This window comes from Bidens hawaiensis, unplaced genomic scaffold (assembly GCF_021521415.1).
Source record: "Bidens hawaiensis isolate Kalapana, Puna unplaced genomic scaffold, B.hawaiensis_p1.1 tig00008037_1, whole genome shotgun sequence".
In the NCBI taxonomy this organism is placed as follows: Eukaryota; Viridiplantae; Streptophyta; class Magnoliopsida; order Asterales; family Asteraceae; genus Bidens; species Bidens hawaiensis.
The window spans coordinates 476205-548293 of NW_027491564.1; the positions used below are offsets into that span (position 1 = coordinate 476205).

Genomic DNA, 72089 nt, shown 5'->3' on the forward strand with positions numbered 1-72089 from the left:
ATATTATTTAAATTCTCTTTTCTTATTTATATCCATATTCTCAAATTATAAATTTCTAAGTGCATTTAAATCCTTATCCTCAACTTTAAACTATAAATATTTTATTATCTCTTGTTTTTCCTCATGTTACTTTTCACAATTTACTTTCCATAAGTCTTTATTATTAAAATTCAAATATTGCAAATTTTATCGATATTAAACTAAATTTTTCATTATCCAAATTTAATTCTCATTATTAAATTAAATTTTCCATTAATTAAATTTTTACCATTAAAATTGACTTTTTGATAAATCTCCATTAAAAACTCATCACTCACTTTATTTATTGATTAAGTTCGTTATTTGAAACTAATCGTTGGTTCATAAATATTTCAACTCCCTACTTTGACTTTTGATACATTTTGAAAATTTTGAACGTTTGAAACGATAAATTCGTAGTTGTTAGAATAGTCATGGTGGTTCATGCATTTCTAGTCTCGCGTTTATCTTATATACTTCACATCTTATTTTTGGAATCACGATTAATTTAAAATTTGTTATTTACTTGAATTTCCATTATAAATCATCAATAACTCAATTTACTTATTTCTTACTATGTATAAAGTATTGGATGCTAAAGTATTAGAAAGCATTCGACAGCTACGGAAAAGGGGGAGTCTGTTAGTTCACAGATTTGGTGTCCGCAGTTGTTCGAATAGGATAGGGTAGTAACTTTAATATAAATGCTGGGGCGTGATCCGATGGCTCTGTCACACCTCGACCAATGAAGGCGGAAACGTCGAGGCGCGACATGATTGCTCATTGCACAACAACACTATAAAGTTACAATATTTAAACAACTCATTTAAATTCATATCATCATAAATAACACAACAATTGTTCATACAAAATGTCAAATAGATAGATAAACAAATACCTTGTTCTTTCATTTTCTAATATCCTAAATCCAAGATGATAAGTTTCTTCAAGTAATCCAATCAAGCTAACATTAAACCTGTAACATTGCATAAAATAGAGTTTGTCAACACAAAGGTTGGTGAGCAATTTTCATAGTTTTGGACAATAAGTATATAGTATGAAATCCACAACTAGTATATGAAAACAATAAATAATAGCAACAATTTAGATAATTAAATCATCAATAAGAATACATTGACGACAATAATGAAATCGTCAATAAGAATACATTGACGACACCTTTCTATATGGGGATACCATATATACTCGGAATTAACGTATGATCATACTTTGATGAGGCTACCCGCCTTAGCATTCAAGAGGCTACCCGCCTTAGCATTCAAGAATTTGCACATAATCATGTAAAGCATATAACACCAAATCGAGCATTTATTTAAGTAAACATATACAATAAGTGTTGTGGTTTAAGACTCGATTATAAATCATTTGAATTTGAATAAGTATGCAATGCCACCCCCAAAATGAAAGATAAAAAACAGGGGATGAAAAAGTACTCACATTAACAAGTAACTTGAAAGATAGTGTCGTGAATTATCGGAGAGATCGGTTTAACGAGCAAGACCTATGTTAAACGGGTCTTGTGTTAGTAGGTAGTCTTGGAAGGGTTTAAAATAAAATACATGACAAATAAAGTAAATAAATAAATTTTAGGATTTAAAATGTAAATATTTGAGAAATTAAATAAACGAGTTTTGTAAAATAAGTTTACTCGAAACCGGGTCTCGGTATTCTATTCGTTAGTTTTTTTTTCTTTTTTTTACTCAACCTATGTTAAGTAATAATGTGGGTTAAAATGCAATACTGCAAAACCATTGGTTATAAGAATACCAAAACGAGGTTTAAACGAGTGTTCGGGTTTGTCGGTTCGAGACTTGATAATTGACCAAGCTCAAAGTTAACTTCCCAAAATAATAAATGTTATGAGATAACTCAATAAAATCAAAATAGACTTAACCAAATATGTAGTTCTATTGTGAAGAACCTTAACGTTCATTAAGCGAGTATACGACTTTATCGATCCGAACTTGTTATAAGATCAAGTTGGTTACCGACATGCCAAGTATATTTAGAAATTAACTAAAATTGATTTAAAATATAATCTTGAAGAAAAATATGAGTTTTGGTGGCAAAAAGCACACTTGTGTGTCTTAAGCAAGTGAACACGGTTTAGTTTGGTTTTTGGTTCGGTCCTTGACTCGGAATAAGACCAAGCATGGTTACCACATACCCAATTACCATGGAACTTGTAAAATAACTTATAAATAATAATACTCAAGTTTTACATTCAAAAAATTAACAATAAAACTTTTAAACGAAAGTTTGGTTTTTGGTTCGATTCTCAACTCGGGATGAAACCGAGGCTAGTCACCACATACCCAATACCATGGAACTTGACAAATATGAATAATAAACTAAAATATGCAGAAGTTAAGCAAGCATAACAAGTTATATGGTTAGATTTGTTAAATATATAAACAAGGACTACAAAGTCCTCCATGTAACCTTGCCTTACTAGCCCGACATTTCAATCGGCCGAGGCCGGAAAAATGAAAGATCGAAGGTAAACAAGGAGTGTATATTATATATATGTTGTAACATCAAGCTTTAAGTATCGAGAAGTTAGTTAAAATGAAAGATTAGCTTAGTTTGACCTTGAGAGTCAAACTATGAAGAACAACCTTAGAATTCAAGAATTTGAGAGAGAAATGAGAAAATGAGTAAGCATAATGAAGAAAATGGGTGTGTATATATATGGTAAGTTGAATGGGTATTTCATAAAGGGTTTTTCATGAAAATAGGTTGGTTATAGACCCTAGAAAGCACAAACTATAAATGGGTCTTTCAAGTCTTCATTTTGGTAGTTTTAGTCCCTGGAGTTCGTTTTGAGCGTTTTCGGGGTATTTTAAGAACTGAAAAGGGTGTTTTTTTTAGATCCGACAACTATAAAACAAATATATAACATAAAATTCATCATTTTGATAATATCGAAAGGTTCGGGATACAAAACGGGTCGGGTTTACATTAAGAATACAAGTATAAAATAACCCGAAATTGACAAATGTCACATGCTCACAGCTCGAATATACTATCATAATATAAATGTGATAATATCTATTTAATTATTTTATTTCAAATGTACACACGATAATCAAATACAACAAAACAATTCAAATAAATAAATTTAACAAGTTTAAATCCATGTTTGACTTCATTATAACCCTAAGGTCTTTCTAAGTGTCCATCCTTCAACTCAATTAACCTGCATATGCGTAGAAAATTGAGTTTTGTTAACAAACATGTTGAGTAAGTTTATCACCAATTTTTTACACCAAAAATAATGTTAATATGATAAATAAGCAAAACGTAATAAATGCGGTAATGAAATCAAATCATGAGCAATTAAGTTGTTGATAAACCATTGCCAAGCGAATCGGGCGTTGATATTCAAACATGAGCAAGTAATAATAATCAGACCGTTGTCAAGTGAATCGGGCGGTGGTTGATAATGAGAACCCTCTCCAAGGGGATATGTAACGATTGCATACAAAGACAAATAAGAACATAACAAGTAGATTTGATTAATCACGCACAATTACACGTTTGCTATTTTTGATATATATGTATATATATATAGTATGATATACGCATATGTCCCCAAAAAGTTTTAGAAAACTGATTAAAATAGGGGAATGATAAAACTCACATTAGTTTAAAGGCAAGTGAATATAATTAAGATAACCGAGTCAACGGATAAGCGAGTCGTCCAATACGCGTCAAACGAGATAATTGATCAGAACCTGAAACTTTGTGATATGAAACTATAAATAAAAACAAACTTAATGCCGCTGGAATCAATCCAAACGGATGAGTAGAACTCTAATTATGTTGAATTAAACGTTTAAGCGAGCTGGTATTGACCAGAATCCAAACAGCGATTTGGAAGTCGGGTTTTGGTCAGTAGACTTCAAATTTTGTTACGAGAATAAAAGTCTTCTGGACCGAACGTTGAATCCGACCAGAAGTGTGAGAAAATGATAAGTCAAAGTTGTTGACTACTTTACCCTTTATCGGGTTTTAAAGCAATTGACTAGTCAATACCCTTCAATCTCAGAAATTGATTGAAGATTATTGACTATGGAATATGTATGAACGATTTTACAGTTTACAACTTACCCGGAAAGTGAAAGGATTGATGAGAAACGGAAGTCAAAGGTCCTAAAGCAAGCAAAGTCAACGAACAAGTCTTGTATCTTCAACGAATACGCCAAAATCGAAGGGTTTGGGGATAACCAGAGGTAGGTGATGGCTGGAGGAGGTGTATTAGGGTTAGATTAAAGTTTACAGCAGGGAATTAAGATGTGTTTATATAGGAATAGGAAGAATGAACCAATTATGGACATATCACTCGTTTAAGCAAGTAAATATGATTTAAAGGAAAGAATCATCGAAATATTCATCTGATCTTGAGCAAAGGAAAACGAATTAAGAGTTGTATTTTAGTTATATTATGATTACTTGGACCTTAATTCACTCAAACATGCTTAAAGTACATAATTTTTATACCAAAAACGAACTAGGAAGGGATAATACTTAAACGATCTGATATGATAATCCATGGCGCCGTGCGGCCAACCCTTGGTTGTGCCATCGCGCAGCGCCCCGGCTTCAAGGGCTTGGAGTTTGGTTTTTAACAGTTTAGTTCCTAAAGTTTAGTATTTGGTTATTTGTTGAACTTTTATGCAATAATTAAGGAATAAACATTGTATAAAATATGAAGGGCCTATAGTGAACATTAGGAACTTAAAAATTTATAATTGTTTGATTTTTTATTAATTATAAAGATATAAAATATTCCCGAATCAAATTATGAGTAAACGAATACGGTTCGAAAAATCCAAAATGTTACAAGAGTTGGGCCTTGTTCTAATGTAAGCTACTGTTCTAACTTTTTATTGGGTCACACTTTATATCATTACAACAAAATGGAAGTTTACATGCATTCACTTTATAGAATTGTAGTTTACTGACTTAAACATGAATTAATGTTGAATACTTTAAAATTATCTCTACTATATATAAAGTATGAGTTAGAGACCTCATAAATTTTTAAAGGTACCAAACTTCTTGCTCTATGTACAAGTCTTAGTTGCATGTCCTTAAGAAATTAGAGGGTAGATATGTCTTTTACACAAATACACTCACGAAACAGAAAAACTAAAGTTACAGTTCTACTCCCTAAACTTTACTCAAACTTTGAAATTTTAAGAAAAGTAACAACTTTACCCCTTAATCTCTTTACCACTTTCGCAACATTTTATTTGTTAATTTTTTCTTTTTATATCTTTTAAAATATTTATTTTCAACAAGTTCCAAACATACCTTTGCAATGTGCTTATTTTTGTCAACGCGTTGATGTAAAGTTTATTGAATATTGATGATCGGTTTACAATGTACAAGTCATATTTGCATTAATGTACAAGTTATTTAAGAGTTCAAGTTACAACTTTTATAGCTTGTGATACCACCAAAAAAAAAGATAGAAGTAGCATTTGCCGGATGATAGAGGTTACACACTTTCTCCCTCGTACCCTCCTTTTCATTTCACAGGTTGCGGTTCTCAAATTGATGCTTCATTTTATTTTGTCTGATTATTTGCATTATAACTCAAGAACCTGTGTGAATGCAAACCAAAACATGTTGCTAATTTTGTTATTCTTATTTTTAGGTGGTGCACATGAATATGGTCATTAAGGAAAGTAGGAAACCCGGGTGTGGCTGTAGGCATATAGAAATAATAATAGAAATTATGTTATAGTTTGAAAGAACAATTTTGGCTGCAAATGGAAAATTAACTGCTAAAAGGAGGATCTTGCCAATCGGCACGAATCACTTTGGTGCCGGTTCAGCTACAGAAAACTTCAACTTCTGCCAATTTTAATTAATTTTAAATACATGTTTGACCATCATGTAGGCAATTGGTGCTAGACCATATTCATGTAAAGTGGCCTCAGATTATGGGGTTGGAAATGACATGGTGTAACAAGTAGTTGCTGGCAATATTAGAACTCTTTCGGTTGCTATTTCAGACGGTTCTCATCCAGGTTGACACAAAGACATCTTATTTTCTGTTTTTTAATTTATAATTTCAAAAACCAATTTTTAATTTTAATCAGTATAATTTCTAATATTCTTTTTTTGTCTTGATGGAATTAAATTGGTAAAAGTTGTGGTGGATATAATCGGCCATGTTTTTCCAGAGTTAAACAAGAGACGAACATTAGAAAGATTATAGCTGATGAGGAAACAAGTTTTGCAAGAACTTTACTTAGTTTAAGATTTTTTAATTATATATATATATCTGTGTGTGTGTGTGTAAACAAATCTCATGTGTGCAGGACGCATTTGTTTTGTGGGATTTTTTTTATGGATTCCATTGGATCTAACTGAAGTGTGTTAGAGCGTTCTTTTTTATTTATCTGTTTTTTATGCAAATTCTACTGTATTAATTTTTCTTAACTCATAGTGTTCTTATTTCAGTTGATGACAGAAGAAAAAGGGTTGCTATGAATGAAGCTCGAGAACAATCAAGAAATGTCCAAAGCAAGGTTTTTATAAATTACATAAAAACAACACTTTTGGGAATCTTGTTTAGGTTGACTATGAAAGGTGCAAAGGCATTGCTCCAAATCAATTGTTCGTCCATAAAAACTAAGGTAAAGGTTTGACTTCTCACACATGAAGCCTGCTAAGCTCGATGACCTTCATAGAATTGAATCAATTGTGAATGAACAATTTAAAGCTAAGCTGAAGGGTTCTGCAAAGGAGGCAAGCCTTGCTGATGCAAAACGAGTCAATGGTTTGTGTGCTATTTTTGAGGAAATAAGCGGTTTGAAATAAATTCTAATTTTTATATGTGGGTACATAGTTAACCATTTTCTCTTTTTCTTTTCTTTAATAGTTTCTAAAGATATAAGCTGATGATAATTGAAAATTTAAGTGACCACTAACTGACAATGGCAAAAGTTATGGAGGAGTTCTTTTTATATGGCTAATGGTAGTTGCGCATCATGCTTAAGAGGTAATTGTTTGATACCATTTTTAAATGGGTCAAAAGACCTGTTAGCATTCTATAATTATATAGCTTTAAAAGTGATTTTGAAATTTTCTTATGGTTAAAGTTGTAAACAAGATGAAATATGTGACAGGAAAAATGAAGGAAACATGATGAAACATATATGGTGAAAAAGTTAAAATACAAGAAGGTAACTCCTCGCTTTTCAATCTTTGTGTGTGAAGGATGTATATGTGCTAAATAAAGAAGATCAAGATACACTATGAGAATAATTTGAAGTTTCATGCCATCAAGGGTATTTTGGTCATTATTGAAAGGTTTCAAAATAAAGCAGGTTTGGTTATTTGTAACTTTCTGTTCAAATTTGACTTTTTGTGGGCCAAAACAGATTTTTTTTGAAAGTTGAATTTTCTGGTAAAATGGTAAAAGTTGACCAAAAAGTACCTGGTTGATCGATTATGCAATTGATATGGATTTAGTTAAACAAACCAACTTGAACACGACCTGTGCAATTAAACAGGTCAATCTAAAGTCTAAACAAGACCCATTCAATTTAACAAGTCAATATGAACATGACCCGGGCATATGAATTGTAAAAAGTGTATTAAAATGTTAAATCGGCCTGTGGGTTCACCTGTTTAACTTAACAGCTTAAGCATGCCTACGTGAGCATAACCTGTTTAATTTAATAGGTCTACCTGAGCACAATCCGTTTAATTAAACAGGTCCTTAACACAACTTGGGTTGATGGGTTGTAAAAAATGGGTTAATAGCCTAACGGTGGTTGCTATTGATTTCAAATCTTTAATGTAATATGTTATCGAATTTGCTTGGTGACTTATAATATATGTGTAACTAAGATAGTGGCCCGTGTTACACACGAGTGAAAAATATTTTAAACGCCATATATATAATTATATATATATATATAGATATCACAAGAATTCTTTGCCTTGTTCTATGCAAAACCAAAAGATGTAGGCAAAATTATGTATAAATGGTGTCAATAAGAAACTATATAAATATACAAATCATTGAATTGCTAAAGTAATAGTCATACTAAAAAAGGGAGTACAAAATCAGTTATAAACAATTAATTGTATATAATTATATATATATATATCACAAGAATTCTTTGCCTTGTTCTATGCAAAACCAAAAGATGTAGGTAAAATTATGTATAAATTGTGTCAATAAGAAACTGTATAAATATACAAATCATTGAATTGCTAAAGTAATAGTCATACTAAAAAAAGGAGCACACAATCAGTTATAAACAATTAATTGTAGTCAAAATCGGTTTTTAAATCATTTGAAGGGAAGTAGTTGGTTATGATTCTATAAAATATTAATTAGTGAGGTTATGATTCTAGAAAACATTAATTAGTGAATTATGTGGCAATTCTATATATGGAAACCGAATGACTTGGAAGCCTATGTGGACATGCTAGTTAAATGCCATGTGGATATCTTGTTTTGCTTTAATAGTATACTAAGAAGTAAGATATGCTATTTCGCTATATGTATTATGCTTATTCGATTTGTTACTTTGTTGTCTATCTGTGTAGCATAGAGATTTGATAGAATGCCATTTTTTTTGGCCAAAATATGGCAAAGCTCTTTTTTTTTTCCCGTGACATGGCTTTTATCAAATATAGAATTTTTTACCTGTACAATTACATGTTGATCTAGAAATTTAGTGGATAAAAATATGTGGGATAAACTAGTTTTATACTGAAAGTGAACAGAAAATATTAACGATCACGAATTACATGTTCTAACTTCACATACAACATATACATGTAAAATATATATATATTTTTTTGCCAAAATTATTTGCTTCCTGACACATTCAATTTTCCATCTTCACGATTTGTTTGTATTCTTACTTTCTTCTTTACTAAATGCAAGTGACATTGAAACACAAGCTGGATAGGAACAATGTGTGTACGTAGATTATGCGTTTATTTTTGGACAGGCTACTTGACTTTTTTTTTTAATGTAGATTATGTTTTTATTTTGGAACAATGTATTTGGCTTTTGTCGAACATTGTTGTAAACTTGTAAACTTGCATTACGTTGACTTTTCGTTTGGACATTTTTTTGTTTGTTAAGAACCTAAACATCCGATCCTAATTTTTAAATATTTGAAAATATTTAGATTGTCAATCCACTTATCTGAAAATCTGAACACCACTAACTAAAACGAGTACCGGGTTATAAATTGTAGCCACCGCCGCATCGTGCGGGTTTTTTAGTAGTGATTTTTTCAAATAACTATTTTAAGTCCTATTGTCTTAACCATTCATTCATCTGTTTATTAATTATTTAAAACTTAATATATGTCGAGAAGTTTACGATTTGTTTTTATTTTTAATTTATTTGTTTGCCGAAAGTTTTATTATTTATTAGTTTTTATAGGCCTAATAACATTTTCTATTGCATAGGTATACCCACTTGCTTAGGAATGTCAAATTAGATGGTGTTATGATTAAATTTTAAAAAATGAAAATCTATAAGAAACAACTTTAGATGTATTGTATTTTAGTTACATTTTTAATGATGTTTCAAGCACATTTTTCGGTTATATGATTTTGTTTGATTATTTTTTTTTCTTTTTTTTATATGACACGACCCAATTTAACCTGACCGGAACGGCTAAACCAAGCTGAAAAAAACCTATATACCGATTTGATCCGAACCAGATTAAAATTTTTCTTTATATCGATAGATAGTCTACTGACCCAAGAAATTTCCGACCCATGTGATGATTTTTTCTGGATCCGCCACTGTCTGGCTCATAGTCTGGTTTGTCCAACATACTCAAACAATCCGTCCACCTTAATTAGATGTTTATTCTAGAATTTATATCAAAATTGATCAAACCAAATTACACTAGACACCTTGATATCTTTTGTCGTCATTTTGTTAGTTTTATCGTTAATTTCGTACAATAATTTATTTTCTAAATATTTAAAATTTTGAAGTGAATGTTTTAAATGCCGAGGATATAAAATAATATTGTTAAGCGTTTATCTTAAAATCCACATTTTTGGGGTTATCGCACAAGTAACTGTATTTTATAGACTAGTATTAACACACCCTCACATACGTCGCGGCGGAGGTGTAAAACCGTGTATTTATTTATCCACTCTACTTGAAAGCATGAAGTTAGCACCACTGTCTTCGTTCGTCATCCCATCTCCCGTAGTTAGTAACTAACATCAACCATTAAGAAAACTGAACAAAAAGTAGACGTAAAAACGTTGAACCATACACGCTCGTTGCATCGTGCTAACATAAAGAAATTAGACGGAAACATAAAATATAGAAAAAAAATAACTAAGTCAACTTAACATCTATACGTTGCGATGGGGCCGTTAAAAGGGGAAAATAGACAAAAACGTTCAACTACACACATGCGTTGCAACATGTTAACTCGTTAAATTCAGACGTAAATATTAAACAATATGTACAACCCCTAAAGCATGAGGTACAACTTTAGAAGCCTTAGAACTCCCAAAATTATAATATATATAATATGTACAACCCCTAAAGCATGAGGTACAACTATAGAAACTTAAGAACTCTCAAAATTGTAATATATATAATTAGAATTTATATATATAAGTAATATTATTATTTTTCTTCTTATATACCCTAGTAAGTTACCCTCATTTTAATCTCCTTCATTAAGCAACATCTTCTCAACATTCTTGATTTCTTTCCCATTAACAAAACTTCTTCTTCTTCTTATTCTTCGATCATCCCTCTTTTTTGGTTTCAATGGAAATCAATCGATACCCACTTCAAACAAGAGTGCATAATAAGTTTGCATTAACCAAGAAACAGATTTCAAGGAACTTAACGCTGGCAAATTACATCGGAACCAAAGACGAAGATGAAACATGTAGCGTATGTCAAGTTGAGTTTGTACTCATGGACAAGCTAGGTGTTCTTGGATGCAAACATCGATACCACCCGGAATGCATCAAGGAGTGGTTGATCAGGCAGAATATATGCCCCCTGTGTAAAGCCCAAGGCGTAAGGATACCTTTGAAGAAGATAAGACACAACGCATGGTTTTCAAAAAACTTGCTGAATTTGTTTTTTCCATGATATATTAACTTGAATCAATTGTATGATTTTGATTTGTTTTAATTGGTGTATGCTTTGGATAAATTTGTAAAGAATGTGAGCTTCAATCTGTTTGTGTTTGAATTATTCTTTGATCGGTTGAGGTTTGATTTGTATGCAAACAATAAGGTCTGCTTAACATACAAAGTGAAAAACCATATGAAAAGAAGAAGCGGTGCGGTGTACCTATCAACTAGCGTAACATTATTACTATGCTAATTATATATTATGTGTTGTAGCGTAATTGCGTATGCGTGTAATTGCCAAACTACCACTGCGCATTGCTCTTTGTTTCACATGCTACGTAGTTTAAAATTACTTCAATATCAGCAATCGAGTCACAGGCATCTAGCATATTCATCTCCATAAACAATATACCATATGCTTACGACTTGTGGCTAACCTGTCAACCCTTTCGACACATTTAGATAAATAACTTAAGCGAGTCATGCATGCGTGTTTAGGTCACACGATTATAACTGCATTCGGGTTACAATTGATGTCTTGACATGAATACAAATATGAGTTGTGTTTGAATCGAAGAAATTCAAGCCAACTTGAAACCCGTCTGCCTATTAACTCTATGCGATTATGAACTTGTAACCGGTTTGGGGTTATCTTCTGGGCCAAATAATCGTATATTCATATTTGAAATAGTTAATTTATTTTGATGATTAATTGAGTTTTATAAACTTTCTAAACTTTTAGGAGCATGTAAAAAATTTTATAATCAAAGATTGACGACATATGCATAAAAATATATTGCAACCATCTGCGTTATTCAACATATAAAGAACAAGCACGACATGTTTAACGTCATAATTAGAAATCTTACAAATTGGTTGAGAACTTGAGAAGTTGAGATACACGATGCTAGCTAGGCTCACTAACTTTGTTTTTCATGGGTTTCAAAAATTTTGGATGTTCGATTGTCTATTACTAGATTTTTGATTTTTCGACGGTGTTCAGGCCGGTCAGATCTTATAAAAAAAAGTTAAAACCAAACCAAATTTCAACATATAATAAAATTGCACTAAGTCGTTATTAGAAATGTATTATAAGATATAGATACCCCTAAAGTTGCCATCTTTGTGTTTTTGTTTTTCTAAGAAGGCCATTATGTTATCTACAGAGACATTTTTAAGCAACTATATTTCAAGATAACATATACAACTATAACTCGAATTCTTATCATCGATCTAATTACGCAAATCAAACCAATGTACTTCAATATTGTAAAAAAAAGCACCTCTCAACACTTGATGTTGTGACCAATAAATTGGGGCTCACTTCAATAAATGGTTGCGGCCTAAGGCAGTCGGCCCTGGGGCAATTCACAGTCCGCACTAATAGTTTAACTAGGCAACAAATTGTATTTTGGATGCCCTAATCCTTAGCCTTCATATAAATATGTTGTAATTGTATTCTTCAGCACCTCATAATAATATTGACTCCCTAGTCACAATCATGAGCGTTTGTCAAATCATACTGAACCACGTAAATTGTTTGTTCATGTTATTTATGATTATTAGATATTTGTGAGTTTTACTATGTGTGTTTGTTGTGTTTTGTGTCTATCATCTTAATTGAGCCTCTGAAGAAACACTAAGTTACCCCGGCAGATTACGGATAATCTTAGGGTTAAGTAGATGTTTCCCACGAGGGTTAGGTCCGGCAAAGATGGTTATTCTTCTGATGACCTGCAAAACAGACACCGTGAGCTCGTCACTGAGAAGGGGGGGGGGGGGGTACCTCCTTGTGACCACCATCCGGCTTGAGAATCAGACTAGATTGCTCTGAATATAAATGTATATTAAGAGAAATAGCTAGAGCATATAAGATATGTGATGGTATAAGATAGTATATCAGATGATATGTGATAAGATGTGATATCCACACCGTTCCAAGGTGTTGGAGTATTTATAGCCGAAGGTAGGTTTCCAAGCAGGTACAGCCAGCTGTATAATATTCCTTTTCTACCAACTGTGGGCTACGCACGTGCCATGCTGGTGGTTGGTGGGTAGGCAGCGGCTGATAGTGACATGGCCGGCTGTGTACTATTCCTTTTCCACCAACTGCAGGCTATGTACGTGCCACGATGAGGGTTGGTGAGTAGGCAGCGGCTGATAGTGACATTAAGTACTAGAGCGTGTTGCTCGTCGTACTGTTGTCAGTGAGCTGTCACCCTGTGATTGGTTCATGGGCTGCTTTGGTCAGATCTTGTCTATTTTGTCCATACCTTGGTAGGTATAGTACAAAAGATCCTCCAGAAGCGTACGGACTGGCTCATTTGGGCGGGAGTATTCCCGCCTTGCTCATTCCTTCTTCAGGTGACATTACTGAATTATTGAGAGTTAGTGCCTTGTGCGTGTAGCCTTGCTATTAGTGCGGGTAGCCTTCCCTGATGGCCTGTATCCGCAGCTGCGGGAACAGGCGGGGTACTTCACCATTGGGAGGCTTTTCCTGCGGGAACAGCTTGCGTACTGCGCGTAAGGTCTTCATCTCTCTGAGCATGGTGGGTCCTGCGGAACCAGTTGGTCTTTGCGCAGACGTCCCTCTTCAAGGTGAGTCTTGCGGGTCCAACTGGGCCCTGCTGGGACCTACCTCTTCAAGTCCCCACAGTCCAGTGTTCTTCTCATGAATTGTTAATAAGTGAGGTGAACTTTTGGACTTAAGCAAGGGGTTTTGAAAAGGGTTTTTAGTTTTAAGGTTTTCCGTGGGGATTCTTCCCGCGGTTTCCCTAATGTCACGTGCAGAAATTCCCGACTTTTCTGCTTGATCTTTGGGTATGATGCGGGTAGGTGTGTAACTTCCTCGCAAGTCAGGAGCGTTGAGTTTCACTTGTGTAGATTCTCCACGAGGTTTTGGTAGTTTTAGACATAGTGATCAATTATGTTAAACAACCAATTCCATCTTGGAGCTTCAAACAATCTAGTTCTCAACGTTCCCGCTATGCGGGGATGTTATTTCCCTTTCCACAAGCATGGCCCAGAAGATCCTTCTTGGTTTTAATTCCCTGCAAGTGCTAAGTATGTGAAAGGTTTCGCCTTGACACTGTTCCCGCACTCGTCTTATAGTTACTTGACTTCCAAGGTATTCTTGGCTTCAATTCCCTACAGGTGCTAAGTATGTGAAGGGTTTCGCCTTGACACTGTACCCGCACTTGTCTTACGGTTTCTTGGTTACCAAGGTATTCTTGGCTTCAATTCCCTGCAGATGCTAAGTATGTGAAAGGTTTCGCCTTGACACTGTACCCGCACTTGTCTTTCGGTTTCTTGGTTACCAAGGTAAGGGGGTATATTCCCTCTTATTTTTGAATCTTTGAATCTTTTTGAATCTTTTTGACTTGCTTTATAAACGTTATATGACTTGCTCATGCATATTATAGTTTAATTTGGCACTTGTTTTGCCTCATAAAAAATATATGATTCGCTCGTGCATACTTTAGTTTAACTTAGCAATTTTCCATGTGTTTTGGATAAGTTAACCTTTCGACGCGTGGTTGTCAATAGGTTAGTGTTCAGTTTCCTCTATCATGATTGTGCGGGTAGGACCGTCACTTTCATTTAGTGGGATGACCAATCTTCACCTATAACTGACCTGCGTGAAGGTTTTCCTCATCTTTTCCTTAGAAATTTTTGCCGTTTTGTGTTTATGCGGGTTTTGCCGCCTTCCACACGCAACGACTTACTTCCCCACTTATTTATGCGGTGAATACCGGCATATCAGTGTTTTGAATAAGTTAACCTTTCGACGCGAGGTTGTCAATAGGTTAATGTTCAGTTTCCTCTATCATGGTTGTGCTGGTAGGACCGTCACTTTCATTTAGTGTGATGACCAAACTTCACCTATAACTGACCTGCGTGAAGGTTTTCCTCATCTTTTCCTTAGAATTTTTTGCCGTTTTTGGTGTTTATGCTGGTTTTGCCGCCTTCCACACGCAACGACTTCCCCACTTATTTATGCAGTGAATACCGGCATATCAGTGTGGTCAGATCATAAGTATAAATGTAAGACCATCAGCGTCAATGTGATAAGGAGAATCATTTCCATTAGAAGTGGCTCTAGGCCTTTTCTTTACAAGTTTGGAATTGATCTACATGCAGCCTGTGTAATTGAGCTCCCTTCCATGTTCTTGGGATGGGGGTGTCATCGAGCCTTTCGAGCGGATATGCACCTGGTTCGGAATCTCGTTGTTTACGCAGTATGTAGTCTCCAACATTGAAGCTGCAGTTTCATCCGTGTTTTCCCCAACTGGGGTTCTACACGCATTAGCCTGCTTAGCGTCCATTACGCCACGAGGTGAGTGAGTTTCCCATTTCTGACGAATGCTTCGACGACGTCCTTCAAGGATACGCATTTCTCCGTGGTATGACCTTTTGTCCTGTGGAAGTCACAGGATTTGCTTTGATCAGCGTTGTGACGCTGTCGGATTATTGGTGCCTCTGGCCATGGGAGTCTCTCGGTGGCAAATATTTCGGTGACGCTTTTGGTGAGTGGCGTCCATCTGGAGTTCCGGTTCGACGACTGCATGTTATCCCTTCCGCCTAACCGAGGGTGCGAGCCGGATGAGGTGTCAAAGTTTACCCTTGACTGCCAAATACCAAGCTTCCTCTTTTTGTTTTGTCGGGCGGTAAGGACGTTATTTTCTCTTGTTTTTTGAGTGTAGAGGTTTGTGCTCTGGGGAAGATCTCTACCCAGTTGCTTTTCCGTTTCCGCGAAGCGTTTAGCTGCTGTCATGATGGCATCCCACGTGGATGGCATGCCATCTTTACCCGTTAAGGTGCGGATGAGCTCTGGGTCTTCCGCGCCCTGGATGAAAGCAGCGCGGACAAGATCTTCGCTAATAGTGCCCAGACTTAGCTTCTTTGAATTGAAGCACGTGATGAAGTCTAGTAAAGACTCATCTTCATCTCGGATGCAGTTGAGGATCGTCCATTGCTCTTCGGTATACTTTCTTTGTTGACTGAAGTGTTGGCTGAACTTTTGCTGGAAGTCTGCCCAATCGTAGATGTGGTGGACCGGTAGACGGTCGAACCACGCTCTGGCTGCCCCAACAAGCGTCATTTGGAACATGTAACACCACGTGGGTTCCGTCCAATTGCTGACGGTTGCCCCCGCTATGAATCTGTTCAAATGATTGTCTGGGTCAGATATACCATCATATGTGCCTATGTTGGACATTTGTTTGGCACTTTTCGGGGCAATTGCTTCCGCAACGTCCCTTGCAAATTTGGACGTTCCCGCATTTGCAACAGTTGGTCTGAAGGTTTTAGAGAAGTCACGTGGGTTTCCACCCGCTTTTTTTGGTTTAAAGGTTTCTCCAAAATTTCTTCTGTAGAAATCTGCTTGTTTACGCTTCCCTTTCGCCCTATGGCGCGGGTTTGCGTCACTGTCAGATTCTTCCCAATCTTTATCATACTCGCACTTATTACTCATGTTGAGCTGTTGTCGAGTGCTTCTGAATTCGTCAGCCTGTTGGAGTGAACGTAAGCGTTCATCCAACTCAGCTTGGAATTCCTTCCGACGTGCTTCCGCCCACGCTTTAACTTGATCAAGTGTTTGGCGGGGGAGCCTCGTCTGTTGTCTCTCCAACTGGGTATCGGTGAATCCCATGGGAGGATTATTTACTGCACTTGCCCCGGCTTGGGTAACCGGGGTAGTGTTCGTAAAAATTGTGTACTCGCCGGTGTTCCCCCCAGTAGCTGGGGTTGTGGTTACCGGAGTTTCTTGGTCACTCGTTGGCCTTGGCATCGGAGTAACCTTAACCATCTTTCCAGAGGTTTTGAAAAAACTGAAAAAATTAGTTCTAGCTTTTATGCACGGATGGCGCAAATGAAGAAACACTAAGTTACCCCGGCAGATTACGGATAATCTTAGGGTTAAGTAGATGTTTCCCACGAGGGTTAGGTCCGGCAAAGATGGTTATTCTTCTGATGACCTGCAAAACAGACACCGTGAGCTCGTCACTGAGAAGGGGGGGGGGTACCTTCAAGACGGGAAATTGCAGATCATCTAACCAGTTTCATCAGTGTTTATCGATTAGAATAGTTGCAGGTTTTGCAAGTTGGCAGTGATTCGCTAGGTCAGGACCAACAAGGTTGCTATGTGGCAAACAAGGTTTGGTCGATAGCTAATCCTACAAACCAATAACAAGCTGTGAATTTGGTAGTAACTATAAAGAGAGTCAACAAGTGAGGAATAACGATAGAAACTAGAAACTCAGTAGTAGCATGAGTATCTTGATACTATTGTGGAAATCAATACATACCCAAAAGGTGGCATCAAAAACATGACTCATATAATTGGTTACCATAGTAGAAAAAGTAAAGTTTAAGACTAACAAGTTTGATTGCTAGGATTTTGTTTTCGAAAGGCATTGATAGAAAATGGAGTGTGCAAATAGTAATAGAAAAAGTAATCGGGTGCACAAGCTAGTTATAAAGTCAAAATACTTAAAATACTGAACTACACACGTAACAACAAAATGTACCTATATCATGACATAGTATAACGAATGGAAGATATTGGATATCACTCTGTGGATCAACACGATAGCTCTTGATACTAAGTTATTTACCAATATATGTAATCTTTGAATAGAATGATTTAAACTAAAAACAAATAAACACAAGCAGAACACAAAAGTATAAATGATTTAGGAAAAGAGGTAACAACTCATAGTTGAATCATCAAAGACGGAATTACAAATAAGATTGCCCATACCTGAACTTCCTTAAACTTAATTAAATGCGTGTGAAGTGCTAAGATGGATTAATACTGATTAAGGTTAATCCCCACCAAAGTAGAAACGGAAGCTACAAACACAGCTCAAAACCTAATTCAACTAAGCAAGTTATATTATGACTTTAAACCTACCCATAACAAAACGTCTGCTTTCTAAACTGGGGATCTGATACTAAAAGCTAACCAACCACAGTCAGTAAAAGTATGTTCTGGTTAGAAAATTTTTTATAACCTTAAATTAGAGGTGGGCCCCACCCCTCGGTTCCAGACTCGACTCGGTCGTACTCTACCTGCGGGTACGGACCTTGTTTTGGTTCCTTAGAAAAGTCGTACACGGACCCGCCGGAACCGGTTCCACCTCTACTCGGTCAAAACCCGGTCCGGCCAAAACCCGATCATACCCGAAACCAATTCCTACCCGACCTGGTTCTTGACTTTTGTTGACCACACCTGAAACCGGTTTCTGAAAATACCTTATTTGTGCACCTTTTGGACTTTATCAATGAAGGTACTACTTTTGGATATTTAAATTATGTATTGGGCCATTTTTTTATTGGGTTTTACGGTAGGCCGTTCAGCAAGGTGTAACTTAGGTGTGGTTTTCCTAAGTAATGTCTTTTTATTTATTGTAATTCTTATTTTCTCAAATAAAGAATCTCATCTACAAAATCATCAATTAACCGTACGTGGTTTTTCAACAACTATTTTTTTTTAAATGTGCGTAGTCCTTGGCACGTTCAATATATTCGATATATATACATACAAAATCATTAATAACGTCCGTTTAGTAGAGATTTGTGTTTTTTGTTGTAAAATGTGATTTTAAAGTCAGTGTACTACGAAGAAAAGAATCAGGTGAAAAATTCATATTCATGTCAACACATGAATTCGTGAGTTGCGTTGTTCGTTTCCTTAGCATGATTTTCGATTTCTTATGGTGGTTGGTTTCGGCTAGCAAATTACAAACACGACCCCCCTATAGACCAGACCAAGTATAAAATAAAATCCACAACAAAAACTAAATCACACCAAACCAAATTTTCCCGCTTAAGTTCCAATTGGTTTTACTTGATGGCAATGCCATAGAAGCAAGCAACTATTTTTTTATAACGTCAAATCTAACTCTACTTCTAAATTATTGCACATTTTCTTTTTAATAATGACGGGATAAAAATGCCAAACTATAGAAGTAAGCAATTATCTCAATCAAAATACATGCCGAAAATGATGTTTTGATTTTAAAACTCTAGTTTATGTGGGTTTGGGAAAAAAACATGGAGATGTCGGCAAGCTATCATGTGATAACGTGTGAGCCATAAACAAAAAATTTTACAATTTTACTTTGAACGTAATTATACGAATGATCATCTAAACTCCTTAGTCTGTTCGTTTAAGAAAAACTAGATGTCATTAATAATATATATACTCACTCGTGATTTACCCTTTGCTTATGACCTTAAATTACTTACCCCTAACCAAACGTCTGCTTTCTAAAATAAGGATCTGATATTAAAAGATAACCTAGCTACTAAAGTCGCTAAAAGTATGTTGTGGTCAGAAAATATGTATAACCTTAAATAGTGTAAGGTCTTGATCAAAATGGGTAAATTTTGGATCAGAACTTTCATCAACTCAAGTAACCCATTACTCTTCTCTTACACATACCCTCCAAATCTAGGACCCCCTACCCAGCTTCTAGACCAAAACATTAAATGAAGACCAAAAATATAAAAATTTATTTTTCTAAGTCTTATACAAATTAAGGCATCACGGGAGGTACCTCTCACCTAGAGAACAATTGTAGATACAGAAATGTGTACGTATATGTGATGGGATATTATGAATACATAAATGAAACATATATTATGCACGCGTATTAACTTATTAGCTTACAACTCATTAAATGCATTTAGTGGGCTACAATAGGTAGCATTTACACAACCATAACCTTGGGACTCAACTTTCACTTATGCATTGTCCTTTTCATACCAAAAATTATTATCAAATTATAATCAACTTTAGATAAAATTTGATTATTGGTATGCATGAAGACAGACAACTAATAATCAAAAATTACCATACGGGTGACCTCAGGCCGAGATAGAGATGATCAACAAAACCGGTTCCTGGAACCGAACCGGTGGACCCGAACCGGACCCGAACCGGACCCGAACCGTTTTTTGTAGGAACCGGACCCTATCTGATTCAACCCGATGATCCGTGACCGGTTCTTGCATTTCTGAGTGGGGGCGGGTAGGAACCGGAACCGAACCGGAACCGGTTCCTAACCGTTTTTTTGGCCGTTTTTTTGACCGTTGGGGTCAAAAATAGCCGTTTTTTGACCGGTTACGGTACAGGAACCGGTAAGAACCGGTTAGATAGGTTAGGGGTCCGAGGGTGGGAGAACCGGTTCGGTTCCCTAACCGGTTCGAGCCTGGAACCGGTTTAAAAGGTGGTTTTGAATATAGCCTAACCGGTTCCGGTTCCTAGTCCCAAACCGTTTTGAACATCTCTAGGCCGAGAGGCGGCAAGGGCACCTCCATGTTCTTTTCATACCTAAAATTATTATCAAGTTATAACTAAGTTTAAGAAGAATTTGATAATTTGTACGAATGAAGCCAATGGTCATGTTTATAGTCGATGGAAAATAAGCACAAGACCATCTCGGTAAGGGCAGCTCCATGGTGTCTTTGTGACTGGCCTGTCTTTCTCCTCTTTACCTAGGGCACTTCCTTTTCTAACCTATATTTATTATCAAACTATAATCGAACTTGAGATAAAATTATATTATTTTTTGCATTAGGGATGAGATCGGCACCGTATCAGTACTTGTACTCATATCTGCATCCAAAAGTACCCGTACCAAAAATCAATAAATTTGGGTACCCATTCTCGTACATGAATATTATGGTACGAGTACTTTAGGTATGGTACCGTTTTGGTACCACTTTTTTCGTTTTTAAAAAAAAATCCCCACTAAATCTGGTATCGATACTAGTACGGTACCGACAATCAATTATCTATAAAACCAAAACCAAAACATAATACCAAAATTAAAATGAAACAAATCATAATATAAATATAAAATCCATTCATGGCGGTTCTTACTAGTTATTGACTGGAAGAAGACGAAGAGAAGAGAATTAGGGTTTGATTAGAACTGTTAGTGCTTAATATTTTGATTATCAATGGTTTTGATAAACCCGCTTGAAACCTTAAGGATATCCCAATAAAACACGGTTAGAGTTATGAGTTTTAGAAATCCCAATAATAAAACCCCTACATATTTCAAACGGGTCTCACCTCCTATCCCTATGAGTTATGTCCAAGGCTTGATGCAAAACTACTATCGAGCCGGGGGTCTCACCGGAAGCAGCCTCTCTATCCCTATGGGATAGAGGTAAGGCTGTCTACATCTTACCCTCCTCAGACCCTACCATAGCATTGCTATTGGTGGGATATACTGAGTACGATGATGATGATGATGATGATGATATTTCAAACGGGTACCGAGTACCCATAATACTCGTACCTATATCCAAAAGTACCCGTATCTAAAATCTGTAAATCAGGGTATCCGTGTATCTATACTCGTACATGTACAAGTATCGATACGGGTACGAGTATTTAGGAAAAAAAAATCTCATCCCAAGCTTACATCAAGTCAACTTATGCGTATAATTAATCGAAGTTAGCCATAAGACGATCTTTGGTCGGAAGTGGGAAGAGCGCCTCCACGTGTGGTTATCTATGTGACTCTTAATTGGTAGCACTCCATCTCAATCTCTCCTCTGACCTCTCACATCCTTCTCATAGCACGGGTGCACCCTTGTAGACGAATTCCTGGGTGTGTCCGTCTTTCTATCCCACATCCTCCTTGTATGTTTCTCTTTCTTCAACATTAGACCACGGGCTTCTGCAATAGAGGTAGTCTAACGTAGCTAATGTAACAAGGTTTGGGTTCATGCTAATACGTGTACGTAGCCCCTATAATCATTACCGATCATTTAAACGACATATAACTATATCTAAATACACAATTGCACACATGCATAACATGTCTAGAGTAGACACAAATATAATCGGAAAACAATATGTTAAATAATGAATTATGAACTTCTTTAGAACTTTGAAAATAAAAGGCATTATAACCCGGCATGTAAACGGGTAAACGGCAAAAAGCTACCTCGAGTTCAAAACCCAAGCAGAAAGTAATTACAGTTTATAAAATAGTAAACAAATGTAATTAATAAAATTATTATTCAAGCAAAATACCATTCTCCAAGAATTTTATGCCTTAATGACTTCTAATTTTCTGAGCACAAATCCAAATGCAGAACAGTACTACATATGGAAACTGGAAGAACAAATTCATCTGCCACCCAAACTGCCATTTTGAATTCTTTTAAAACAATATTTTATGCATTTAAATGTTTTGTTAACTTCATCTAACTTGATAAAATAACAAAACCTTGAATCAATAAACATTGTTTCACTGATCATAGCATAATAGTTCATCACAAATCTGTCACATTTTTCTTACATAAGAATTTTTTAATACTAACATTAAAATCAACGCATGCAAATGATCTATCAAATCTTGCTTGCATATTTCAAGATCTTGGAGGCGGGAAGAATTGTGTACCGGCCATGAACGCATTGAGTGGAGTTGGGTATATGGTAGGATCAATGGAGGCAACATCTGGATTCGCAGTGGTGGCGGCAGCTCCCATTGTGCCGGAAGTGATGAGGTTAAGTTGTTGGGTAGCACCACCATCCCCTGCGGCCGAGGAGCTGTCTCCACCACCAGGGTGGTTGTACCGGCCCTCGACACCGTGGTCATAGAGAATTCCCTTGAAAACATGCCCGCCTATGTTAACCGCGGTCTGATAAGCCAGCTGCTCCTCCCCCTCATCCATTGCACTCACTCTAACACACCGAAACACAGCCGGAGAATTCACTTCGGCCGGAAAATGTCCCATTTCCAACCCTATAATATATTTAATATAAACAACATTATGTTCATATAATTTTAAATATTTTAGAACTAGCTAGGTTATGTTCTTTTTAGCATGGTGGTAATATATTAAAATCTAGCAACATGCTAGAAGGTAACATGTTACATAAAATAAAAGTAAGAGAGTAACACCTATTCAACAAGTTACATCACTTATATGTATATATGTTTAATTTTATAATATATGTTGAAAAAAACAGTAGATATTTTTCTGAGAAAGTTTAACCACAATAGTAGAAAAGATCAAATCACTTGAATGTTGGTATAATTGAGTACTCTATCTTTAACCAACAACACGCAAATGCGATGCGATGTTTCAAGGCACACACAGTTGCATACAGTAACACACTACATGTATCCATACCCCATAGATTTTATCTAGATATAGGGTTATGTGTGTGTGTGTGTATAATACACTCTCACCTACACACAGTAGCCCTCATTTCAAAGCCTATAAGTCTTGAAATATGAAGCTAATCTAAAGATGTATCAGTATAAGTATATGCATATGTGTGTGTGAATATATATATATATATATGTGTATGTTATGTTACATACATATGATGAATGAATGTTGGTAAAGAAAAAAACCAAGTGCTTTTTCCTCCAAAAAACAATAATTGAAAGCAAGATAGAATAATTTGAGGGTTTTTGTTTGTTTCTTGAAAATGTATAAACCAAAGTTTCAAAATCTTTACCTGAAGAAGTGTTGTGATGTGCCGGCAAATTCACCACACCACCACCGGTGACAAGCTGATGATCTTCCCGGAGTCTTTTCGGATTCTGATCTCCACCGCCTCTCATCATCAAGCTCAGCTGCTGATTACCCAAATGATCATGTTGCTGCTGATGGGTTAATAATCCAAGCTGTTGCTGCCGTTCCCGCCGTTTAGCTGCCGGAACCCACGTGCTTTTCACGTGAGTTTGACACTGAAACCCTCGGCTTTTACAGCAAGTTCTACACCGTGTGTATTGACAGTCTTTCTTAGCCTGGTTTCCACAGTCTTGACAGTTAACCCCACCGCTGCTGCCGCTTCCGCCGCCGTGATCTCCGCCGGAGATCCCATACCCAGCTTGCCTCATGGCTTTCCAAGGAGATGAGTATAAATTGTTGGTACTAATACTATTGTTATTATTGTTGTTGCTACTGCTGTTGAGACAGAGATCGTCAACACCACCAGACCCACTTCTGTAATGCGACGGTGGTTGGTGGCGGTGCTGGTGAAGGTGGTAATATTGCTGCCATAGCTCAAACCCTTTGGTGTAGATCTCTTCGTTTTTGAACAAATATAAACTATTTGGTGTGATTATACTGTCTTGTTCTTGTGGCTCTTGATCACCTTGTTTTGTAATCCCAAAAGAACCACCTACTGAAAAAAAACTAGACATTTTTCCAACTTAAAATTCTCAAAATCCATATCAAGAAATGCAGGAATTGAAAGATCTAGGGTTTATAAAAAAAAGGTGTGGTGTGTGTGTGAGGGAGTGAGGGAGAGAGAGTGAGAGAAACATTACATAATAATAATAATATTATAAAAGGTTAATGATAATATTATTATTTTGTTATTAATAATTAATAATAATAATAATAAGTGGGTTGGAAGAAAATGAAAAAGGGTATTGGATCATTCATTTGAATCATCGGGTGTCTTTTTGTTATTTGGATGCATTAAAATCAAGGCCCTGCAACGCCGCCATAGCCACTGCAAACCTTACTATTCCTGCTACCTAAATTTAATACAACATCTCTCTCTCTCTCTCTCTCTCTCTATAATCTATATGAATATGATCTCCCAATATTTCGTCTACAGTTGTCTGGCAGTTGCAAATAGAAGAGTGGTTTAATCTCGTCCGTCACATTCCAATCACACGTTCATTATGTTATCCACTTGGCATCTCTTCAGCTTTTTCTTATTCGTCCTTATACCGGAAAACACGCTTTGCTTTTCTCCTTTCCTTTCATTTCATCCCCTTTTCTTTTTTGTAAATATTACTTATCTTTAGTTTTATTTCTAAGCTTCATGTTATGTTATTTTCTAAGGTTCATATTAGAGAGTGCAATAGATGTCTATTTGTTTTTAATGATTTTGATCTTGGGTTGTTTTCATTGTTTCAAGTATTTTCTATTTATTTTTATTTATTTGTCCATCGGTTTGATTAGCTACATTTTAACGTTGAATCACGATCTTTATATGTTAGATATTTATGTTGTTCCTCCGCAATTGTTTTTCACACTCTCAATAACAAAATCATATAGCACCATCAGAAAACCCATATGATAAACAACAATGATGATAGCTCAAAACCGGTTCGCATGCCGTTACCGTGCAAGAAAGTCAAGTTCGATCCAAGGGCATTGTACCAATAGTTTGTAATTTGTGTTTCTAATCGATTATCTTTAATCTATACACAATGAAACTTTTCTTTTAAAACCTAACTCTTTTTATTTTAATAAGATTATTCAAAGTTTTTCGTTGAGGATAATTCATATTGGGGTTTTCAAAACTGATTCCTCAAAATCGTCAAATCGATTTAATGTCTTTATAATCTATCTATACTATTAAAGCAATAGGTTTTTTGAACAAATGACATCTACCTATTGGTTTATTACTATAGTTTCCATGCATACCTGAGCTTCTCAAATTTTCTTGATAATTAAATAATTCAAAAATAAATAATAATATTATTCAAAAGTACTAATTCAATTCATATATTACTACCAACTAGGATAGTGGCCCGTGTAATACACGAGCGAAAAATAATAAATTTGTTAGATAAATTTTGCATTTAAACTTATTTATTTGTAACATTGGAATTAATAATTTTTAAACTTATAATCATAAGGTTAACCTTGAAAAAAGATAATAGAAGTTAAAAACCTAACACTTTGTAAGTAATGAATTTTTTAAATTAATAAGTATTACACAATAAATATTCATGAAACATTTATTTTATTATTTGTCATTAACATTAAAAATCTACTGTTGATAACTTTAAACCATAAAATAATATTGAAAATACCATTTAGATGTGCATGTTTATTAAAAACCATCCAAGTTAACAACTTTATTTTGTAATAAAATTACATCTCCAAATATCTATATTACTTAAAACATCATACAACGTTTGCAAAACTTAAAAACTAAAGGAACCTTTCAGAAAATCACTGCTTAAAAATGTTAGCTTGAATTCGTTTCCCCTGTATTTAACAAAACTTAAAAATTAACTGGTGACAAACTTTATTTGAAATACAAAAAAACTCAATAGTTGATTTAAAAAACAAGTTAGCAGATCATGAATAATATATACAAAAAATAAAATAAGGAATAATCTAAAACCGTGGAGTATTATATCGTTGTTTTAAGAATTACAATACATTATCGAAAATCTTGTTATACTGTAAAAAACTGACTTTGGAAATTTTTACAATAATTTTAATGTTATATATTTGAAATATATTTTTTAATTGTTTTTCTAAAATAAAACGTTAGTTAATTATCATAATTAAGAATGCTAGTTACATATTTTAACTTTGAATTCTAGTAACAAAAGAGTTTAAAATTGTAAAAAGAAATAATATTTAGGAAATTGAATAATTAATAAAAGTTAATTAAGTGATTATTGAATTTAATTAATAAAGAAATTAGGTGGAAATATTATAAATAGTAATAGATTGTGTGGCATCATATGTGGATAAGCTAATGTGGTGCTATGTGGACAGTATGTTTTGCTTTAATAGTATAGTTAGAGTAGATTAGATTAGATTAGATTAGATTAGATGATTATGATTTTAAATAAAATAGTAACTCCTAATTTACTCATGTAAAGTTGACGAGAATTTTCTTGAAGATTTACGAAGAATTGTTCAAAACCTTGCCTAATTTATCAAGAAAAGGGGGAGATAAAACTTTCAAAGAGCTTATTGGATCGTTATATTTCTATCTTCGCAAGTGTTTCTTAAAAAATTACTGCAATTCGGGTGGTAATTAGTGATTGCAAAACTATGTTTGACCGGGTTCGAAACTACAATTGTTCTTCGATCGTGGATTGATTTGTTCAAGATTGAAACCTGATTATGTGGGATACGAGTGTCTTTCCAATTACTTCTTTCTGAGGGACTTTGATCCTGACTATGTTGGCTACGAGTATTCGGCGGATTGCTACTGTTGAAGGGGACAATTCTTGAATGGGTTGATCGTGTTGAAGAATATACGTGTCTTGTCATCAGATTGATGAATTTGATCGTTCAAGATTGATTAACAAAGGTTGGAACTCTGAATCATATGCCTAAAGCATTGGCTAAGCGTCCTAACGAATGGGATGTCGAGGGGCTTCAAAGAGTTATATTTTGGGATAGACGTTATCAAGAGAGTGAAGATCGATGTGAAAGATGAGGAATGATTGGGTTGTTTATGAAGATGTGTGACGAGGTTAAACGTAAAGACATTTTTACGTTACCAATGTGGCAGATAGCCGAGGATTTGTTGCTGATTGACTCGTTTGATCGAACCATATCAAATGTCAGTTGGATGATCGGAATGATCACCTGGAGATGCTAATTTGAGGGGGAGATCTGATACAAGTAGCTAAAAGTTGTTGGTTTGCTTAAAAAGAGTTATATTTTGTCTGTTCGCACAAGCCCGAGAATCATCAGTCAAGGGGGAGGTTGGATGTACGGCTAATGATATGCAGTTAAAGTATTAGCGGTTAAAGTATTCGACTTTAACGTATTCTTCGTTAACGTATTCTATGTTAACGTATTCGTCGCTAAAGTATTCGACGCTAAAGTATTGTAGACTAAAGTATTGGATGCTAAAGTATTGGAAAACATTCGACAGCTACGGACAAGGGGGAATCTGTAAGTGCACGGATTTGGTGTCCGCAGCTGTTCGAATAGGATAGGGGTTGTTTAGTTTTTATATTAATGTATAAAGGCACATTCGCTAAGGATGTTTAGCGAATGGGCCTTATTCGTTAAAGACTAGACATATTCGTTAAAGTAATGCCCATTCGCTAAGGATGTTTAGCGAATGGGAGGTCATTCGCTATGGGAAGCCTCATTCGTTAGTGATGTTAACGAATGAGGAGGACTGCCTATAAATAGGCCTTCCCTAGTGAATGTGCATAGAGATCTGTGCCATATTTATCCCCTGTAACGTTATGCTGCCAGATTCTCTCCAGGCTTAATGTATTGATCTCCATTAACGTATTGATTGAACACGACTTAACATATCGATTTGCGACTAATTCCTGGCTCGTAAACATTCGTATAACGTATTCTCAGTTTTGATCAGTTTCGGTTCGGGTTTTGACCGGTTTTTGGCCGGTTTCGGTTCGGTTAACCGGTTTGGAACCGGTTTTAGTGGAGAAAATTACAAACCGGTTCCAAACCTACGATTTCAATCGATTCTAAACTGGTTTCTAAATAATCGGTTTCGGTTTAGTTTTCGGGTCGGTTTGGTTAACCGGTTTATTTGCCCACCTCTAGAAAAAAGATACAATTGTGACTAAACTGAATCCTCTATGTTGTCCCGTTTTTAATATTCAACGTGTCAAATAAAAGTATTCACTTTTAAGCATGTGTCCAATAAAAGGATTAATTCAAACGGTTAGTCATTTTAATATTCTTTATTTACCCTTCAAATGTTATATAATAATGCTTTTTTAATAAAAGTGTAGTGTCAAGGCCAAGAGAACCACTGAGTAGCATTTCGAACGGTAACAATTTATTTATAACGCTTTAACACAGTAACATATATTTAAATTTATTTTGTTATGTTATTAACTTCAAGTTAAAGCTTACATCAAAGGATACAATATAATATAAACATGAATAAGTATTTCTGTCACACCCCAACCTAAGGCGGAAAAGCCGGGGCGTGATCCTATTGCTCACAGATCGAAGATACTATCATAAATATAAATGACAATATCTAATTAATTATTTTGTTCAAATAATACACACAATAATCGAATAAGACAAAACAATTCAAATAAATAATTACAATCATTTAAATTCAAGTTTATCTTCAATATAACCCTAAGGTCTTTCTAAGTGTCCATCCTTCAACTCAGGCAACCTGCATATGCGTAGAAAATGGAGTTTTGTCAACAAATATGTTGAGTGAGTTTACCACAAATTTTGTAATAAAATAAGGATAATATAATAAATATGATATAGTATGATAAATAAGCAAAACGTAATAATGCGGTAATTAAATCAAGCCATGAGCAAATAAGTTGTCGATTAAACCATTGCCAAGCGAATCGGGCGCCGGTAAATCAACCATGAGCAAATAATGAGAATAAGACCGTTGCCAAGCGAATCGTGCGGTGGTCAATAGTATGAGAACCCTCTCCAAGGGGATATGTCAAGCGATTGCATACAAAGACAAGTAAACACATAGCATGTATATTTGATTAATCACCCACAATTATACGTTTGCTATTTTTAATATATATATATATATATATAGGATGGTATACGCATATGTCCCCAAAACGTTTTAGAAAACTGTTTAAAAAATAGGGGAATGATAAAACTCACATGATCGATTAAGCCAAACAGGAATGAATATGTCAAGAAAACGATAATCACACTACTCGAAATGCCGACAAGAATCCTAATTGAATAATATTATAAGTGAATTATAAATGATATAATACGTATAATGGATTTGGGATTTCGATGTGGATTGAGTTACAATTATGATCGGTATGTTATGGATTTAACGATTACTCTCTAAGTATTATTATTATTATTATTATTATTATTATTATTATTCAATTATAGCAATCATTGTTTGTCATAAAATCGGTTTACGAATAATTAGTTTAAATAAATATGAATTGAGATCTTATTATAATAATAAACGGTTAATTATATAATTATCACAAAATTTATATTTTGGAAATTTAAACGAAATTCGATGGTAAAAGTATATTTAATACTTTTAATACGTTAAATACATTTATTATAGTTTTTGTTTTTTTTAAAAAACAATATATATATATATATATATATATATATATATATATATAAGTAAAATAAATATAAGTAAAATTTCATAAAGATATTTTAACAACGAGAAGCCTTAATATTAGTGTCGGATTTTAATAAAATAAGGATGGTTTATTATTAACAAACTACATATACATATACATATACACACGAAACTTGTAACAAGACTTGATAGATACGAAACTTTTAGCTTTATGATGTCGGTTTAAAGAAAATATTGTTTAATTACTATTTTAATATTAATTATAATATATTATATATCATTAAAACAATTTAAAACAACTAAAAAAAATAACAACACCCAAAAACGTGCTGCTGGGACTCGAACCCGCGTGTCTAGCCGGCTTGAAACTTGAACACACACACAACCTAGCCAACTGAGCTATGGTTTCAGTTGGTTAGGACTTGTAAGCGAACATATATATACAGTAATTACTTAAGCCCAAACTTGATTATGAACCCTAATTCTGCAATCGATCAATTCGTTCAATATTCGTTTAATTAATGTTAGGGTTAATGTTAAAAGCATCAAAACGAACTTACACATATAAAGTATTACCTGAATCGTTGAGTAATCACGGGTTAATTGCGAATTAACAGGGCCGGCCAAAGGATGATGACGAACAGGGTATAACGAGACCTTGATAATCAAATTAAATATGGGGCTTCAGTTGGCGCTTATATTAGGGACGTGCAGACACGAGGAATGGTGTTATGGTTAAGCCTAAGTTATATACTCAAATCCTAAGTTAGGACGTTTAACAAACGAATCAATACGTATTAATTTGGATCTTGTTTCTTAATTATAGGATTGGTTTAGGCCGATAATGATACGGAAGATCACAAACGCAATCCAATTCTTAATTTAGAACGATAATTGTGGCTTAAGTAATTTAACCGGGTCGCGGATTGGGTATACGGGTCATGGGTGACGGGTTTGGGTAAATGGGTCATAAAGAGAATGTTAAAAATTGCATTTTAGTCCCTATTGATTGAAGGTGGAAACATTAGAGGGTTAAAGTTTAGTTTCTGGTTAAAAACTTACATTGTTTGAAAGTTAAATATATTTTAAATAAATATAATAAATAAATATAATTTGTATAGAAATTCCTCGATAAACGTGATACCTTTTTAGTGTAAAAATTCCCCGATCATAAAACGGTTCGAGTAACGGGTATGAATTAGTACGTGGGAAACCGAGTTGTTACAGTCTCCCCTACTTTAGGGAATTTCGGGAAATTCCCTAAATTAAGGAAAACCACAACATCATCGTTTTGAAAACAATTATACTTTTAACGAAAATATCATAACATAGAACTTATAATAACCGAAGCAACGCTTCAAATGACAATCCGATAAGGGCACTTATATATAGGATGTACCAGCGGCGTATCCACCATGTCCTTATCATCTCATCATTAGTACCGTTACCCTAGCTACCTTTGATTCTAAATCATGACACACAATATACGTATTATGATTTCCATGCGAGGACTTGAATAATTATGTTCCGGACCATAATTACTCTTATCGTCGGATGGTCCGCATAACTCGTTTCATCATGTGAGTTATAAAAATTTAAAATCCTCATTTTGAAAGAAACAAACATTTTTGATAAATTTAAAATTCAAAAGGTGATAAAGGTTCGAGTTTGATTAATAAAACCATGTAATTCTTGTTATATCTTTTGATTATTAAGAGTAAGATTTGGAAATCGAAAGAAAATGGGTTTCTTGAAACAAACGCTCTAATGAATTGTGATGGATATGAATAAGATGATAAGGTAAAATTACAAAAGCTTAACGAATTATAAAAAGACACGTCATTCATAAGATGAAACGTGCAACATAGTTCAACTAGAAAATCACCAAACGTCACAAATAACCAAAAAATCAATACGATGCATAAACGGAAAGATAAGATAGTCTTAAAATAGAAATAAAGAAAGCAATAAAATCTTCAAAGATCTTTAGTTACGATTGACTTGATTCCCTTGACTTAGAGCACTTGAGGTACTTGGATCCATGATGACCTGAGCAGCAGCAGTAGATGAATTTGGGATAGCTTGGATAGGTTGGACTTGAACAACTTGCATAAGTGGGGTTGGGTTGAAGTGAGTTGGGTAAACTTGAGCTTGCGGGTATAGAGTGGGATAAGGGTGAGTCATATTGGTGATAGGAGCTTACAGTGGATATGGTTGATGGGTCGGGACTTGAAAAGCAGTAGGGATGTAGCAGGAGGCAGGCATAGCTTGGGCTTGATGTGCATGGATAAGTCGAGGGCATGCATTGCGAAGATGACTAGGATCTCCGCAATTATAGCAAGCATGGGTTTTAGGAACACTGGGTTGAGCAGGTGTGGTAGTTTGAGTATCGGAGAGTGCACGATAAACGTTAGCAAGGTGACCATAACGGTTGCAAGTAGTGCACAAGCGACATGGAGATTGAGGCGGGTGATGGTAGTTGCAAACGGAGCATAACGGAAAAGTTCCAGTATAGTTCTTCTTGTTAGGAGCATCTTGGTTGGAAGGTTGTGGGTTGGTTTTGTTAACAGCATACTTGCGGAGGTTGGCTTTACGTTTGTGGTGAGAAGGATGACTAGTGGATTTGGGTTCGGCCTTAGCATCGGTGGAGGAATCAGTTTTAGAGTTGTCAAGGGTAGGTTTAGCACCTTACTAGGCAAAGTTCCATCTCTAACATGGTCATCAGACAGTGAAGCAGCAAGAGTAATAGCTTCCTCGATGGAGAGAGGGTCTTGTAACACCCCGTAACCGCAGCGGAAACGTAAACGGGATGCAACAGACACCTCTGATATCAACCACATTGTTTATAAAGAAAACTGAATGCATTAATATACTTCAAATTACATTATCTTGTATTCCATTACCGTCTAGGTGATACACACATCATACAATACGATACATAATTCTATTTATTATAATGTATCCTAACATTCCGCACGCAAATCTTACACACATCAAGCACTTAGCACGTAAGCAATCACTTCATCTTAGTTGTACCTGAAAAGCATGTGAGAAAACGGGTCAACTACGAATAGTTGGTGAGTTTCACAATTTGAGTAAACCATGATAAATCCATATCAAAATATAATATTATCTGGGGACACTGTTAACCCAGTACTGTACTCATTCCGGGGGCAATGTTAACCCAGAAACACGATGTAATTATGCTGAGCCCACAAGCGAAACCTCTGTCTGGGGACACTGTTAACCCAGTACAGTACTCATTCCGGGGACAATGTTAACCCAGAAACACTTCTAAGGACATCTGGGGACACTGTTAACCCAGTACTGTACCCATTCCATACGATTCCCGTACAATAAAACATTTATAATTACACGCAAATCCATGCGTTCAGTATGTACTTAAACATTTCAATAGTAACATGCTTCCGCCCCGGGAAAATATTTAAAAACAGTTCAGAAAAAGGGGCTCGTGAAACTCACCTTAGCACATGCAAGCAGGTAACAACAATCATTATCAGTTAACACGTCCAATCTGTAATATGATCCCTACGATCGTTACTATACACTCATTATTAATATAACTTAAACCAAGTTAACCGGTACATCTGGGGACACTGTTAACCCAGCACTGTACCCGTTCTGGGGGCAAGGTTAACCCAGAAACACTTCTCCGGACTCAGATTGTGATGTCGTTTAGAGTTCCAGGGTCACAATTACTATTAGTCGTTTTTCTCGTTTTGCGTGCCTAGCACGGTTATCCGTTTTTACGTTTCAAAAATGAGTTCGGTCACACACGACCCGAAAGTGGTGGTTGACTGATAATTTAATTAAAGTTGTGAAATTAAAGCTCGGTTTAGACGCCCCGATTGGCCGCGGGACCCGTTTCCGTCTTTAGCGTACCGGAAACTGTTAAATCGGACAAAAATTACTCAAATCATCCGAATTATTTTCGGATGATTTATTTTTACTTGTTTAACTCAATTATATGAAAAATAGTTCATTTTTAGGGTTTTTATACAACAGTCAGCTCGCTTAGGCGAACTTACTGGTTTACGCGTTTTAAGCTTTAAAAGTTTGTTTTTATTTCCTTTTTAGCACAAATAATTATCCATTTACTCTCGGATCTTGAAATTTAGCACAAATCACTTTTTGACAGTGGGGAATTTTATAAAAATATTTCCAGAATTAATTTCTATATTTAAAATTTGTTTATCTATTTTTAAACACCATTTAAACACTAAATATGTCGTAAATACCAAACGATCTTAGAAAAATCCCAAATTTTTCCTGGATGTCCCCTGCCATCCACATAGTCCCCTGTAATTTTTCCAGAACCAAAATCTTCCATTACATGCCATTTTCACTTAGACTTTTCCAACGGACCTCAAATTTTGTAGAGTTAGAACTCGTTTAACCGAAAAGTTAGAACTCGTTTAACCGTTTAACCGAAAAGTCTACTTAGACTTTTCCAACGGACCTCAAATTTTGTGTGTGACTTATACATGATATAAAAAGCTTATCTGAAATTTTCCAGAATTTTTCATGATATTTAACTATTTTTCACCATTCCATTAAATTCACCAAATATTCATCCTTTATCCAAAAATTACCAAAAATTCACAGAACTCTTATTTTCATGTGTAGAACATCCCTGTAAAATTTCATGACCTAACTCTAAACCATCAACAATCTGTCCCAAAACACATACACCGAACATAAACCGAATATACCTTTCGTTTTCCGCCACTACAAGCTACAAACTCGTCTTTCCGCCTTATCTACCACTAAACACAGAGCCTACAAACAACATACCACAATACCAAGCAAGTTACACTCACGATCAAGCCATTTCTTTCATGGTTTCGGTTATGATTCCAAAAACAAAGATTTAACCGTAAAAATTCGTTTTTGATTCGTTTAACTCCTTTCTTGGACCAAGATCCCTTGTATAACCCGTATACATCACTTGATCATGCAAGAATCGGTTTTCATCTTTGAAACCTCATTTTCTTGCAAACAAACTCAAGAAACGAAGATGAACACGTGAATAACTCGATCATTACCTTGTTTTTCTTGATAGAACTCTCGGTTTTTGGATGAAATTATTGAGAGAATGAATGGATTGTTGAAATGTTTTGATGAAAAAAGAAAATGAAGGGCCAAGGGCACACCCTTGGTCCGATCGGGATTTTGAGATGGTGGGGTGGGACCCACCTTTTCATTCTAGGCCACATGTTTGGATTCTCGTAATCCGGATAATGTTTTGGATAATCTGGTTCAGTTCGTTTTTCGGTTAAATGTCTAATTCGGCTTAAAACGAGGCTAAAACGGTCGTTTTTCGGCTAAAAATGAAATTTATATAAAACCACTTTAAAAAACTTAAACCATGACTTCCATTAACTTAAAATACCATGTTATTAATAATTGTGCATCTTTTTCGGCTTGATCGGTCGTCTCTTGCTCGGTTTGGTATTAAAGGTTTCGTTTAACGTACCGTCGTACCATTAAATCGAAATTCTTTTTCTGTGCCGAACTTTACTTATCCCGAAGCATTAATACTTCGTATAATCACTAAATATTATAGATATCGTCTATAATTGAACCCTCGATTCGTTCGGGTTTCAATAACTATCGATCGAATAATCGCATATTCAATACGATGAATTATATATTCACGTACAATCAATACAGTGAACCATGTATTCTCGTATAATTACTATGGTAATTCATGTACCCGACATTAAATATGTCGTAACTATTGTCTACCGGTTAGGGTATACTTGGTTTCGTCGGAATCGTTACAGGTCTCGACTAACCACAACATCACGGAAGATCGTCGGCAATCCACGAATGTATTTGCGAATACCACGAGCCAAAGGGGTTACAAGGTGAGGTACTAGCAGGCTAAGTTCCTTAAAACGGTTCGAGTAGGTTGAGTTGTCACCACCAATTTGTTTAAGCTCCCAAAACTCAGTCTCGAGCTTTTGTAGTTCATGCTCGGGACAAAACTCTCTCTTCATTGCATCTTTGAGTTCCTCCCAAGTCATAGCCAAAACTTCTTCAACACTGTGGAGGTCCTTATAAGAGTTCCACCATGTGAGAGCTCGTTCTTCAAAGACACTCGATGCAAACCTAGTACGCTTATCTTCTGGACATTCGTAGTGGATAAACTTGTTCTCCATTTGTTCAAACCAACGAAGGAGCTTAGTAGCATTCTCCTCGCCAAGATAAGAAGGGGGTTTAGCACTTGTGAAGTTTTTGTAGTGATAGTTTTTTAGTGTAGCCGAAGTAGCGGATCCACTTGAGTTGATATTTTGCAGTTGAGCCACGATCTTGGGTAGGGCAGTAGTGAACTCCTTAGTGATTCTAGCAGCCAGACGACGATCATGAGGGGTCGACGAACAACGGTGGTTATGACGATGAGCGCAAGAAGACATTCTACGAGGATCAACAATGAAAATGTGTAAGATGACAGGTGAGTTGTAGGAATGAGTTAATATGAAATAACAGGGATGCGTATGTATATGTGTATGTATGTATATGAATTAGTGCTTGTGAAGACTCGAGGACGAGTTGGGATTGAAAATAATATGTATGTGTTGGAAGCATGTAAGTAATTGAACAATATTTATAAAATTTTCCAAGAATAAGATAACCAAACACATTAAATGAGTTGACCTCCCATGAGCTTTCCATGGCAATTTGAATGGTCCAACTTAATAAAGCAACATAAAGTTTGTGAAATGACCTCCCATGGCAATTTGTTAGCCTAATTCAAATATCGAGTAATAAACAATTGAGATGTCCAGCCCATGAGCGTGTACATGGCATTTAATTGGCCCAACTAATTAACAAATTATCGAATCAATGGAGTTGTTCGGACCATGAGCGTTACATGGCATTTAACCAACTCAACTAAATATCGAATCAATGAATTAAATAAACTTGAATAACTAAAAACACAATTTTAGAAGTATAACTGTTTAGCCGGTTATGCTTACCACGCAACCGTTTAGCCGATTACGGGTACCACTTGAAGTTATGGTTGCACGAAATTTGTCATGCCCCCACGATTCAAGGTGAAGGAATAAAACAAAACACGGGAATTCTTAAGGAATTTCCCACAATAAAAGACAATCTACTAAAATAGAAGATTTCGAAAAATATTTTGAATGTGAGGCATAGCCTCGGAGTTTGTGTGTGTGTGTGTGTGCATTTAAACAAATAAGATAAATACGATTAAATAATTAATTTAAGCAGGCTGCAAACAATTTAAATAGCACATAAGGCAGTTCAGATAAGCACGTATAGGGTTCCTAATCATGTGTCTAGGACCATTTCTAACGACCTATCTTATAACCTTCGGCTCTGATACCAATCTGTCACACCCCAACCTAAGGCAGAAATGCCGGGGCGGGATCCAATTGCTCACAGCTCGAAGATACTATCATAAATATAAATGACAATATCTAATTAATTATTTTGTTCAAATAATACACACGATAATCGAATACAACAAAACAATTCAAATAAATAATTACAATCATTTAAATTCAAGTTTATCTTCAATATAACCCTAAGGTCTTTCTAAGTGTCCATCCTTCAACTTAGGCAACCTGCATATGCGTAGGAAATAGAGTATTGTCAACAAACATGTTGAGTGAGTTTACCACCAATTTTGAAATAAAATAAGGATAATATAATAAATATGATATATTATGATAAATAAGCAAAACATAATAATGCGGTAATTAAATCAAGCCATGAGCAAATAAGTTGTCGATTAAACCATTGCCAAGCGAATCGGGCGCCGGTAAATCAACTATGAGCAAATAATGAGAATAACACCATTGCCAAGCGAATCGGGTGGTGGTCAATAGTATGAGAACCCTATCCAAGGAGATATGTCAAGCGATTGCATACAAAGACAAGTAAACACATAGGATGTATATTTGATTAATCACACACAATTATACGTTTGCTATTTTTGATATATATATATATATAGTATGGTATACGCATATGTCCCCAAAACGTTTTAGAAAACTGTTTAAAAATAGGGGAATAATAAAACTCACCTGATCGATTAAGCCAAACGGGAATGAATATGTCAAGAAAACGATAATCATACTCCTCGAGAAATACCGACAAGAATCCTAATTGAATAATATTATAAGTGAATTATAAATGATATAATACGTATAATGGACTTGGGATTTCGATGTGGATTGACTTACAATTATGATTGGTATGTTATGGATTGAACGATTGCTCTCTAATGATTTTTATTATTATTCAATTATAAGAATCATTGTTTGTCATAAAATCGGTTTACGAATAATTAGTTTAAATAAATATGAATTGAGATCTTTTTATAATAATAAACGCTTAATTATATAATTATCACAAAATTTATATTTTGGAATTTTAACGAAATTCGATGGTAAAAGTATATTTAACACTTTTAATGCGTTAAATACATTTATTATAGTTTTTGTTTTTTTTAAACAATATTATATATATATATATATGTCTAATAAATATAAGTAAATTTCATAAAGATATTTTAACAACGAGAAGCCTTAATATTAGTGTCGGGTTTTAATAAAATAAGGATGGTTTATTATTAACAAACTACATATACATATATATATATATATACACACGAAACTTGTAACAAGACTTGATTGACACGAAACTTTTAGCTTTATGATGTTGGTTTAAAGAAAATATTGTTTAATTAAATTTTAATATTAATTATAATATATTATATATCATTAAAACAATTTAAAACAACTAAAAAAAATAACAACACCCAAAAATGTGCTGCTGGGACTCGAACCCGCGTGTCTAGCCGGCTTGAAACTTGAACACACACACACCCTAGCCAACTGAGATAGGGTTTAAGTTGGTTAGGACTTGTAAACGAACATATATATATAGTAATTACTTAAGCCCAAACTTGATTTTGAACCCTAATTCTGCAATCGATCAATTCGTTCAATATTCGTTTAATTAATGTTAGGGTTAATGTTAAAAGCATCAAAACGAACTTACACATATAAAGTATTACCTGAATCGTTGAGTAATCACGGGTTAATTGCGAATTAACAGGGCCGACCAAAGGATGATGACGAACAGGGTATAACGAGACCTCGATAATCAAATTAAATATGGGGCTTCAGTTGGCGCTTATATTAGGGACGTGCAGACACGAGGAATGGTGTTATGGTTAAGCCTAAGTTATATACTCAAATCCTAAGTTAGGACGTTTAACAAACGAATCAATACGTATTAATTTGGATCTTGTTTCTTAATTATAGGATTGGTTTAGGCCGATAATGATACGGAATATCACAAACGCAATCCAATTCTTAATTTAGAACGATAATTGTGGCTTAAGTAATTTAAACGGGTCGCGGATTGGGTATACGGGTCATGGGTGACGGGTTTGGGTAAATGGGTCATAAAGAGAATGTTAAAAATTGCATTTTAGTCCCTATTGATTGAAGGTGGAAACATTAGAGGGTTAAAGTTTAGTTTCTGGTTAAAAACTTGCATTGTTTGAAAGTTAAATATATTTTAAATAAATATAATAAATAAATATAATTTGTATAGAAATTCCTCGATAAACGTGATACCTTTTTAGTGTAAAAATTCCACGATCATAAAACGGGTCGAGTAACGGGTATGAATTAGTACATGGGAAACCGAGTTGTTATAGTTTCTGCCCCGCGCGTTGCGATGGAGCGGGTTTAATGCATTACATGTTCGAAGGCTATCACGCTTTGCGACGGGCACGTGACGAGAAGTCAGTTGATATTGGTTTGATTGTCATGGTAAAAGTTTTGTGGCAAAAGTTTCAACTTAGGGTAAAAAAATGTAAGTGTAAACACATTTATGCTAAAAGTTTAATAAACAAAAGTTTGTAATAAAAGTTGAGAGGCTAAAAAGGTACTTATTTAAACTATTGTGATAAAATTATAAGAAAAAAAACTTTAGTGTTTACCTTTTAAATGCATATATAATACTTGTGCAATAGTTAGTTCACATTATGTAGGAAGATTTGAAAATTGATAAATAGTAAACGTGCGAGTGTAGAAAATAATAGTTTTTAATATATATGTGGGTTAAAATAAAAAGAGATAGTTTTCTAGGAAGAGTAAGAATAGATCTAGACCTTTGGATCTAGGATCTAGTGGTTGAGATTGGTAGTTTTCAAAATAATAAATAGTTTTCTAGGATCTAGGATTTAGTCTACATAGTGTCCTAGATAGGCTCAAATAGTTTCTTAACTTCAAATTTTATGCTCTTCTTACCATTCCTAGAAAATTATTTATTTTTATTTGAACCATCCCCTATATATATATATATATAGTCAAATAACAATTGATTTTTTATGTACTATCAATTATACAAAATGTAACATACATAATTTGTCAAAAATAAGTAAACTAACATAATGAGATATGTTGTAACCATGACAATATATATTAAATGCATTTTAACACTTAATGCTGAAATTCAACTTTGGTTGTTTTTGTTAGCTTGTAATAAATAATATCTCATACAATGGTAACCAAGTTTCAAAAGTGTTCCAATTAGATCACTCATCTAATTTCTCCTCAAATTGGGTCACTAAATCTTCAAATCGAGTCTTACCGATTTTTTTGTGCGTCAAGAAACAAATGGAGGATAAGATGTGGGAGTCGAAATTTGCAATATATGTATTTAAATTTAAAAAATTAACAAAAAAGTTAATTATATAAAAATTTAAAAATAAAATCCACGTCACCACTCTACGTTAAAATCAAAGAAAATATAAAAAGGTTTTCTGTGTGAAACAACAAAGAAAATGGCTAAAAAACATGTTAAAACATTTAATTTAATAAAAATATGAAAATTGAGTGACTTAATTGAAACACTTTATAAAATTGAGTGACCTAATTGGAGTATTTTTGAAACTTGGTTATAATTCTATGAAATTGCCCCCCCCCCCCCCCCCCCCAAATAAATAACAGTGTAGCATCCCCAACCTAAATCCAATTAAATTATTATGTTTATTGTAAGTGAATGTGATGAATACTAACTATTAAAATTTTAAAGTATATTGTTTAGATAGTCCTACTGAAGTTATGAATTTTTTAAAATATATTAATTTCTACAGATACTAACACCGCATTAGTTTCCTTTCCTCAGTATAATTGACAACATTTTTTTGGTTCATTATAAATACTTAGCCAATTCGCCTAAATCCAATTACATTGTAATTTTTATATAAGGGATTTTTACATATTTCCCCTTCCTAAACTTTGAAATTACATATTTCCTCAAAATACAAGTTTTTAATGCAAAATGTACAATGCTCTTTAAGCATTGTTTGGGGAAATATATTTCAAAGTTTAGGAAGGGGAAATATGTAAATGCCCTATAATGTGTACGTATTCTTCGGCATGATGCTTCGTAAAGACGACCAATGTGATAAGTTTCAGTTATATTTTTAACAATATAATTTCTTATATTAAGTCCTTAAGTTCTATATTATCTGTTTGTAGAATTTATTACAACATTTATTTGTGAAATATATATGTTTTTAAAGGGTTTTTTTTCATGTTTATATGATTTTACGTTACATTTATTTATATATTTAAGTTACGTACGTGATAAATATCATGTTGTCATCCCAAAAAATATATACTACAAATTATTTTGTCATTTAAAATTATATGTGTTTGTTAAACGATTTCTATATTTCCAGCCGTGTCACACACGGGTCAATAACCTAGTACCTAGTATACCTGGATACAGGATGTGCTCAATTAGGGGGGGGGGTGACGTTGCCCCTACACAATGTCACATCACTGCCACGTAGGAAACGAAGCTTCGAGGTCTCTCTCCATAGCGTACCACTGTGCTTTGTAGCCTTATTATTTTAAATATATATAAATGAAACCTTTAAAGCTCTTTGGTTGTTCCCTAAATTCTCTCAAACCACTAAATTGCTTTATTTGTAAATATGAAGGTTTCTCATGTATTTGGCCCGAATTTATAGGTATGGGTCTCATCAAACCCAGATAACCTTTAAACGGGTTATAGCATATCATTAAATTAAAAATTAATCTCACCGAATATTTGATATGAAAATCTTATAAAATAGGGACATACTAATACTAATATATGATTTTTTTAAATATCTTTAAAAAAATAAATCATATATTAGTTTGATTTATAAGTAAAAAAAATAATAAGCGAGTCATGGGTCTTATCAAACTTAGATAACTTTTAAACTGAGTTATAAAATCTCATATATTTGTGAAACTCATTCATCATCAAATGTTAAGTATATTATTAATTTCCTAACAATAAATAAAATTAAAATTCAAAAAAATTTGTAAATATTATAAACAAATAATGTAAAACAACCCCATAATACGAGGCATAAAAGCTAATGTGTGTGTGTATATATATGTGTGTGTGTGTGTGTGTTGTGTGTGTGCGTGAGAGAGAGAGAGAGAGAGAGAGAGAGAGAGAGAGATCAGGATCATGTAAGAACTATTTAAAAAGTTGAGAATCATGATAACCATTTTGGACCACAAAATACCAAAAAATAAAAAAAAATCATAAAAAAAACACAAATTCTTATTTATCATTCTAGTTTCTTAAAAAAGTAAAAAAAATCTCGGTCTAGCTAAATTATACATATATGTATAATATGTACATATATGTACATACGTGTTTTTTTATACACATATGTATATAATTTAAGGTAAATGATCATGTACATATGTGCACATTACGTAACTTGATATTAAATGAAACTATGCACATGTGTATAGGTGTAACACGTATTTATTTATTTATTTATGAAACCGGAATGAAACATAAGAATTTTGGTTTATTTACTTTTTTAAAATTTTTGTTTTTTTTGGTTTTATAATTTTTTAAATATTTTTAGAGGTTTTTTTTAATGGTCCAAAATGTACTCAAATTCATGGGTTTGGCCGTTTGGGTCTCACCAAACACAGATAACCCTTAAACGGGTTATAGCATCTTATATATTAAAAATTAAGTTCATCAAATATTTGATATAAAAATCCTATAAAATAGAGATATAGTAAAAATTAATATTCAACTTAAAAAAATGATATTATTTATATTAAGAAACAATTTTATAGGGAAAAAAAATAAGCGGGTCATGGGTCTTACCAAACCTAGATATATTTTAAATGGGTTATAACATCTTATTTATTTATAAAACATTTTCATCATCAAACCCTAATATTATTAACTTCCTTACAATAAATAAAATTAAAATTCAAAAAATATATAAACATTAGAAACGAAAAATAAAAACACTAATACGGGGGATAAAACCTACTGTGTGTGTGAGAATCAAGTGAGTTCTTGGAATTTTAAGAACCGATATTAGTCACACATGTAATTAAGTGTCTAATAGATTAATTACTGTATTAAGATACAATAAAAAATTAGAGAGATAAAATATATTATTAAATAGGGAAAAAAAATATACCCATAAAAAGACAAATGTATCAACTCATGTTATTTGTCATCTTATTTTATATTCATAAAATAAAATATTTTGATAAAATTTGATTTTTTATATAGTGCAACATACCAACTTTCTTTTTTGAGACAACTTAACACAGTAAGCCTAATCAAAGATGTGGACCAAGTGAATCCACTAAGCCTAATCAAGAAGTTGTTACGCCAGGTTAATATATGTTTTTGGTTTTGTACGGTGTTTTGGTAATATATTGAACTTGCTTATGCATGCTATATTGTTAATGTTGGTTATGCAATATAATTTTTAATGCACTATAACGTAAACAATTATTTTTTATTGCATCCAAATTCAGAAACACCGTTCTGACGTTCGCTATATATCGTTTGGTATTTCTTTCTTTTATCTATAATCTATAATATATATAAACTAGATTTTATCCTCTGTATTACGGGGGTTGTTTTACATTTTCGTTTTCAATATTTATATACGTCTATTTGGATTTTAATTTTATTTATTGTAAGAAAGTTAATAATTAATATACTTGAGGTTTGATGATAAAATGGTTTCACAAATAGATGATATGTTATAATCCGGTTTAAAAGCTATCTGGGTTTGGTGATACTCATTACCTGTTTATTTTCTTTATTATAAAATTATTTCTTAATTATAAATAATATCTTTTTTTAAAATAAAATAGGATATTAATTTTTAGTATATCCCTATTTTATAGGATTTTTAATTCAAATAATTGGTAAGATCGATTTTTAATTTAATGAGATGTTATAACCCGTTTAAGAGCTATCTGGTTTTGGTAAGACCCATACCCATGAATTTGGGTTAAAGCATTGAGAGGCCTCCATTTAAAAATCAAGTAATCTGGTGGCTTCTATAAAAGGGGGGAGCGACCACATTGCAACACATAGGATTTTAGGGTTTTGGTTTATATATATTATAGATGAAACCCCTAAAATTCTACGTGTCGCGATGTTGTCGTTCCCCTCTTTTATGAAAGTCACCAGATTGCTTGATTTTTAAATGGAGGTCTCTCATTGATTTAACCCAAATTCATGGGTATGGGTCTTACCAAAACCAAATAGCTCTTAAACGAGTTATAACATCTCATTAAATTAAAAATTAATCTTACCAATTATTTGATATGAAAATCTTATAAAATAGGGATATACTAAAATTTAATATCCAATTTAAAAGGAAAAAGATATTATTTATAATTATTAAACAATTTTATAGTAAAAACATAAGCGGGTCATGGTTCACCAAATCCAGATAGCTTTTAAACGGGTTATAACATATCATTTATTTATGAAACCCTTTCATCATCAAACCCTAAGTATATTATTAACTTTCTTACAATAAAGAAAATTAAAATCCAAAAAATAAATATTAAAAAACGAAAAATGTAAAACAACCATTCTCTCAAGCCATCGGATTGCTTTATTTGAAATGAAGGCTTTTCACGCGTTTGACCCGAATTCACAGGTAAAGGTCTCATCAAACTCAGATAGCTTTTAAACGGGTTATAACATCTCATTATATTAAAAATTAATCTCATCAAATATTTGATATGAAAATGCTATAAAATAAGGATATACCAAAATTAATATCTTATTTTATATAAAAAAAGATATTATTTATAATTAAGAAACAATTTTAAAATAAAAAAAATAAACAGGTAATGAGTATCACCAAACCTAGATAGCTTTAAACCGGATTATAACATATCATTTATTTGTGAAACCATTTTATCATCAAATCTCAAGTATATTAATTATTAACTTTCTTACAATAAATAAAATTAAAATCCAAATATATATATATAAATATTAAAAATGAATAATGTAAAACAACCCCGTAATACGGGAGATATAATATATATATATAGGGGAGGGATGAAGTTTTTGTTGATAATATTATTTTCCCGGCACAAATTGACCGAGTCCTCTTCTTCCTCTTCGATTAGATTGGAGACCTAGGTAACTATCATCTTTTATTGGAGCCAAAATGTCTCAATTATCATCCTCTTATTCGGCGAGATCAACGTCACAGGCTGTTGGTGTAACACCCCAACCTAAGGCGGAAATGCCGAGGCGTGATCCGATTGCTCACAGCTCGAAGATACTATCATAATATAAATGACAATATCTAATTAATTATTTTGTTCAAATAATACACACAATAATCAAATACAACAAAACAATTCAAATAAATAAATACAATCATTTAAATTCAAGTTTGTCTTCAATATAACCCTAAGGTCTTTCTAAGTGTCCATCTTCAATCTTTAATACAAATAACTTGCATATGCGTAGAAAATAGAGTTTGTCAACAACACATGTTGAGTGACATGATCACCAATTTTGACACAACAAATAATATATATACATATGATAGATAATTGATCAATGATAAGTGATAAATGCGCAAACCAACCATGTGATAGTAATCAATCAAATCATAACAAAACATGTATATAACCAAATCAAAACCAAAAACTTGATAATGTGCCAATGAATCGTTGCCAAGCGAATCGGGCATTGATTACAATGACTGAGATTGTCGGTTTACCTTCGCCAAGCGAATCGGGATCCGGTTAATAAGACGGTCGTATGATTATACTAATGAGAATCCAAGACTTGATAGAATACAAACACACTTAAACAAATAGCAATTAGCAAATAGCATTTTATTGATACAACCTTGGATTAAAAAAGCGTGAGGCGAACAAAAGCGAAGAGGTCCTCAGCCGAGGCGAAAGCGAAAAAGCGAACGCTTTTTAAACACGAGGCAACTGTATTTTAAAAAATATGTAATTATTTATAAGCCATATATTATAGATAAACCACATTATAATATATATTAAACGTCAGAAACATCAACATATATATATATATATATATATATATATATATCCAAAATTCCAAGCGTGGTGTGGTACAATTTTTCGAGTACTACATTACTCGCCCAAAATATCAAAGTAACATAAAAACAAGTTATTGAGTACCAAATTACTCATAAGTGTTTCCAAAAGAACACTACTCAAAAGTGTTTCAACTTTCAAAAGTTTATTGTCAGATGTGAAAAGTCTAGAAATGACTAATTATAAAGGTTAAGTTAAAAATGGGTTAACTGGTCGCTTTTTGTGCATAAAGCCTTCGCCTCCTCGCTTTTTCGTCTTGCAAAAAAGCGCAAAAAGTGTTCGCTTTTTTAACAGGCTTCGCCTTGGGTAGGCAAAAGCATTGAGGTGTTCGCCTTGGGTCGCTTCTTGCCTCACCTCGCCTTAAGCGCGCTTTTTTAAACCAAGGATACAACACACAATGATCATGTTTGCGATTGTTTGAGATATATATATATATATATATATATATATATATATATATGATAGAAAATATAAATAAATACGCATATGTCTCTAAAACGTTTGAAAACAGTATATAAAAAGAGAAATGATCAAACTCACCTTAGATTAAAGGCAAGTGAGTATAATTAAGAATAAACGAATCAACGGATAAGCGAGTCGTCCAATACGCGTCAAATGAGATAACTAATCAGAACCTGAAACTTCGTGATATGAAACTATAAATAAAAACGAACTTAATGCCGCTGGAATCAATCCAAACGGATGAGTAGAACTCTAGTTATGCTGAATTAAACGTTTAAGCGAGCTGGTACTGACCAGAATCCGAACAGCGAGTCGGAATTCGGGTTTTGGGCAGTAGCCTTAAAATTTCGTTATGAGAATAAAATTTTTCTGTACCGAACGTTGAATCCGACCAGAAGCATGAGAAAACGCAAAGTCAAACTTGTTGACTGTTTTACCCTTTATCGGGTTTTAAGGAAATTGACCAATTGATACCCTTCAACCTATGAACGATTTTACAGTTTACAACTTACCCAGAAAGTGAACGAACATAGAGATATATCGAGTCAACGGTCCTTAGACTTGCAAAGTCAACTGTTTTATGAACGGTTCTTCAATAAAACACCAAAAACCTACAGGATTCGAGCTGGGCATAAGGTAGGATGGCTGGAGTATGTTCTTTTGGGTTTGTGTAATGTTTTATGGCAGAGGTTTAAGGTTTGTATATATAAGAAAAGCTAAATGGAACTATTTATGGCTTTTTGGCCCGTTTAAGCAAGTAAATATGTATTTAAAGAAAGAATCATCGAAAGATTCATAAAGATCTGATCTTGTGCTGTAATAAACGACTTAGGAATTTTATTTTCATTATATTATGATTACTTGGTCCTTAATTCTCTCGATTATGCTTAAAATAAACAATTTTATACTTTAAACGACCTAGGAAACGAACCAAAGTTAAACGATCTGACCAGCTAGGCCACCGCGCTGCACGGTCGTGGAAGTGTGGCCCAACGCGCGGCGCCTCGGGTCCATGGAGGGCAAGTTTCAGTTTTTGACATAATTGGTCCTTCAAGTTTGTATATTGGTTAATTATTGAACTTTATTTATGAAATAAATAAGAAATGAACTTGATATAAACTTTGAGGGGTTAAAAGTGAACAATAGAATTTTAATAATTATAAATATTTGATATTTGATTAACTATAAAAATCTAAAATATTTCCGGTCGGGTTAAACGTAAACGAATACAGGTTTGGAAAATCCGAAATGTTAAAGTTGGTGCATCAAATTTGTTTTTCTCATGTGGTTCAGGTACGTGCTATTGTACATCCCAGATAGATGCTAACACATTCTTGTGCCGTGTAAGTATTTCAAATGCCCAGTTTGTTTTTAATTTTGAGTCAGGTTGTTTAAAATAGTTGTTGTTAAGTAAGGAAAAACATTTAAATCAGTTTGCTTTTAGTTTAATTTTGAATGAAAAAAGTTGTTATCGACCTTAATTGTGAATAAAATCGGTTGATTTTTTAGCTTACTTTTGAATGATATCAGTTGGTATGAAGTTAATTGTGAAAGAAACTAGTTTATTAAGGTTAGTTTGGCTGATTATTGTTGTTCGCTACAGAAGGGTTCTTGTGGATGGTTAAGGTGGGCGGATACTCCTACTTGTCCCGGCTTTGAAAGGATTCCTGCTTTGGTGAGGAGTATGAACAAGAAAGATGAGTATGCAAGAAAAAAAGCGAAGGAAGTCACCAATTTGAAGATTGCTTTAGGAATTAGTTGGATGGTTTTCCTTGTCTACGTTTGTACGTTTTGAGTTGTTGTGTTGTTTTTAGTTGTACTTTGTAAACATGTAATGGTTGTATTGATTTTCTAATGGTATTTGTTTATGTTCAATCTATTTACATGTTCTATTTAATTTTATGTTATGCAGCATTGTTACAACCATCAAGAAGTTATTAAAGGTCATACAGAAGTGGGCCAATTACAAGAACTTGTGGGTAAGGTTGACCAGGAAGCGGGTCATGTGGGTAAGGTTGACCAAGAAGAGGGTCATGTGGGTAAGGTTAACAAGGAAGCAGGTCATGTGGGTGAGGTCGGAAGTAAAGTTTATCAATTGCAAGAACATGAACTAGTGGCCTATGTAGTGCAAGATGACAAAGTATTCAAACCTAACGAAGAATATGAGTTGGAGCCGGAGTGTAATTATGAACCTGAGGTATTGAAAAATGCTTGGGATTATACAATGGAGCCGGATGTTGATTATTACCATGATCCATATGAAGGCGTGCATGATTCGGACTCAGAATGGTCAAATGATGATTGTCACTGGAAATTGGGAGTGTACTTGATTTGTGTTATGTTGTGTTATGTATTTCTTTGAATGTGCCTCTGTTATAATGTTGAGTTCAATAAACTAGACCATGTTTAACGTTATCTTTTTTTATGTATTTCTTTGTTTTAGTGTTTCAGTTGATTAAATTTGTGTCTCTATGTTTCGTTTATCGCATTCATAGAAAGTAACACAGTGTAAAATAATAGCATTTATTACAAAATCGGTGGTGGGATTGGTTGTCTGATGGGTTGTTGGAATGGTGGTCTGATGAGTTGTGGGATGACTTGTTGCATCGCTTGTTTTGGAACCCAACTATGTTATGATCATCATGTTCACTTTCATTGATCACTTGCTTAAGCCGAGGAATAACAGTTTTGTTTTGCACCTTGTTATCAATATACTCAAACGACCCTTTGAAATGATTTATCTCGGCTTCAGTGAACGTCATCTACTTTGGCATAAATGGACCCTTATAATTTATAAAAAAATGCTTCGCATTAAAATCATGATTTAAATTTAAGCAAGTGTTTTGCACCTTGTTATTTATAAAAAAAATGCTTTGCGTCAAATATTCGAACCTTTTTTGAATTGGTAAGAATTTTTGAAACGGTGCCACACTGAAATCCATGCTCTTGGGGTCCACCCAGAGCATCTGGGAATTGTTAGTGTGTACTCACAATCAAAAACTAAGATGTATGGCAAACTTCAAAGATCCACATCTACAAATCAAAGGACATCAAAACAACTTAAAATTAGTAACTTTGACTATAACAGAATGTAGTAAAAATAGACTAACCTTAAATGCCCAAAGAAAACCGACAGCGGAGTACGATGCTACTCCGGCCGTTTTAGAAGTATTTCTTTTGGCCAAACAGTTGTGTAAACTTTTATGTAATGCCCCAAATTGGAACACCCCAATGATATGAATTCCAATCTTCCAACCTCTCAACCAGGTCTACATGCTCATCGTCAATATACTTGTCCCTTTCTACGCCAAAAAATATGGAATACAACATTAAAAGCAAACAACAGCGAACAACATCAATTGGTTCCATCTCTATTTTACTAGTAAATATGCTCCTCAAGATGCCAACCTGTATTTTCTTTCCTTCAAAACCAATTCTTTTAAAAAAATGTTCAGGACCATTACACCAACGTGTAGCATTTTCACCAAATGTAAAACCGGTGATGCATGCAAACTCTTTTGGACCAAACCGAACTTGATTTAAACCAACCATATCATAATAAATACCATCGTACTCAGGGTCATATGTGATAGGCGATTCCTGTTATAAAATTGCATGCATTAGAGGGCCATCAGCCTTATTGGCCTTAACATTAGTCCAACGACTAAAACATTGTGCCTTCCAAAGATCCGAATGGGTGGTAGAACGCTCAAGAACACTCTCAATCAACTTTATATCACTCCAAACTCTCTTGTCTGAGGGGCCTTCATCTACATTACCATAGTTGGTTATTAGGGTTTGATAAGAAATTTTATTTAAAAACATATTAGGGTTTTAGAATTTCAACCCAAAATTAGGGTTCACATTACCTCCTTATGCTGCTAGTCGACGGCTTTGTCCTCATTGTTTTCGCCTTGATGGAACAGTTGAATGTCTTTACCAACATCATCAACCTTGGAAGCCACCAGCTCAAGATTCATTGTGGATATGCTTTGTCTTGTTGTCGGCTATAAGATGTGAAAACGACCTTGTGGTCCCAAAATGGAAAACGAATGGATTACGGATTATTAAGATGGAATGGCAGATTTAGTGAAGAAGATAGGTAGTGGTTGGGAAGAAGGGAACCGTGGGGGTGGTCCCGAGGTGTTAAAAGGGCGCGATTCAATATCGATGGTGTTTTCCAATAATCTTTCGGCATCGATAATTTTGGAATTAAAATTCTCGGAAACATTTTATTGGGCCACTTTAACACGAACTAGAGATTATTGGGCCATAATTTTAACGGGGTATACCAATTTGGCACTAAAATTATCGGGCCGGCCTAAACAGAAGCTAAATTGTCCAACACTCCAACATGTTATAAATAAATACACATCCTTTTGCCATTAACCCACTAAACTACTAAGATATGGCAAAACCGAACTTCAATGATCTGGAAAACACGCCTCCCTGATCTTCATAAGTTTGATGACATTGAAACCTTCATACACATTTTCGATGAAATACACGTCGATGAAAGGAATGATTTGCCCCCAGTAAAAGACACAGGGATGACAGATGATCCCTTTGCCATATGGGATGGTGACGATTTTGACATCTATGTAGCTTGGGAGTAAGCATTTAGAGGCTTGAAGATTAATGAAAATTAGGTTCGAAAGAAAATAGAAGTGATTCCAAACAGGCTATGGAAGAAGACTAGAAGGGTGCCGATTACATGGAACTCAACTAATGGAAAACATTAACATTGTACTTTTCATTTGGTTTCATGTAAATATTTAGTTTAATGCAGTGATTTTATGTTCTATTTGGATAATCTTGTTAGCACTAATAACACAAACACTAACTACATTATAAAACATAAACATAATCCTAGATTTACAGAAACACTAAGTTAAAAACTTAGTGTAAAATCTTGATTACAACCACAAACTGGTACTTCAACCATAGAGACCACAACAACACATACTTCATTACAACAAAAACTACCCAAACTTTGAACAAACTTTAACTACTTCCAACATTGTTCAACTACGGGTATACAACCAAACCTCATTGGCAGCATCCCAGTCCTGATGAAGGCGAATCTTAGCAAACGGGTAAATGATGTCTTGATTGGTGCTGTCAAAATGAACTAATTTTATTAGCCTTCACAAACTCCCTTAAGATCCCAGAATTATCGGCTTCAACGAGGGTACGAAAAACAACGATGTACTCCTTCCCAATATGGGAGATTATGGTTCCGTCGTAAAATGAACCCAAAAACCCACGACACATATCAACGAATTCAATCGAATCACCTCTGTTAAACTTCATGCTTGTACTTGAAGTCAAAACAACCAGAAAGTGATTATCAAACCTTGACCTAACCAAAGATGAAGTGAAATAAAAGATAAACACCATAAATAATCAGACATAGTGGGATATTCTTATGAAACTCATATGCGGGGACGAATCTCGCTTGAAATGCATCTCCTCGGATGTATTTCAAATAAACACGAAAATCGATTTCTTTGGAAAACCAACGTTGGAGATGAAAGCGGGGGGAAAGGAAGCTGGGGAGATGGTTTTAAGAGGAGATTGTTTTCATCAGAACACCATCTGAACCAATCAGTTTGAGGGGAAAATCAATTGGACAGGTGAGTAGTGGGACACTTGGCAGTTTATTATTGGCTGGCAAAAACCATCGGATTTGTTCCCAATGTATCGCCTCCGATTGATTTGGGTGGACTATTTATGGAATGTTAGATTTTTAAGGACTTTTAGTGGAACCTCTTTTTTTCTTTTGGATCAATTTCAGAATTTTCCCTATATATATGTGTGTGTGTGTGTGTGAGAGAGAGAGAGAGGGAGAGAGAGAGAGAGAGAGATTTCAAATGAGAACACATTTAAGTTTTAAGAACTCGAAAGAACTCAGTGTAACAATTTTTTTTACACATACATAATATATGTTGGTTACATACACGTAAAAAAAATACATAATTTTTTACGCACCGAGTCGACTCATTACATATGTGTAATGGACGTTTAAAGTTGTGTAATCACTGTACATAATTACTCTCTCTCCTCTTTGACTTTTTTGTCAGATTTAATCTCAACCACATATTCCAATCTATTTAATTAAATGTATGGCCTAGAATGGAGTTCTTAGGCTCTTAAAACTCAACATGGTTCTCAAAAAATCCCTCCTCTCCCTCTCTCTCTCTCTCTATATATATATATATATCAAACTAGCATTAGTTAAAACTATTTTATTCATTTAAGCCAATGAGTTGGTGGTGTAGTGGTCAAAAAGCGACTTGATAATTCGTGTGAACTAGGTTCGATTTCTGCCCCCATCATTTTTTTCGACGGCACCGGGTGATAATGGGAGACTAGCCGAGTAGGTAGTGTTCACTAGTTTGATCCTTGAAATGAACGAGTTTTATATCACCGCGCTATGATGCCTTCAGGCTAGTGTTTACGGGTGTTCGCCTTAGGTGAGGTTTTTCACTTATAGAAGGACGAGTGTATCCCGATGTGATTAATTTAGCCAACAGCTCATTTGAATAATTCGTTGGCCATTAAAACTATATATATACTAGATTGATTTATTTTAAGAACCACTTTAAGTTTTAAGAACTCGAAATAACTCAACGTAACAATTTTTTTAATATTTTTTAATTATACGTAATATATGTAGGTTACATGTACGTAAAAAAATTACAGAATTTTTTACGCACCGAATCGACTTTTTACATAGGTGTAAATCACTATACATCTTTTACTCTCTTATAATTAATTTTTAATCAAATTTAATCTCAACCACATAATCTAATCTATTTAATTAAATGTATGGTTAAAAATGAAGTTCTTAAGTTTTTAAAACTCAACAAGTTTCTTAAATTATCTGCCATATATATATAGGTCAAGTTATTCTACAAAAGGGGACCAAAATGAGAAAGATGAGAAGAATACGTAGCCACATAAATAAAACCCCTTAAAAATAAAAAAATAATAAAAATAACCATAACTCAAAATTTAATAAAAACGGAAAAAGTAAAAACACAAAAATGTTTCCACCGTCTTTCTCGTTTCAAAAAAAAAAAAAAAAAAAAAAAAACGTTGAGTGAAAAATATCATTGAGTGAAAAATATCATTGTGTCTTTTTGTTTATCATTATGTTTTGTGTTTATTTTCGCTATTGATTGTATCTTTTTTTTCTTGATATTTTGTTCATCATTGTGTTATATTTTGCGATCTATTATGACTTTTTTTAAGTTATAATTGTGTCTTTTATTCATTTTCATCATTGTGTCTTTGATCTCGACATCGTATCTTTTCGTCGGTTTTTTTTTTGGTTTTTTTAAACAGTAATTATGGGGGAAACATTTTAGTTTTTTAAACTTTTTCGTTTTTTATTTAGATTTTGAGTTATGCTTTTTTTATTATTTTTTTGAATTTATTTTTGGGGGTTTTTTGTGTGGTCACAAATCTTTCTCACATTTCTCATTTTTGTCTCCATTTATATTTTAACTTTACCATATATATATATATATATATATGAGAAGGGTTATCTTAAAAACAAGTAGTTTTCCAGGAAGGCTAGGAATAAATTATAGTTATTGGATCATGTTAATCAAAAGTTGAGATTTAAAATTAGCAAGAAGTGACATAGTTTCCTAGAATTACTCTTTTACCATTATAATCGTCATAGTTTCATAAAATTGTTCTTTTACCATAATTTGTATTGTCACATGGCAAAAATTTATTGGTTTTTACCATCTATAGGAAACTTCTTATTTTTATTTGAACCATTATATATATATATATATATATATATATATATGTAGGGGAGGGATAATTTGAGAACTTGGTTGAGTCTTAAAAACTTTAAGAACATCATTCCTAACCACACATTTAATTAAATAGGTTAGATTATGCCGTTAAGATTAAATCTGATTAAAAAATTAAGTATGAGAGAGAATAAAAATGTACAGTGATTACACTAATTTAAATGTCCGTTACACCTATGTAAAAAGTCGACTCGATGCGTAAAAGATGTAATTTTTCTATGTACATGCAACCTACGTATATTATATATATGTAAAAAGATTAAAAAAAATTTATTACGTTGAATTCTTTTAAGATTTTAAAATTCAAAGTGATTCTCAAAACATCATCGACTAAGAAACAAAAATATTTATCAACTTCTCTCTAAGCAGTTTCACCTAGTCTTGATGATTGTTTTCATAGAAGTCATGTTTTTTTAACTATGAGATTTTATTATACAACTTTTTGCAATAAGACAGAAGAAAACCAAGATAAAATGTTCTATATAATATATGGAAATATTGAGATAACATAAGTCTTCCAATTTAGACCACCTGGCCAAAGAAACGTTTGTGCCTATATATCTTTCAAAATTTTATGTAGAGAGGGGTTTTTTTGTTGTTAAAAACTATCGTACCCATAGTCAAAACCAACACATCGTACGAAAGAGCCAACCGTGACTTTTTTTCTTTTTTTCTTTGGTTAGCATGAATTAATAGAGAATCGGAGATTCTAAAACTTCTAGTTAGGGCTACAAACTAGCCAAATGTTCATGAACAGTTTGGCTAAAAGTTCGTTTATGTTCGTTTTTTTAATAAATGAACGAACATGAAAAAGAAATTTCATTTGATTAATTAAACGAACGAATACGAACAGATGCTCTGTTCGTTCAATTGTGTTCATGAACGCTCGGAAATGTGTTTATGTTCGTTTATATATGTTGCTCATGAAAGTTTTTCTACATTTATTTATTTTATCCAAACATGTTATGTTCTTTAATTTATTAACCCTAACATCAAATAAGAAACCATATTCTCATATTGTATTTGCAATGTTCCATTTCCATCCCCATTATTCACATTGATGAACACATCGACCTCGATCTCTGGGCTCCGTCAATTTTATTTGTGTTCATGAACCGTTCGCGAAAAAGTTCATTTCCTTAATGAACAAGCATGGACATAAAATCTCGTTTGGTAAGTGTTCATGACCGTTCATGAACACATTATTTCCTAAACGGACGAACATAAATAAGGCCTTGTTCGTTCGGTTCGTCTGCAACCCTACTTCTGGTAAGTGTAACATTTCGGTTTTCCAGTTAATTGTATTTGTATTTTTTACCAGACCAAGGTTTGTTATTCGGATCATCCACATTAATAATCGCTTATTTATTGAGTAATTATGGTGTTTTTATTATTTTATGTTAGTACGTTGTGTTTAACCGGCTATCGAATCTTAAATTCGCTAATTTTAGCCTAATACTTCGTTTGACCAAATTTCAAGGGCTAACATGTAGGTTGAGAAAAAAGGTTTTTCCGAATCATGCTACGCGACGGGACAAATACTTGCAACATGTCCCTTGAGGTGACATCTAAAGGAAGACTTGTTTTCCAACGAGTCTACTCTAGTTTGCTGACTGACTTCAACCTTGCCGGATGAGGAGGATGGAATAAAATCAGGTAATTTAGCGTAAGGTGGCACAAATGGATTTAAACCAATTTTTCGTTTTATAAATTCAACATTTGTTTCTCTTAATAGTGTTCCAGCCTCTTCATCCATCATGTTTCCTTTTATGAACTTAACAGGTGTGAATCTTTTCCTTTTGGATTGATTATTTGGCTGTCCAACAAGTGAGGCGAAGTTGCTTAACTTCGCTTCTTCAATTTCAGTGAAGTTATGAAACTTCTTCTTACATAAGTTCGCCTGATCAGGGATGGCGAACTTGGATAAGTTCGTTGTTCCTGAGTTTTTAGTCGATGTTTGAATACTTGCTGATTAGGATAAGGACTTAGTTAATCAATGATAAGCTCCTCAGAGGGTGTAAACGTGTAGTTATTATTAACGGACTTCCATGTAACCAAGTCCCTCCTTTTCGTTTAAGGACCTGAAAGAGCTGAATGCATGATCCAAGACAAAATAAGAGTTTCTAAATTGTTTAACTTTTCTATTTAACTCAACCATTTTAACTTGGAAATCAGCTATTTCCTTATCTTTGTTAGCAATAATCTTTGTCTTTTCTTTGACCACTTTGTAGTAGAGATCTATCACTTGAATTTTTTCACCAAGTGTATTTTTTAGGCTTCTTATATCCTTTTCAAGATTTTAATTTTTTTATACTTACCGTCTTTCTCTCTTGTGTGATGGTTGTCTTCTTTTAAAACACTTATTTACCTTATCAGTTCATTCTTCTAGTTATTTAATTGATTCACTTGTTGTTCAGTTAAGTTTTGACACTTTAAAAATATTTCTTCAACACTTACCTCAGAAAGTAGATCACTCAGTTCAGCCATGTATGCTAGATCACTACCATTTGATGATCTTCCATCTTCCTTGTCAAAGTCTAGCTTTATCACATGAGCTTGTTCATTTACCTCTTCAACATTTAGATTACTATTATACCCTCCATTTAACTAAGATACCATTGCATTCTCCTCGGTTTTCCCACCATACTGACTCCCGATTGTGCACTCGTATTTCTATCAACTCTCATTTTTGCACTCTCGAGCAAAGTGCCTGTTTCTTTGACAGTTGTAACAACGCACTTTTGATTTATCAAAACCTGGAACCTGGACTCTATCCCACAAACTTTCTCCTAGTCTTGTTCATAAACCTCTTTACTCTTCTCACCGTCATTGCCATCTGCCACTGCAGATCCATTTCTTCTAAATCATCTGCGTCAATCTGATCATAGTTTTCATCCAACTTTGTTGGATCCACAATCATTCCCTTAATGTAGTTCTCATAGGACGCAATAAACAAAGCATGCAGAGCAAATTATTGTTCAGCCAACTTAACACTTATTGGCATAGAAGAGTAGTTAACACTATAAGGACTACACGAAGATCTAATTGAGACTCCTTGACTTTTTTTCATATACCTGTAGACTTTTATTTACCACTACCGGAGTAATATGCAGCAGACCCGAAACTTGAACCTGAAGAAACTTTTGCCCCATACATAGAAGGATCCTGAACCTGATCAGTCACTATTCCTGCTCTCTTCTTGTTCATCTCATAACCTCTAAGTTTGTGGACTGCATCCTCCAGTTCATAGTTTTCAAACTCCTTGTCATATTTGATTACAACTATTTACATCTCCAATTTTGGTGGAAGTGCATCTAGAAGTTTCTCAACTTTTTCAATATCATCTACTGTTATATAAAATTTTCACGAGTTATAATGTCATCTAACGTCTCATGATTCATGTACTTGATTACTGAGAATTAAGTTTTTAGCAGTTTTGTCTTAGAGTTCCGAATTAGCAACATTTCCGTCATATCTACTTTCCAAAGCATCCCACATATCTCTAGTTGTCTTGTACTTCTTGAAAGTATGGAGAATTTCATGAGGTAACGCCATTGTAATTGCTGCTAACGCCTTGCTTTCTACCTCGTACATCTTTTTCTCGTCCTCTTCCGTTTTAATATATTTCTTCAGCTGTTCTCTTCCCTAAAACGTGTTTGTGGGTGGTATGTAACCATCTTGAATGCACACCCACATCTTGGCATCTTGCCACTTAGTGTACTGCTCGATCCTTTCTTTCCATTGCACTAAGTCAGTTCCTCTAAGTAACTTAGGAGCTTTAGTGCTTGAACCTGACTCAACTTCCATTTTAATCAGATCAGAAATGTTCAAAGATGTCATTTTCAAATTCTAAATTTCTTTATTTAAACAGTCCTTAAGTTCGCCTTTGTCTTATGGTAAGCGAAGTTGTATAACTTTGCCAAAGTCAAATGTGAGAGTCACCTTCTCCTAAGTCAACTTCGCTTGGTTACAAGTTCGCCTAAATTGTAAATTCGCTTAAAACCCTAGCGATAACTTCATTATGACGGCTGGAAAGTTTGGTTTTTCGTTTTTCGGTTGTGTTTTTGAGTGTAGGGTTTGTGAGGGGTGTTTGGTGAGTGAAAATAGGCTATGGGATCCATTTTTGGTATTTTCAAATGTCAAACTTGTGCAAAATCCTTTAAGTTATAATATTCGTGCGATACTTCCGAACCACACAATTTCGCGCTAAACGCTCTGATACCAATTGTAAATCCTTGGAATGGATCACTACAGGAGATATCACAAACTCAAAGGGTGCGGAATCCCCTAAATGTTTGATTACAAGTATTAGTAGTAAACAAGAACAATAGACAATATATCAAAGGATTGATTTGTATTGGAATAACAACTCGGTGTCTTTCAATACACCACAAGCACCTTACACAAGTTCTCTGGAAGATGTCTGACTAAAATATACCAAAAGATGTTAAACCCTAAGCCGAAGATGTGGTTTTAAACCACACATCTTCACTTGTTACATAATATGCGAAGTTAAGCAACTTCGCTTAAACCATAACTTAGCTATTCACTAAGCCGTTTAAACACAAAACACAAAACAAAACATATTGTTTATTACAGACAAGACCAACAATAAACCTATGAAGTACTAACATAATAAAATGCACCAGCAGGTTTGGGGCTTCGGCCTTTCTCAATAAACCCTTGGGCACTTAGGCTTCGTTCCGCCTCTGGTGGCGTTGGTTCAAATGAGATGATAGTGGTGGTGTTAGTGGCCAGAGTGGTGGTTGATGGTTGTTGGTAGAGCGAAAGGAAGACGTAGCCAGCGAGGAGGAGTTGCAGTGGGGGTGTTGCTTGCTGGCGGTGTGGAGAGGGTGGGGTTGGTGGTGGCTGACGGTGGTGAGGTGATGTTGGTGTTGGTTTGTGATAGAGAAGAAAGAGGGAAGATGATTGTATTAGGTTTATGAGTGAAAAGACAACTTTTTCCCTTATTTTAACAGAACTAACAGACGTCAACTAACTGCTGGTTCCTATTGCAAAAAAAGGGCCATCACAGAGGCCATATATGTGAAAATGGCACCACGGGGTTGCAACCTGCGTTTTGGGTTCCACCACAAAGACCATAATTGCAATTAACTCATTTGGTTTTAAGAGAAAAATGGCAACTCCTTGTGTTCCATTCTTAATGCTCGGAGTAAGACTGACATATCATGTATACCCGCACACGATAAGATACAAACATGATAAAGCACGAGCATGATACATGTATACATGTACATGACAAGAAACTTATCGTGTAGTGTTTCCTAAATACGAACACAAACCTGTTAATGTCAGGTATATACGATAAAAGCTATTTAGAAATGTATATTTAAGGATATGTTTAGTGAAACAAAAGCTGTGAAAGTTAACAAAAGTCTTAAACATAACATAAATGCATACGAGTATAAAAGAAATAGGATTAAGTAGTTAGAGTACAATACATATTTTATTATTATATATTTAGTTATAAAAGAAATCTAATCAAGTACTAACGGATACTTAATAGGTAAATGAGCATTTTACCAGTTTAGACATGAAAATTAATAGGTCAATTCATTTCTAGTTGTTTAGTACACGAAACTTGTTAAAGCCATACACGATACATTTAAGGTCGTATAGGTTTATTTTGTGTATTCGTTTATGTGTCTAAATTACCAGCCCTAGCTTGGAGTAATCATTTTACAGTTCAAATTTACATTTTTTTCCGAAAAAATAACATCATGAAATGTATATTTTATTGTAAAAACGAATATATAGACAAGAGATCTATATTTATTTATAAAAAGTTGTTGCCTGACAGTTAACTCATCTAGATAACTAGACTAAACTTGAAACGATGTCTAAAAGATTAGCATTAATTCTACGCAAAGATTACACACACAAAAAGATAACTAGACTAAGCGTACATTTTGATACGTAAACGATTAATGATGTTAAAATATCTAGAGAGTAAATTACTTATTTAGCCTATATGGTGTGCGTGAGCCCTTTTAATTTAAAATGAAACTTTTGCACAAATGAACCTCTAATGTTTAGGCTAACTACATCCATTATCTTAACAGAAGATAATGAATGGATTAAGTCTAAAGAGTTAAAACTACAATCAAATTTAAATGGCATGGTTCATCTGTTCAAAAGTTTTATTTTGGATTGACAGGGCCATAAGACGTAAACCAAGGGCCAAAAAAGCAACGTTTTCTTAGCTAAATCTTGAATATCTTTCTTTAAGTCATATTCTACTTAGGAAAAATTCTTAAAATAGCCCCTTGATGGTGAGATATTTCAAATTTGTCCCACCAAAATCATTTTTTCAGATTTGTCCATCTTCTAACGCATCTTCGGCGATGCGTTAGGTAGTCCCGCTGACGAGTTAGCTAACACATAGTCAACGATGTGTTAGGCATCCAAAAACATAGTCAACGATGTGTTTGGCCTCTAAACACATGGTCAAAGATGTGTTTATCCTCTAGTTTGTTTTTTTAATAATATATTATTATAACTAATTTTACTTATATTTGGTTTTTCTTTTATAACTTTTTTATATGAATTTTTATATTATTTCGAATATACCGTTGAGACGTGTTTTTCTTATCTACGGACCAACATAAACTTTACTCAAAACCAAGCCATGTTAAATATATCGAAAATGTTCAATAAAATTTGACCCGACATGGTTTTAATAAAAATATGTCAACATGTAGATAAAAAAACATGTCTCATTGGTAAATTCAAAATTATATAAAATGTATATATTAAAAGTTATAAAAGAAAACCAAATATAAGTAAAATTAATTATGATAATATACTATTAAAAAAACAAACAAAAGTTTAGACACATCTTTGACCATGTGTTTGGATGCCTAACACATTGTAGACCATGTATTTGAAGGCCAAAAACATTGTTGACTATGTGTTAACTAACTCTTCGACAAGACTATCTAACACATCGTCGGCGATGCTTTAGAATAGGGGAAAATTTGAAGAAAAAAAATGATTTTTGGGGGACAAATTTGGAATCTCCCACCATTAATAGGCTATTTTGGAAATTTTCAAATCTACTTAGGGGTGTTTGGCCTAGCTTTTTAACCATGCTTATAGATTTTTTAGCTTTTTTTTTTATTTTTTATATAAAATAAGCTTAGTTTAATGTTTGGTTTGGCCTTTTAAGCTTATGCTTATAAACTTATATAAACTAATTTGAGGATGGTTTTTTAGCTTGTTTAAAGAAGCTTATTTGTGAAAGTGTGTAAATTGCCCTCGAAGGAAATAGTTTAATCCATTTAACTCCATCTCACTCATATTAATTTTTAACAAATCAATTAGTAATTAATATACATAATTAATGCATAATGTTCATTTTAACCCGTGAAAACCATAATCTATATGTCTTTTTAACAAACTTAACACTAATGGGGAGTGGTTTAATACATATTTAAAGTGTCATGTCATCCTAACCTATGTTGATCGTAAGAGTATACCCCATGGCCTAAGAGGCAAATGATGGATAATTAATAACATGCAACTTATTACTGTAACAACTTAACAATCATTCATAAAGAGATATTTAACTACCATCATTCATCATTGAGAAATGCCATTGAACGAACTTTTAGAGTATGGAACGCTAGATGAGAGACATTACAACATATGCATGTCAACTACACTTACGAGACACAAGTGAATATCGTGCTATCATCTATGGCAATTCATAATTATATTAGAAAAAAAGATACATGTGATGAAGGATTTAATAAGGTGCAACAAGAATCTTACACTCCAAATAATGGTATTGATAGTCGAGGGATTAGTGACATTAATGAAATAGATGAAGACACGAGTACACAACGTAGAATAGATGATTTATACATAAATGCAGTTAGAGATATGATTGCAGGAGATCTAACTAAACAAAGATGAATGTTTATTGAATATTAATATCTTTTTGTAGAAGTTTTACGTCATTCTCGATATAAATTTATTCAAAAATGATGGTATGAGTGATACAAATAAAGTAGATACATATAAAATATAAGTTATGTGATAATATGTAACCATGCTTCTTTTGGTCATTTTACTAATATAAGCTAAATAAAAAAGGCAAATACAAAAACTTAAAAAGAGCTTATCAACTTGTAGAATATAAGCTAATCCAAACACTTAAAAGAGCTTATCAAATTATAGAAAATAAGCTATAAGCTATTTTAAAATATAAATATAAGCTAAAAACTAAAAATAGGCCAAACACCCCGTTATTGTCTCAAGATGCTTGTAATCCGATCTTATATCTTATTAAAGAGTTCACAACAAATCTCCTATTAAGGTGTTGAGTAATAATAAAATTAGAACATGAGCATCCACGATTTTGGGAGAGGCAGATTTGAGTTGACGTAGAGCTACGGGGGAGTGCTGGACTTTGAAGATTCTCAAGATGGATTCAAGGGCTACTTATGAAAAAGAGAAGAATACATGAGGCAAGAGAAGATAATTAGTGGCCCGGCTCGTCGGTTTTATTGATATGTTTGGAAAATTCTGAGCTGATAGTGAAGCATCGATAATAATGCTCTATGGATACCCGAGGTGGCCTCGGAAAGGCTTCGGCCCCATCGAGGACCCCACTCTGGGTGGTTAAATGTCAACACAAAAACTCCCCGATCAGGGTAACCACGCCGAAGACACCGAAACATTTAGATGGTAAATTATTAATAAAAACTCAAGATTACCATGAGGATTTACAACCAGATGATAGTTTTCTTTGGTGGTAACCCAAAATTTTTTTCCGCCAACCCATAGTGGCGCAACTAGATGGCTGGAACATGGGGCTAGTCCGACTGGATGATGGATGACATGAAGGGTTTTTGAAATTTTAACATAAACTGATTAACGGCCTAAAGTGATTTTAATAGCTCAATTGATTTTAGAGATGTGTCAAGGGCTAAGTTGGTCTACTTATTATAATAAACAAAAATGATGGTTCAAACCACATATCTTTTAATTGGTCTAATATTTTGTCAAATGGAATCCCTATCTTTTCATCTTTAATTCTTAATTATTTTATTAAAATAAATCATTTAAAACCTTTCATAATTTATCACTTTATCACATTAAAGTACCAAAATTATAACATGTTTTCCCCCGTAATATTTAATTCTAACAAAAATAAAATGTTTCTTATTGATATCCTTTTACAATATATTTTTTTTTAATTTTAATATAACATTCCATTGTTTCTTACAATTTAATGACTTATACAAAATAATAGTCTTAATAATTTCTTATTAAAAAGTGAATACTTTAAATTTCATACTTAATCTTATTTTAATTTAAACTATAAACTACACTTAACACTTTAATTTTGAAAACCATTCATGATTTTTAAAATCTTTCACTTTCCAACTATAATTATAACCTCTATTATATTCCAAAAATAATAGTAATAATAATAACGACATGCTCAGAAGCTTAGAAACTAATCTTTATATAGTCTTACTGTCTTATGTTTTTTTTATTAAAATTGGTTTATTTCACATAAAAATAAAACAAATGTTAACAACGGTGATTTTCATTGTCGACCATGTGGTGTTGCATGCTCATATGCATTAAATCTATAAATACATCTTAGGAAAAATACATGTAAATATGATCAAAATATCTAACGGTCGCTGCTATCTAAAACCTATAATGGTTTCGTGTTGTTTGAGATGTTTTGTTGCTTTGAAAAATAAAGCTATTTTTTATACTTAAGATAATGTTTTTTATGTTTTAAAATACTTGCTCGGTTTTTGTGGACCAACACTGTTTAAACTCTTAGTATATGATGTTTTGCTTATATATATATATATATATATATATATATATATATATATATATATGTTAAACACAAATATTTATTTATAGTATATTGCTTTATAATATAATATATTTATTTAAACTTTGTGTATTATTTATTTGAGTATTTGTATGAGTTGTATCAATCTTTTTTTTAAACACTATTCTTCTTAAAAATACGAATCCCTGTATCAAATTAATATTAGTACAAAATGATTTATCTTTTTAGTAACAATCGTGTGTTATTAGTAAGAAAAGTTAATTAAATAAATTTTAAGCATTATATTCAAGAAAATTTTTAGAGATTTATGTTACACTTTCTAAATAAAAATCAGAGATAGAGTCAATCTTCTAATATTCAATGAAGAGGGTAACTACAAATGTTGTATCTGAAGAAATTTTTAGAGATAAATGAAAATTCTTCTAATTTTCTTTTTCTTTTTTTTACTTTATGAAATTTTATTGTATTCCACGTTATAATACATATTCATATTCATTCATCTAATACCAAATTAATATAAGTATTTCACATTGTTTTGATCTTTTGTTAATATAGTTTACCCAACCCGTGTATACACGGGTATTTAACCTAGTTTTTAATATATATAAATTCATATTGATGAAATTTAATTTTTAATAAAAAAATCTAATTTAATTTTTATTTTTATTTTTATTTTCACATATTTTGTTTTTAATTTGACAAAAAATTAGGTTAATTTAACCTTTTTTTAATATATATAAAAAATGATTGAAAGATTTTTGGGATAAAACTAAGTATTTTCATGGTCAAAAGAAGGTTATGGATAAAATGACATAGTGATTATGTGAATAAGAGTGAATGTGAAAGATGATTACAAGTGGGATGAACACTCCCACCGCCCTATGAAGAAACACTAATGGACCCCGGGCAGATTACGGATAATCTGGGGGTTAAATAGATGTTTCCCACGAGGGTTAAGTCCGGCAAAGATGGTTCTTCTGATAACCTGCAAAACAGACACCGTGAGCTCGTCACTGAGAAGGGGGGGGGGTACCTCCTTGTGACCACCCTCCGGCGTCAGAATCAGACTAGATTGCTCTTGAATATAAGTGTATATTAAGAGAATGACTAGAGCAGATATCAGGTAATATATCAAGATATGAGATATGAGATAAGATGATACCATTCCAAGGTGTTGGAGTATTTATAGCCGAAGGTAGGTTTCCAAGCAGGTACAGCCGGCTGAATAGTGTTCCTGTTCTGCCAACTGTGGGCTACGCACATGCCATGCTGGTGGTTGGTGGGTAGGCAGCGGCTGATAGTGACCAGGCCGGCTGTGTACTATTCCTGTTCCACCAACTGCAGGCTATGCACGTCCTCCGACAGGTTGGTGAGTAGGCAGCGGCTAATAGTGACATACAGTACAAGAGCGTGCTGCTCGTCATACTGTTGTCAGTGAGCTGTCGTATCTTTGGTCAGATCTTTTGTCCATACCTCGTCAGGTACAGTACAAAAGATCCTCCAGTATCGTACGGACTGGCTTATTTGGGCGGGAGTTTTCCCGGCTTTGTGCGGGAGTGTTCCCGGCTTGCTCACTCCTTCAGGTGACATTACTGAATTATTTAAGAGTTAAGTGCCTTGTGCGTGTAGCCTTGCTGCGCAGGTAGCCTTCCCTGATGGCTTGTATCCGCAGCTGCGGGAACAGGCGGAGTACTTCACCATTGGGAGGCTTTTCCTGCGGGAACAGCTTGCGTACTGCGCGTAAGGACGTCACGTCTCTGAGCATGGTGGGTCCTGCGGGCCCAGTTGGTTTCTGCGCAGACGTCCCTCTTCAAGGGGTTGCGAGTTTAGCCTTTGCGCAGACGTCCCTGTTGAAGATGAGTCTTGAGGGTTCAACTGCGCAGACGTCCCTCTTTGAGGTTAGTTTAGTCTTTTTTTAATATATATAAAAAATGATTGAAAGATTTTTGGGATAAAACTAAGTATTTTCATGGTCAAAAGAAGGTTATGGATAAAATGACATAGTGATTATGTGAATAAGAGTGAATGTGAAAGATGATTACAAGTGGGATGAACACTCCCACCGCCCTACTATTTATGTTAAGAGTTTTCTTTCTCTTTTTACAATTTATAAACCAAGTAAAATAAAATTATTACAGGGGTATAGATACAAAAATTATAGTATTTCGAAACTGGCGGTGAAGATTCAAAAGCGAGATAGATGGGTCGTGGTGGAAAGTGATATGGGCATTTCATCACTCAGAAAGATCATGGTTAAATATTCCTAGTGTCTCTTTACCAGGCTCGTGAAAATAGATAATGAAGATATCAAAGGAGTTGGAGGAATATGACCTTGATTTGAAAAATGTGCTTAGACAACAGCTGGTGAATGGGATGAGTACTCTTTTCTGGATTGAGAAGTGGTGCGGTAACGAACCAGTCATGTTTCCCACTGCTTTTCCAACTCGAAAAGAGCAACTGGCGTAAAGTTTTGGATAAATTATTGGTCTATATGGGTGAAATATGTGGTCAATGGGATTGGACTAGGAAATCGGCACGCTAGGGGGAAATAGAGGAGCTACGGTGGTTGCTTCGTTAGTGTTAACAAGTTTGGTTATTTGAAGGTGAAGGGATCTGGATGGCGATAATGTTTTCACTGTTGGAGACTTGAAAAAGTGGTTTACTAATGCATAGGTTGCACGTGGTGATTATATTCACGAGTGGCAAAATTTTGTACCAGGAAGGTCAGGATACTAGCTTGGATGGCGGAGATGGAACGGATACCGGTTTGAGTTGCTTTGGCAAGGCACAATGCAGTATTTGTGTCGGTTTGGTGCCTAGTGTGTGGGGAAGTGGAGAAAACGACGGAACATTTGATGGTGTCTTGAAGGTTTGCTCGAGTGGTATGGTATGGTGTTTCAAGTTGGTGTAAGGTACCGACCTTCTTTGCTTTCTTTACCCGTGATAACTTGGAGCTACACAACTATTACCATTTAACCTCTTGAAACGTAAAAGTTTTTAATACGGTTTGTCTAACGATATTGTGGTACATTTGAAAGACAAGGTATGAAGCGGTTTTCAAGAGGAAATTGGCACAGATTAATAATGTAATGGGTAAGACCAAAGATAAGTTACTTGTGGATCAATAATATGTCGAGGAATTTAAATATTACTTGGGAGAGGTGAATGGGAGATTAGTGGTAAAACTGAACGGTTACGGGGGTGCTTGTATTATTGTTGGTTGTGTTGTTGTAATTGTATGGTGGTGCTGTACTGTTGCTATAGTAGCAACTTGCTAGTTTGGCTTGGTATGCTTAACAAAAGTATTTGATGATTGTTGAAAAGAAAAGTCTTGGGATATTTTTTAATGTATGTATATAAAAATAAAATACCCTGTTTCTAATAATACCAATGTAAAGGAAAGAAAAAAGGATAACGTTAAAGTAACGAGGTACTGTTTTAGAGTCAACACCTCCAGTAATAACAAAAAACCTGACGTAAGACATTCTTGAGAGCCAGAGCTCGTGGGCGTGTTTTCTTTTCACCTTTTATTTTTCTTTATCAACTCAAAAAACTAATATATTATTAGAGTAAAATTAAGAAACAAAGGAAGATAAAAATAAAAAGTGTGAGAAGCATTTGTGATTATATAAAAAACCTTTTAAAATAAATTCAAAAATATTAATAAAAAAATCATAACTTAAAATATAAATAAAAAACAAAAAAGATTTTAAAACCTACAATGTTTCCCCTATCATTCCCGTTCAAAAAAAAAAATGACGAAAAGACACAATGCCGAGATTATAGACACAATGATGAAAATGAACTAAATGTACAATTATAACTAAAAAAAAGGCAAAATAGATCTCAAAACATAACACAATGTTGAGTAATATAACATAATATTTAGAAAAAAAAAACACAATCAATAACGAAAATAAATACAAAACACAATGATAAACAAAAAGACATAATGATCTTTTTCACTCAACATTATTATTATTATTTTTTTTAGAACAAGAAAGGCGGTAAAAATATTTTTAAGTATTTACTTTATTGTTTTTTATTAAATTTTGAGTTATGATTTTTTTTAATTATCTTTCATGAGCCTTTTTTTTTTTGTGTGACTACCATTCATTTCATTATTTTCGTTTTTGTTCCCTTGACCCTATATTATTGAACTTTTCAATTTAAAATTGTTTTTTTTTTATTTTCGGTAATTAAGTAAACCAATGTATAGGTTCCAATTATTTGTTTGTAGGTGATTTAATTAATTTAGATTATTTTATTGTCATGTGGGTATCATTTACCGCTTATAATTTGATTCAAAAAGTTTAGTATGTTTAATTTGTAACATGCTAACTTACACAAGGTGAAGTTATTTTAATTCGTCACATTTGTTTATCTTAACACCTAAACCCTTAATCTCTCGGAGACACGTTTCTGTCACGTATTTTTTCTTATAGTCAAATTCTTTCGAAACTTCACATAATTTTTAATATGAAAGACATACAAATGACGAAAATAACTATATTAACGTGTAATAAAGTAATTATTATTACACTATAGTTTCAGAACTACTATAATTATTATTACAAAATATCATTTTGTTGTAACTAGGGTAATAATTATTACGCTAGTGTTAACATAATTACCATAATAATTTTTTCAATTTAAGATGTATTTGTACTAAACCTTACTACCTTTATAAGGGTTCAAATAAAAGTATTACGTGAAAACCAGTTTTAAACATTGATTGACTTTTGTTTTAAAAAATTTTATTCTTTTAACATGCTATTTATATATACCAAAATTCAAAGTAAGGGTCAATAGAAAACTCTCTCTTAGATAGAAACTTAAAAATGCTTAAAAAATTATTTTTAATTAAAAATAAATAAAATATTTTCAATCTTTTTTTTTTCTTTCGTCATTCTTATATTTTGTTGCTCTTCACCGAAAAAATAAAATAAAAAAAAGTCGATGTAGTGCACATATGTAATATTGTGCAATACTACATGTGCGCAACAGCGTGTATTTTATATGTTCAATAGTGTTTAATTGCATATATTCAATAGTATGTATTATACATGTGCAATAGTGTTATATTATATGCAAATATAATAAAATAAATAAAAGTCGATATAATGCATATGCGCATTATTGTTGTATTACACATACTATTGTGTATTTGATGCGTGCAATAGTCTTAGGTGATGTTTGTTTTTCGGAAAAAGGTCTCCGCAGGCTCTTTTGTCTGCGCCGCGTAGACCACGCATAAACATTGTCATCTGCAGACTGTTTGTTTTCTCGAATATGTTTCATTAAAAAGCGTTTGCGCAAGCTTTTCTTGGTGAAGACTTGGCCCATCCACTTATGAGATATTCTGAGATATGCAGAGGTTAAACACCACACCCTACAAACACCCACTGTCCACCACCACAACCACCCACCGTTTGCCACCACCACCACCCTCCACCATCATCCATCACCACCACCATTTACCCCCACCCACCGTCCACCGCCACCACCACCACCCACTGTCCACCCCCATCACCCACCTACCGCCTACCACCCAGCACCACCGTCCGCCACCACCATCATCCACCACCACCAATGTCCACCATCCACCATCGCCTTCCACCACCACCACCGCCACCGTTTACCACCACCCATCGTCCGCCACTACTGTCCACCACTACCACTATCACCATGCAACAACACCATCATGGCACCACCCACTACCACAGTTTGTACACCACTGCCAGTTTATTAGCAATCTACAGACGTTAAAAAACAAACAGTCTTATTTTTGCAGACAATAGAGGTTTGGTCCACCTCTTATTCTACGGATGACTGCAGATGTGATCCGCAGATTGCAGACATTTTAGCTCTATAAAAACAAACAACACTTTATATTGCATATACACAATAGTGTATATCAAATATGCGCAATAGTGTTGCATTCTATGAAATACAACACTCTTGCATATATGCAATACACACTATTGCACATATGTACTACACCGATGATTTTTTTAACAATATCAACATATAAGAAGAATGAAAGAAAAAAATGTACAATTTTAAAAGTTAAAAATAATTTTTATGAGTTTTTAAGTTTTCTCTTTCAGAGAAGTTTTCATTTGAACCTACCCTTAAATATATATATATATATATATATATATATATATAAGGGTTAGTATCAATATAGAACTTCAAAAAAATTAAGAACTTTTAGGAACTCATAACAACCAAACATTTTTTGATTTTTTTCATATATTAACTTTGTTTGAGACTAGTTTTAACATATTTTATAAACAAATTTTTTTATTACATGTATAAATCACAAGTTTACATATGTGTAAAATTTATGCAATTACAAACTTACATATATGTAAAACAAATTAGATATGTGTAAAAACTAATTTTCATAAATTGTAATCATAAATATAGATATAAAAAGTAATAAACTACAATCAAATAACATTAATACACAAATTTTTTTGTAAAAAACCGTTAGCTATTAAGAGTTCTTTCAAATTTTTAAATAATTTAAGAGTCTTGTAATGATACTCATCCTATATATGTATGTAAATGATCCAAAACAACAATTGCTTATCATACATTACGTACGCAACTATCAACACCCCTGATTCAGAAAACACGCGATGACAAAACTGTAATTCTTTCAATTTTTTCCATCCTAATTAACCGTTACAAACATTCAACCATCGTCACTGAATCCATTGCAGACTCCACTTCAATTGAATTAAAAATTGATTTCAACTGATAATAGTCTAAATACGTTCCATATTTGTTCATATGATGAAAACGATGATCAAATCAATGGTTGATTGATGATTATTTGTTGATTACGAGATTATATAAAGTAATTTCAGTGTCGAATTTCATGTTATAGAAAGCTTAATTTCACACCTAATCTTGTGAACATTTAAAGTTTTTGTGCTGAGTGTTTAAAGTTTTTGTTATGAATTTATTAGATTTTTGTTATGAACTTCTTAGATTTTTGTTATGAACGTTTCAGGTTTTGTTATGATCTTCTTAGTTTCTTGTTCTGAAAGTTTTAAGTTTTGTTCTGAACTTTGTATTTTTTTGTTATGAATTTCTTAGATTTTTGTTCAGAGCCTTTTAAATTTTGTTCTGAACTTATTTGTTTTTTTATTATGAATTTCTTATATTTTTTTCTGAACATTTTAATGTTTAGTTGGTTTTGTTTATTTATTCTGAGTGTCTTACAATTTGTCATGAACGTTTAAAGTTGTTCGTTTTGGTCAGAACGTTTAAATGACATAATGTCTTCAATATTGTCCAGAACGTTTAAACACAATATTTTAAACCAAAATCAGAGCGCAATTCGCAGACCAACACGTAAAGGTTCGACTCGAGGAATTTCAAATTACTTAAACATTCACATCCGTTTCACAACCGTAAGGAAATGGGGAGGTCGAATACGCCAATCGCAACATCATCGGCAGAATAAAAGGAGACTAGACCAATACAAGTCTGCATGGGTTGACCAATTGTCGCAC

The 72089-nt window shown here is 33.7% G+C and overlaps 2 protein-coding genes across 2 annotated transcripts; both read right to left on the minus strand.

The window, feature by feature from the left end:
• Positions 1 to 22420: 22420 nt before the first annotated feature.
• On the minus strand, positions 22421 to 24373 carry LOC143636661 (protein SHORT INTERNODES-like). The gene is made up of 2 exons (XM_077104197.1): positions 23651 to 24373; positions 22421 to 22925 (listed from the first exon to the last, which is right to left on the minus strand). Exons 1-2 carry the CDS (start codon positions 24339 to 24341, stop codon positions 22549 to 22551), a joined length of 1068 nt encoding a protein of 355 aa, XP_076960312.1. The 5' UTR covers positions 24342 to 24373; the 3' UTR covers positions 22421 to 22548.
• Positions 24374 to 35757: 11384 nt separating this feature from the next.
• LOC143636667 (uncharacterized) lies at positions 35758 to 36396 on the minus strand. The gene has a single exon (XM_077104201.1). It carries the CDS (start codon positions 36394 to 36396, stop codon positions 35758 to 35760), a length of 639 nt encoding a protein of 212 aa, XP_076960316.1.
• Between the last annotated feature and the right edge of the window lie 35693 nt (positions 36397 to 72089).

Coding starts and splice junctions, on each gene's coding strand:
- LOC143636667 (XM_077104201.1), bottom strand. CDS start 36,396: ATGTCTTCTTGCGCTCATCGTCATAACCACCGTTGTTCGTCGACCCCT.
- LOC143636661 (XM_077104197.1), bottom strand. CDS start 24,341: ATGTCTAGTTTTTTTTCAGTAGGTGGTTCTTTTGGGATTACAAAACAA. Junction 22,926..23,650: donor ACATCACAACACTTCTTCAG/GTAAAGATTTTG, acceptor AATATATTATAG/GGTTGGAAATGGGACATTTT.